Source organism: Quercus robur, chromosome 6 (assembly GCF_932294415.1).
Source record: "Quercus robur chromosome 6, dhQueRobu3.1, whole genome shotgun sequence".
Taxonomy (NCBI): Eukaryota; Viridiplantae; Streptophyta; class Magnoliopsida; order Fagales; family Fagaceae; genus Quercus; species Quercus robur.
In genome coordinates this window covers 41,396,060-41,468,148 of record NC_065539.1, presented here as the reverse complement: position 1 = coordinate 41,468,148, position 72,089 = coordinate 41,396,060, and the positions used below count along the sequence as shown (strand labels likewise).

At 35.4% G+C, this 72,089-nt stretch overlaps 4 protein-coding genes across 4 annotated transcripts; 2 read left to right on the top strand and 2 right to left on the bottom strand.

Annotated features, from left to right (window-relative positions):
• Positions 1-4,054: 4,054 nt before the first annotated feature.
• On the bottom strand, positions 4,055-8,206 carry LOC126688792 (protein TRIGALACTOSYLDIACYLGLYCEROL 4, chloroplastic). Its single transcript, XM_050383628.1, has 5 exons — positions 7,839-8,206; positions 6,876-7,128; positions 5,994-6,357; positions 4,997-5,316; positions 4,055-4,425 (listed from the first exon to the last, which is right to left on the bottom strand). The coding sequence occupies exons 1-5, from the start codon at positions 8,096-8,098 to the stop codon at positions 4,228-4,230; spliced, it is 1,395 nt and encodes a 464-aa protein (XP_050239585.1). The 5' UTR covers positions 8,099-8,206; the 3' UTR covers positions 4,055-4,227.
• A 3,354-nt stretch (positions 8,207-11,560) lies between these two features.
• Positions 11,561-19,447, bottom strand: LOC126688791 (uncharacterized). Its single transcript, XM_050383627.1, has 17 exons — positions 18,928-19,447; positions 18,477-18,574; positions 18,015-18,134; positions 17,504-17,593; positions 17,270-17,385; positions 16,725-16,824; positions 15,993-16,064; positions 15,859-15,906; positions 15,692-15,769; positions 15,492-15,611; positions 15,040-15,145; positions 14,020-14,183; positions 13,549-13,683; positions 13,148-13,278; positions 12,293-12,355; positions 12,080-12,158; positions 11,561-11,966 (listed from the first exon to the last, which is right to left on the bottom strand). The coding sequence occupies exons 1-17, from the start codon at positions 19,238-19,240 to the stop codon at positions 11,862-11,864; spliced, it is 1,938 nt and encodes a 645-aa protein (XP_050239584.1). The 5' UTR covers positions 19,241-19,447; the 3' UTR covers positions 11,561-11,861.
• A 22,607-nt stretch (positions 19,448-42,054) lies between these two features.
• On the top strand, positions 42,055-44,235 carry LOC126690200 (zinc finger BED domain-containing protein RICESLEEPER 1-like). The gene has a single exon (XM_050385324.1). It carries the CDS (start codon positions 42,055-42,057, stop codon positions 44,233-44,235), a length of 2,181 nt encoding a protein of 726 aa, XP_050241281.1.
• Positions 44,236-53,434: 9,199 nt separating this feature from the next.
• On the top strand, positions 53,435-60,894 carry LOC126688790 (ABC transporter B family member 11-like). Its single transcript, XM_050383626.1, has 13 exons — positions 53,435-53,645; positions 53,923-54,245; positions 54,561-54,615; positions 54,723-54,898; positions 55,011-55,232; positions 55,321-55,559; positions 55,789-56,314; positions 56,537-56,810; positions 57,111-57,931; positions 58,175-58,441; positions 58,577-58,840; positions 58,971-59,264; positions 60,342-60,894. The coding sequence occupies exons 2-13, from the start codon at positions 53,991-53,993 to the stop codon at positions 60,693-60,695; spliced, it is 3,747 nt and encodes a 1,248-aa protein (XP_050239583.1). The 5' UTR covers positions 53,435-53,645; positions 53,923-53,990; the 3' UTR covers positions 60,696-60,894.
• Positions 60,895-72,089: the final 11,195 nt, after the last annotated feature.

The following is a 72,089-nucleotide window of genomic DNA, read 5'->3' as shown; positions in this document are numbered from 1 at the left end:
TGGATGGTCGAGATAAAAGAGCGTTCGACTATATTGTTGACAAAATTCAAACCAAGCTATCGGGATGGAAAGCTCGAACCCTTATACATGGCTGGCCGGCTCACTCTCATAAACTCGATCACCTCAGCCATGCCCATTCACTTAATGCAATGCACTCTCCTTCCCTCTAGAATTTGCACTGAGCTTGACAAACTTAACTGCAACTTCCTCTGGGGCGATTCATCCACTAGCAAGAAACTCCACTTCATCAAATGGGACGTGGTCTCCAAGCCGAAACACCTTGGAGGTTTGGGTATAAAGAAGAGCTCCTCCCGCAATAGGGCCCTCCTTACTAAAAGAGCTTAGGCCTTTCACACGGATTCTGGCACCTTTTGGGCCGAGACCTTCAGGAAAAAATATCTAGCCACCTCAAATGCCACGAAGAGAAAATCCACGGTCTGGACCAGCCTCTCAAAAGTGAAAGATATTTGTAACCATGGCACCAGATGGTTAATCTGAAACGGTGAGACTATCCACTTCTGGTATGATAACTGGACGGGCAGTGGCCCTCTTCGAAATCTTATTCAAGGCCCTCTTCATGCTAACGACATATCCCTAAAAGTGAGAGACACATGGGATGCCCAAGGCAACTGGAATCTCAGCAACCTATCCTTTGTGCTCCCCAACCAGATTTGCGACATCATTTGAGCAACGCCCAAGCCTTTCTTCTCCACCCTTGCTGATCTTCCTACGTGGAAACTTTCACTAAACGGCCAATTCAATCCTCGCTCTGCCTACCTTTTAGCATCTAAGCTCCCTTTGACTGCATCCTACTCTTGGACTTGGGTTTGGAAAAGCCATACCATCCCAAGAGTAATGACATTCCTTTGGCTAGCTTGCCATGACCGTCTCTCCACCAAGAGCCAACTCCTCAAAAAGCACATTCTTAATGATGACTCCTACCCTTTCTGCCATGTAAATCCTGAAACCACCATTCCTGTTCTTAGGGACTGCCCAGACATCCTCCCCATCTAGAAAGTGCTCTCCAACCAAGACTTACAGCCAGAGTTCTTCACTTCTAACCTCCCCGACTGGCTAAAACTCATGTCCACTCCCTCTTCAAGGACCCCCGGCATACATAACATTCCTTGGAAAATCACCTTCCCCTTGTCCGTGTGGTCTATCTGGTCAGCCCATAACAAATTTATGATGGAAGCTCAGCCTTTTGTTGCCCAGAAGATTTTGGATAAAATAAGAGCGCTATCCCAGGAAATTCTTCATATCCTCCCACCTAAGAGTACCCTCATCAAGAACAATGTCACTAGCGTAGGGTGGAAGCCACCACCACCAGGTTTTTTCAAGCTAAACACTGACGGTTCAGCGCATGGTAATCCTGGTATGGCCTCAGCGGGCGGATTATTGAGAGATCACAAAGGAGGTTGGGTTGGCAGCTTCAATAGAGCTATCTGTTTCACCCATTCGATGGCTGCGGAGCTCTAGGGACTTAGGGATGGTCTAGTCCTAGCCAAAAACCTTAACATTAGAAAGCTTTTAATTGAAATTGATGCCCAAACTATTATTAATGTTATTAAGCTTCATAATACCCATCTGATCTCAACTCATCCTTACAGTGGGCTCATTACTGATTGTAGGTTACTCCTCCAACATTTTGAGGAAGCTCGTATAGATCACATCCACCGCGAAGGAAATCACTGTGTGGACCTTTTGGCTAATTAAGGAGGGAATCAATAATCCAAACTCTCTTGTTTTACATTATGTCTCCCCTCCCTATATTTTGTACTAGCTTTTGGCTAATGCTTGGGGTGTAGTTTACCCTAGACTTTGTAGCTCTTAGCTTTAATGAAATTTCCGTTTTACCAAAAAAAAAAATTGTGTGGACCTCGGGTCAAATAAAATTAGGTTTAAAAGATATGTAATATAATGACAACATAAAGTGATCACATTGGAGGATGCAATAGGAATTAGGGACTCATTGCATGTCTCCTAAGCTAAGATGATCAAAGGTTACCAGTTACATGAAAGACAAAGTGGCTTTCAAGCTGCTGCTTAAGTAGCAGACCAATCAATTTAGATAACCTTGATAAAACTAGTCATGAGGTAATAATGGTCTTATGCACTGGTTGCATGCATCATTTCTTTTACAATAAATAGACTTTGTAGTTGTGTGACATCCACGTATTATGAGAGGAATAATACATGAAATCCCTGCTCGAAGAAATGATGTCTACGGCTTTGAAAACATTTTATAGTGCGGATTTCAGTGTGAATGACATATTTGTGTGGTATCCACATATTGTGTTAAGCTGTCGGCACATATGATTTCAGTGTGAACTACATGTTTGTGCTGATAATTCATCCAGAGAGAGAGAGTTGCAAGGATTGATGCCTAAACAAAGCTTTAGCTGCCAGTCGATAATATATTTATATATTACTAAAAGCTGAAGCGTAGCATTTAATGCTACTGCTCTCACGTTGCGCCACATCAGCTGTCACACCATTCTTTTTTTTCTTTTCTTTTTTAAAATATAATTTTTCCTACAATTTTAAAATGGTTTTTACAATTTCCAACCCTATAAATGCAACCCACTACTTATTTATTTACTTCCACTATCACCCTATAATAAACCTGTATAATTAATCCAGCCCACCTCTTATTTATTTAGTTCCACTATTAAGGCAAACTCAAAGCCTTTGCAGTTCAGCTTTAGGGTTTTGTGCGAGCCTTTTCAGCTTAAAAAAAAAAAAAAAAAAAAAAAAAAAAAAAAAAAAAAAAAAAAAAAAAACCTAAAGCTTGAAAGCTTCAACGTTTTGTTTTGTTTTGTCTTTTTTTTATTTTATTTTTTTTTTTTTTTTATTTTTTATCAAATTTCTTATAATTGTTTTTAACATATATTTTTTTAATATTTACACTTCTCCAACCTTTCTCTCTCCCTTACTATTTCATCTCCCTACTACTTCTTCAATCTTTCTCCCTCCCTTACCTTTTTATCTCCCCATTACCCTTTACATTAATATCATTCCTCCTCTTTCCCTTCATCTTCTTTTATTTTTGTCTCTTCTTATTCACATCCTCTTACTATAAATTTGTCACTATCTCTTCTATTCTATGCATAGTTTTCCCTCACAAAAAAAAGGTTCCCTCTCTCTCTCTCTCTCTAAATTTTTTGGTAGATTTTTTTATTTTTTATTTTTTATTTTTTCTTGCATCGCTACTTTAGGTTGATAATTTTTTATATTCTTTAAAACTCTATTTTCGGTTAATGGGATTTAGTTTTGTTTTTTAAATTGTTGTTGTTGTTGTTGTTGTTGCTGTTTTTATTTTTTTTATTCTCTTTGATTGTTAAATGTTATCCTATTATGTTCTAAAGAATTAAATATAGCATATAAAAATATAATATTATTCTATTACATAGCATGATTTTGATAATTTGGTATTTATTCTGTTATATAGCATGATTTTTTATAGTGCTCAATTTAGATGTTAAACTATGAGACTTTACTAATTTTTGTTTATTTTCTAATCCTTTGTGGTGAACAAAGTATTCTTAATAGTTGTATTAGAAGTACTCTATAATGTCATTTATTTAAAAAAAAAAAAGTAAATGTTAGCCAAACGAAAATAATCGGATATGTGACAAATTTTAATTTTTGCAATTTTATTTTTATTATTATTATTTTATAACAATGCATGTATAGAAATTTAATTCTTAGATTTTGCTAATAATTTTTTATTTGATAATATGTTTTGAGCGGCCAAAATTATAATTTCTACAAAGAAAATAACATTAATAGATTATCAAAAACAAAATTTTATCCTAATATTGGTTCAATTAATCTTTGTTAGTTTTATTAATTTTTTTTTAGTTTACGTTTTTTTGGTGTTTTGGATTGTTTTTATATTACATTTATGATTGTTCCTATAATAAATAAAAATATAATTATGAAATATATTACTCATTATTAGATTAGTTTAAATTATTAAAAAAAAAAATTTAATAAAACCACTATAAAAGTAATTATCATGCGCAACGCACGAGTTTACGGCTAGTTATAATAATTCTCAAAATAACAATCTCAAATACTACATAAATTTTCAAATGGTTACACAGCAGGTATGGGCAGTATCTCCCTTAAATGATCTTTTTTGAGTTCTTTCTTACATGATCTAACCGTATGAAACCACAAAGAAAAGAACAAAACCTCTAAACACAAATATAAGAATACAGCTCATGTCTCAAAAAAACGAAGTTCTATGATAAATTCTCGTTGCTTTGGTGAATACCATGCCACTGCTTTTGCTGAACCAAGGACTTTCATTGAATATTCAAGGGCAAATACAGGATCATCCACATGTATGGGCCAGTCTTGGTTATCCAAATCAACTGTGACTCCTGAATCGACTCTAAAAAGAAAGGGTCCAGCAATCTGAAAGTTGTACATTGAACTTGTCATGACTGGCAATGAGTTTATTAAAAGGCCATTAATGAAAAAGAATATAAAAGACAATGAGGATAACTTTTAAACTTTTCTACTAGCATGTCACTTTGTTCAAATTTTAATAAGAACATCAAATGCTCAAAATCAAAGCAAACCATGTCCAACATTTTATTAAATGAGCATAAACAAGGCCATTTATTGTTGGCAACTAATGTAAACATCTTGTTGCCATTAATAAGTAATACCAGAATTAAATATGGTGTTAGAATCAACATGCAGCCAATATTTGTGAAAAAGTTCTAGCGAGAAGCATTGGATGCTTTCATTGGCAACTAATCTATTCAGGTCCAACAAGTAAAAAGGAAACATTGAATGCTAGTCTGTTCACCAACCAGCAGCTTTTGCAAAAAAGATAAGAGGAATAGTGATTATGTTCTTTGAACCAAGGAGCTTCCATAGGCTGTTTTTCTATCTTTTGTAAACGAGCTCTTAGCCTAATCAGGAAAGTACTTTAAAAAAAAAATACAAACATGGGATATGATGAGAGAAATGTAGGCACCTGCTGCTGAAGAGAAAGGGATGCATTGGGGCAAATAGTCTGAATATCTTCCAGACTTGGGTGCTGAGAATTCAAAAGATTCTGAGCTACTTGTGTAGCACCTGCAACAAATCTTGAACCAGAAGGGAAATCCAAGCGGGCATGAAACCGGGTGAGATCAAGGAATAGCCTTTGATAATTTCCATGCTGAGCTGTAAATGACACTGATGCAAACAGATCTGCCAGGAAGGCAGATTTCACTCCAGATGCCTGAAAAGAGAAGCCATTGGACTCCTGGGATCTAACTGAGCAATCTCCAACAGAGGCAGTCAAAGCAGCACCTATATGTTTGAAACAATGACATCAAACAGTTATGCAGCAAGCATATAATGAATTTTATGTATTCAAATGTATTAGCATAGCAAGATACGAATTGCAATTGATCATGATTCCTAGAATGTTCAGAATCCTAAGCAACAAATCAACTGGTTATGGTTTATGAACAAATTATTGCCAGATCTTCTACATTGAGTCCAATGACTCCAACCTGAAAAGTCAATGGTGACATGATCACAAAGTGCAAATCACACCTCATAATAGAAAGCCTATGATAGAGACTGTTATATGGGAGAGCCAACAAGAGTACTTTAGACCAATTCTCTCCTTTATAAATTACAAAAATGCAAGAGCAGAAGTTCAAGGGCTGTTTGGTAGGGTGTTTTGAGCAACAGCTTTCAGTGTTTAAACAACATTACACATATTTTCACACACTTTTTCACCTACACATATTTTCAAAAAATACAAACAACGTTACTAGAACAACATTACCAAACAGCCCCTCAATGTCATTAATTCTGGCACCTGCAATCACTTGCATGATACTAATAAAATAAAAGGTTTGATGTTTTTTTTTCTTGATGTGTCCTAGGCTAAGGATTCCTCCATTGAAGCAGGAATTAACCTCACTATAATATCAAACTCTACAAATCAAAAGTGAGCAATGAGGGAAGTAGCTTACCAATAATCCCTGAAGCTGAAATGTGAGGATTTGAAAGGAAGATGTCATATGGTTGCACCAGTTTCAACTTGGGAGCTTTACTCCTCCAAAAGTCAAAATTCTGTTTGAAAGAAAAAGCACTTTTGACAGAAAAGCCGGGAAAGAGAGTAGCAGGTGGTCCATGGATGGTTTGATGATCATCACCTTGGAATTGGGTGGGTAAGCCTGTGTTATGGTGCATACATAGATGATAACTGGCACCAGAGTCAGAAGCAAGCGAAGCCATATCAATGGCCAAGGATAACGGAACATCCCAATAATTGCCAGACTTGTCAACAAAAAGTCCAGGCGAAACTGCCTCCACTGTTAGGTTGTGATTGGGAAACTGCAAAATGGTACATCATACCCAAATGAAATCCTCATCAAGTAGGATTTTCAAAAAAAAATTCATTCATTGTTAGTAGTGGGTCTAAATTGAACCAACAATCTCAACCTCCACCTAGTAAGTCTTACAAGGAAGAGAAGGGATATTGTGCATCCAGCAGATGCATCATCTCTCTCACACTATGTAAGGCCCACATAGTTTGGTTAAGTTACTAGCTCATTGACAAGACGCTTAGTTAGTAGAAGAATAACTCAACATATTATTACCATTCTTTTTTTTCTTTTCTTTTTTTAAAGATATGATAGTATTTGAAACTTAAGGTGTATGGTCCGAGATTATTGCTTTTTACCAACAAGTCAAGACAACATAGTCCCATTCACAACAACAACACGGTTGAGTTAACTAGTCCCTTATTTGACAAAAGAGACTTCACTAGTTGATTAACTAGAACACACCACATAAATGCAATTTTAAGAACAATTAAAAAAAGCATAAAAAGAGGGAAATGTTTTGTAAACCTTGTGATGAAGGATAGCTTTCTTCCGAGGCTTCTTGTTATCACCAAAAGTATAAGAATCCAAACTAAGAAGCAGTGTATCATCGGGTGTTAACATTAGTTCAGAAGAGAAACCAAGGGCATATAAGGAGTGATTCTGAAGGTGTCTCCCAATGGTTTGCAGCCACGAGGACACGGAATTTGGTTTTTCTCCACTCCCAGTAACAGAGGACTGGAACTTCTGAAAATTGAACTGACCCAACAAAGTCCCAAACCTGCATCTCTTTTCAGAACCCCCCCAGAAATATCAACCCAAACATCAACATCACTGGACACTTAACTATAACTCTAATCACACAACAAATTTCGCAATTTTGTGGGGAAATTAATAAAAAGGCCCAGAGTTTATACCCGTTTCAAATTAAGTCACAAGTTTTTAATTTTATCAATTAAAGTCCCAAACTAATAAAACTGTTTCAACCCTATTCCTTTTTCATTTATGTTATTCAGTGTAGTAATGGAGTATTCACATAGGTAGCAAATTTTGATCTTCTAATATCACTTTCTCACTCTAAACAAAACATTTTATCTCCTCTAAACAAAGCCATCTCTCTCTACCCTCTTGTTCAATGACTACCAAATTGATTTATGAACAAGCCATTCTTTGGTGAAACACAAAGTTTAGTAAATGGTTTTCTACTTTTATCTACTGTTCATTCCTACCCAGAATAACAGAAATGCCATACAAAGATGTACATACATAGGCCTTAAATTGAAACAATTTCATAAATTTTAGACTTCAATTGACAAAATTAAAAACCTTGGACCTAATATAAAACATGGGTTTATATTATAATCATTTTTTTTTTACAACCTTTAAGTTTTTTTTTTTTTTTTTTTTTTTTTTTAGTTGTGAAATTTAATGTTTGTGTGGCATTGTTGTTGGGGCTAATAATAAAACTGAGTAGTGGGGAGTGGGGAGTACCAGTTTTGAGAGAAGGGAATGGTGAGGGCGCGGTGGAGAGCGACGCCGTCAGAGGCGGAGGAGTAAGAGGGGACAAAAGGCAAGAACATGAAGCGTTGCATGAAGTGGATCTGCTTAGCCCTCGATAGCCGAGTCCCTCTTGATACTCCCAATGGAATCGGGTCTCCCGGAACGGGTCGGGCCAACCCATCGGCTGTCATGGCTGTTGACAAGTCCAGCTCCCAAAAGCTTCCATCCATTGCCCATCTCAGCTTCTTCATCACTTCCTCCTCCTAGTATTCGGCTACTCAAACACAGATAGATAGATAACACTATAACTAAACATCCCACCCCCACCAATGTTTTGTTTCTTTCTTTTATGGGGTTTTAAAGGTTTAAAGGTTTAAAAGCTACCAATTTTGTCTGTCTCTATCTGCAATTAAAGAATTTTACTTTTTTTTTAAGCAAATAAAGAGATTTATTTACATATATGACAAATAGACAATCATTTAATCATTTATATATCATTAGATACATCAAAGCAGATATCCATTGACAAAAAGTCAATAACTTTCAAATTAAAAAAAATTATTGACATGATTCTCTCCATTGAATCTCTAGCAAACATGTCACTCATAGTAAATTTTAATTAGGTCAATTAATAAAATTTATTGGCTTCGAATAAAAATTTTAATGTTCAAACCGTGCATTCATCAAAAAACAATAATCATCAAAAAAATAATTTCATTTCTTTTTGTCAAATTTCTAATTAGGGATAGCAATATATGACACAACTTGTGAACTTAAAATGAATATAACGCAGTTTTTTTTTTTTTTTTTTTTTTTTTTTTTTTTTTTTTTTTGTGGATTAGTATTTGGTGTAAATGAATTCGTTTCAACATCAATCAACACACTTTATAACACGGTTAATAAAATGGGTCAATTATAGGTTGACCTGCTTAACCCGCAATCAACCCGATTAATATAAATAAATGTCATTTTTATCTAACATATATTTGGATTCTAAATATAGTGGAGCAATTAAAAGAATTTTATTGATTATATTGATAATTCTTTCATTAAAACTCTGAAAATCCCTAACTCTTTTACCCAAAACAATGAATAAAAACTCACTATTCACTTTAGTTTTCTTAAATTATCTATTAAACTGGTTGAAACAGGTTATGTCATGCCAAACCACTTAATAAACGGATTGTGTTAGAGTTGAGGGATTTTGACATGATTATTAAATGAGTTGGGTTAGAATTAAGCTATGTATTCAAATACCCTTAACCTTGTCATGACAAGAACATGGCCCGCTAATACGAATTGCCACCCTTATTTCTAATTTTATGCTTGAACTGTATATTTAATACTCTATTAGAAATTAACCTTACTTTATTTGATATTAATTTATCAGCCTATATATTTAATTCATTAAAATTAATCTTGGTTTAGTTAGTATTAAATAAATTTGTTTAATTAATATTTAAATATAAAAAGGCTCCATTTAAAGTTATTGCCTTGCCTCATATTATATTAGAGAAGTGCTAAGTCGATAACATTTTCGTAATAAATTCTAGGTGATAAGTTGTTACGGTTCTAATTTGAACTTATTATTAAAATTATTTTTTTGTTCACCAGTAACAACCTGTAACTAAGGATTTGTTGTAAACGTGTTGTAAATATATCATTTTCCTATTATATCAAGCCAACCTTGCCCTGCATGTCAGCAATTTATTAGATCTGAGGGCACTAGACCCAATTCTTGTCCAATATAAAACCATTATTCATTTGCTAAAATCTTTTATTCTCATATAAATTTAGCCCTACTAAGGCCCATTAATACACGTGGTATTTGTCGTCATGTCACGTGATATGAAGTCAATATGTCTATATTGGAGACCCAATTTTTTATTTAGCCAAAAAAAAAAAAAAAAAAAATCTAGCAACATCCATATAATCCATGTCGAATAAAAAAATTTTGTTTTATTTTTTGTGTTCCACTTTATGTTTTATCAATTGTCAATTATTGTAGCCCATGTATGATGTGTTTGATTCCCCACCCATTTAAACTCTAGATATATCATTAGAGAAGTCAAAAAAAAAAAAAAAAATTGTCAAGTTGTAATTTGTAGAATATAAAATGGAATAAAAAAAAGTGTCGCCAGTAATTTGTATTCTTCATACTACTTTTTTTCTTTTTCTTTTTGATAAAAAATCATACCCAGACTTGAGATTTGTGATTCATAAATGAAATAGAATATCCCATCAAAGAAGCCAGAGGGTGAGATGACATATATTTATTTGTTGCATGGTTTATACAAATCCCAAGGGAAGTGTCATTTTATTCGGAAGAATGTCATTGCGTGAATCCTCAAAGAGGTTGGTGCAATTTATCCAAATTTTTTTTAAAAAGATCATCCATCAGAGCATCCATAGCCAGAAATGCCATCCTATCCTATTTTACCATCCCAAAAAGCTACTTTATCAATTATACCATACCATTTTTCAATACACCCAACATCCCAAAACTCTATTTCTTTTCTCAGTTTATTTAAATATTCTTTTTTATTATTTTTTTACTATTTCTCTCTCTCTCTCTCTCTCTCTTTTCCTTTTCGTCTCTGTCCCTCAACCTCTGGCACAAGAACGGATAAGAAAAAAAAAAAAAACAACCGGCAAGATCTCTCATGGGCTTAACACCACCACCGTTCAACCACCGTCAAACCAAAACCAAATTAAACCACCATCAAACAGCGCCACCACCCCAAAGCAACGCCACCACCATCAAACCAAAACCAAAACTACATTAAAAAAAAAAAACCATCAAGCCCAACGATCAACCCATTAAAAAAAAAAAATCAATATCGGAGCCATTAGAGCTCCGATTCAAACCCATCGGAGCCACCACTAGCAAACCCATTCAAAACAAATCACCAGCAAACCCAGCCCTCACACCGATCCAAACTCAGCCCTCACGCCGATCCAAACCCAGCTCGCCGATCCAAACCCACCATCAACTGCTTCCAACCCACCACCATGCCCAAATCAACCCATAACCCTCACGCCCAGATCAACACAGAAACCCACAAATCCATAGCAACCCCATCGGAATCCATAACAAACCCATCGGAACCCTAGCAAACTGAACTGAGATAGAAAGGACGGAAGTGCTGAGATTGTATGGGTTTCGCCGTTTCGGGTTTGAAGAGGAGAGAGCAGAACGAAGTACAGAGAAATTGGAGAGAGAAAGTGAAATGAAATGAGAGAGAGAGGAGAGAGAAGAAGCATCAGACAAATAAAAAACTAATTTTTATTATACAATACTGCTACAGTACCATCTTACATTTGAGATGGTACTGTAGCTAAATCCCAAATTTGGCATTGGCATATTGCATATAGCCTTCCCATTGTTGAGTAGTTTTGGGGCTTGAATGCCAAATGTTCCTAACATTTGGCATATACAAGCCCCACTGTTGATGCTCTCAGGGGATTAAGCATTGCAGTTTTGATTTGTTGGTCATAACCTTTTTTTTTCTTCAATAAGTTACCTATGTATTTCAATGGCGTTTTAAACCTACAACTTCACCCTTGTACCTTATAGAAGAAAGAAATGTCGCCTGAATTGAATTAGAGCTTGTTTGATTTTTTTTTTTTTTTTGATAGTTTAATGTTAGAATAAGTGGAGGAGGAGTGAGTTGATCTTGATTCTCCTTATTTGTACATTGTTGACAACAATATAAAACCGAAAACCTCCTCTAATATCCATCTTTATCACTCAGCAATATACTAGAATATATGGCATTTGGCGTAGGTAAATAGCAAAGCCATTTTTTCTCAAAAAAAAGAGAAAAGGAAGCAAAGCCATACCTTAGTAACCTTATTTACCATGTTACCATTAGCCATTGTACAGAACACTGTCTGAGACAGCCTTGTCTTGTCAACCTAAAAATGATAGCTTCTACCATCATCATTGCCATTTGCCATCAACAACAATGAAGCCAACAAAATACCCTACTATTTTACAACATAAGGTTTGTGTTAATTGTCGATGATGTTCCCACTGAGCTGTGAATCGTGTTGTGAATAGGCATCACCATCATCGAGCTGCAAATCGTGTTGTGAATAGGCATCATGAGCAAGCGTCTGCAGAAGAGAAGGTATGTTTCAAAGTCAGCATATCTACCAAACAGAAAAAATTACAAAATGCTAATACCAATTTGGATTACATGTTTAAGAGGCCATGATAGTCCAAATACCTGTTCCTGTGAACGGAAATACATGAATGGTGTATAGTGTAAGAAGTTTGAGACCCTAGAGGTATATATATCAGCATACCTGCATTATGAAGATTTTAAATGACCATTTTTTAGGAGAATATTTAAAATTACACTTCAACCTCAGATAATAGCAATGACTAGAAATCTGTACATGAAACTATGTGTGAAGCATCTCAATAAAAGAGAACATACTTCTCAATTTGTCTCATCAAATGGCTTTTATCCCACAGCCCTGCACGTGAAAGGTACCCCCACCTAATGCAGAACAGGTGCATCATGTCAACTCTATGTTCAGAATGTGTTAAATCTTCACACATCACCATAAATAAATAAAAATAAAATGTAACCATGTAAATGCATCAAGCCAAAAGTAAATTCAACATAGCGGGAATAAGTCGTTAAGTTTAAGAAGTTCTTGATGTGGGATGCAAGGTGAAGCAACAGATTAGATAAAAAAACTTATGTGAAAAAATTATTTGGGGGCTAGTAATTAACTACATCAAATGGTAATCTTGACCCTTCTGCATCAGTATTTGTATTTTCAATCCTTTTTGCATTGCACACGTTACATTCTCAAACTTGTGATTGTATTAGCGAATAGTGATGGGGCAACTCCTTGTGCAAAAAAAATTGTGACATTCACTTTCCACATAATAACCCTGATGGTCAAAGAACTTCAAAAATGTACCCCCCCCCAAAAAAAAAAAAGTGAAAATATAGGGAAGAAAATGAGAAGTACATTAATAATATATGACATATATTCTAACACTAGATAACAACATGAATAAAGTCATCATCATGAGGCAGGAGAGTCAAGCAGATTAAGAGAAATGGCTTGTATAGCCTAAGGCTGTGATATAGCTTAGGTGACAATGATTTGGCCCAATTAATATTTAAACAACATCCAAGTCAAATAAATATTTGGTATAACCTTGACATACAAACGTACATACCGGAAGTAGTATGAGGCCAACAATATATGGATGATTCGATATGTTGAGAGAAAGGGATTCTAAATTTCTAGTCCAAAAGTTCACTGAGTCTTACCTTTTGTTGAAGAGCTCCCCATCTGCTTCTAGCATTGGAGCTATTTTTTCGTCTAGTCTTTGCATAACAATAAGTAGCTTTTGCATGCTTTCTGTCAGTTCTTGATCATCCATGCTAGTTGCAGCAAGGGTCTGAAATACACACAGAGATTTCACATTAATTATCAAGAACTACATTGCTAGACTAACATTATTTCTGAAATCATAAAACTATCTAAGTATTTCTATTTGTTTAGAACAAGAAGACTCACAAATTTCAAAATTGAGATCAATATAAATAATGAAAGGTAATATTTAGCGTGCTAGTAGGAAGGGGATTATGAAAATAAGATATGCATCAGAAGACCAAAGTTCATGATGAATAGGGCAAGCTAATAATGCATGTAACTGGACACAGCTTACTTGAGCAGGACGTTCTCTTGTTCGCCTTTGGAGAGCAAGCCGAAGTTGGTTAAAAAGATCGCCTACAACCTCCTTTTGATTTATAAGCTCTATTAGTGATGCTCTACGACCACGGCTATGAATCAAAGCACTATACTGCAGTTCCAGTATTTCATTAAACACAAACAACTCTTGTTAGTATCAATAAGTAAATTGAGTCAGAAATATCAAACAGAAAGTAAACTGACATAGCATTACAATTTATAGTTCAAAAGTGTTTTGGTCAATAGAACCAACACAGTTCAATACAAAGCATCATTTGGTCACTACTATTGGGACCACCAAATATTCTTTTCGATTCAATTTTAGTCACTACTATTGTGTCTAATATACTATGCCCATCATTGTAAGTGATTCAACTATAGAGACATTTGAAATATTAAATACAAACAGCCATGAAAAGAAACTCCAACTGATGTCAGATACACTAACCTCTTCTTCCAATTCTCGACAAATTAGTGCAGTTCGCCATCGCAGATGAACTTTGGATTGACTTACATCAGTGTAAATGTGGTCACCAACATATAATATCTCATCTCCATGGATGTCTAAAGAATTCTCAACCATTTGAGCACTGCCTCCTGAATACAAACCCCCTGCAGAAGAAGATAGTAGAGTGAATGCATGAGAATATTGAATCATTTTGAAAAACTTAAGGTAGAGTAGTAATATCAAATGATCACTACACACCACAAAACACATTCATATAACTTGGCATGTATTTACAGATTTCTCAGCATTCTTATCATGTTAGTTGAAAACATAAATAGCAATTTTTTTTACCAATTTAAGAATATAGTCATTCAGCTAATTTTGCTTCACAGAAATCATCATGTGGTCTGGACATATGTTTATAAAAGAAATCCTCATGGGGGTCTGCTGGTTACTTCGCATGCATTGCTAAGAAATGCATAACAGTTTGATGCTTTATGCTTGCTTAGTAAGCAATAATTTTATTTATTACACGATATGCCAACATTCATTGCAGAAATTACCTACCAGCCAACTTAGCTTTCACATTGTGTACAACCAAACTATACAGAGTACAAATTCTCAAGTGTGTCACAATACACTTGTGCTTGCCTTGCCACTTAGTCAGGCATTTATATTTCATAAGCAACTATAAAACAATAAATGTGACAAAACAATCCAAACCTAACCATTATGGCATGTTATACAGGGATAGTATCTTTACTTCTTATAACTTATTTATTTATTGCTTGGTGAGCCTACTCCTAATATCTTCAGTAAATATAAAGTTCTTTATAATGACAATGTTATAATCTGTACAACAGAACAGAATAAGGTAACTAGCTTCATGCATCTTAGAAACAAAACCAAATGTAACTAAATGGGATAACATGATAAGGTAAAGGTTTGAACTTATTTGCCTCAAAAATAAAATATACAGTGCAATGGTTTGACAAGCAAAATAACTAAAACATCACTGACCTGTACGAGCCTTGAAGCATGGACGCATAAGACCCTCCCCTGTTACCACCTCATACATCGGGTGTGACATTTGGAAGAATTCTGGCTTCCTTGCTGAGACTATTACCTACTCATGAGGGGAAGTAAAAGAAAGTTCACATGTACTGCTATTGAAGATCTGTTAGAAGACCTTTATTATTATTAATATTATTATTATATGTCAACCCAGTTATTTTTCCCCGTATATATTAAATGAGAAAATAAATGATCCAAGTAGGATAACATTCTGAAAACAATTAATGGTGATGTCTCAGGCATGATTTGGGAAAGGATGATAACAACATTTTTGTACCATACTTCAGTAACAAATATAGTCATAACTGATGCTTGTCCTACTATAGTTTAAGGAACACCTAGCAAAGGACCTAATGAATAATAACAGTCAGTGAGCATAAAGAGAGAGATATACTCACAATATCAAATAGATCTCGCCAACCCATATCGTTGGGAAGAAATCTGTTAAAGGAATGCTGCATCATTTTGTCTGTGTAATGATAATCTGAGTTGGTAATAAGCAAGATCTTTTTACCAGCCTGAAATATAAATTCCCTAGTAAATAAGGATTAAAAGGATTTCACATGATATGCAAAGATAAAAAGTTACAAAACAATACCTCCTTTTGGTCCAAAAGTGCCAAAGGCAGCTCTGGATCAGGTTCAACAAACAGTTCAGGCTTAGACATTATCTCACTCTGTAAAATTGCCACGAATAAATAGAGGTGCTTTTGAACCAAAATATTGAACACCAGACAATCTATATCCATGGTTATAATGTATATACCTTAAGTTGACCTTCAACATGTGCCCTAAAGAGGGCTCTTCCAACAGCCTGAAAACCATCTCAAGAGTTAATAAAGGAAGACAAGTAACTAACATCAGTATACCACTGTCAAATAAAATTTTCTAGTAGATTGCCTTATAAAGCCCTTTGTAATCAAGAGGACCAAGTTCTGCACTTATAGCTCCATCATCCAATCTGTCAACCATCTGGAAGGAATTACACGAACTTAATAAAGCTCAAGACATTGTTGATTATACAAAGGATAACAGAAGAGATAAAATGACATGTCAAATCTCAACATCTTTGTGAATGCATGAGGTACAGTGCATAAGAAGCAAACAGAAAAATACGCCGTAGAATCTAAAGTTACTAGAAGTATCAAGACCATGACAGATGATATGAACAGTAAAATGGTAACCCATTTGTTCACAGTATTGCTGTGAAAGACAAAACTTGCAGCCTGGTTCTAACTTGTTTCAGTTCTCAACAAATTGATTCCCTATCTGCTCTGAAAATATCCAATAACTCTATTTATTTGGAATACAGCAAACTCATATGTTTATTTGAAAACCATATATTGGGCATTCTCCATTTTTCTCAAATTTTAAAATCTTGATCACTCTCCACATAAAAATTTCTATTAATTTCATAGAACTTTAAAGGCCACTTGATATTACTATTAAATGGAGTTCTGCAAGAGATCTCTACAAACAGCTCAATGAAAATGAGATGGGATCAGTGGCCCTCCTAGCTTTAAGTATAATGAGAATGTGAAGATGGACAGGTAGAATTCAAGCCTAAAAAGAATTAATGCACGCTAGATGACTAAGACGTTCAGCATTATCTTAGTCTATAAGGTAAACTACCTGCATATAAGCCACAGCCTCTGAAACAGAGAATAGCGTATTCAGGAACTCCCATCGACTCTCCTTCCGCAGATCCACCAGTTCCCTCCCATACATCTCACTTCCATGCATAGAAAGTTAAGCTTGCACTATAAAAAATATTACTCCAATTCTTCTACGAATGATACATCAAAATACTAAATGCTGATCTGCTCAATATATTTACTAGACAATGAGGGCAGTCTATGAGCCAAAGCATAAACATAATCCTTGCACAGGATAAATGCAGTAATTATCATTTTGTAGTGGCATATATACGATATGGGTGAAAGATTGAAACAGAACTTGAGGTATAATACCTTGGCCTTATTTATTTATTTTGTCTCCCCAAAAGAATGGTCATGATCAACATTTTGTATAAGCATATTCTAGCCAATTAATAATCTCGGTGTATACTTTGTGTGTGTGCAATTAGACCTCGCCATTGCTCCACAGTTCAGAAACTAGGTAGGCAACTTTCCTTAAAACAATTTCCATAATCAAGCTGACAAGTTTTAAATACATACCTTACAGCCCGAGTGGATAGCATTTTGGTGCCATGCATAGCCCTCTTTACATAACCAAATCGATCCGCCTTAACCAAGTTACCACTCTCTTTGTCTATGACAAGGCCTCTAATCACCTAGATGAAACAATTGAACAGTTTGTGCTTAGTTACAGGAAAGAAAAACAAATGTCAGGACCAGCAAAAATGCCATGATTTACAAACTCTTAAAATTGTGTAGAAATGAAGATGTCACCAAGTCTGGGTCAAATGCAAGTCCATCAACAGGATAACCCATGTTCTTTAAATTTTCCATACAGTAGTCGTATGCCCGACCTTCCCAAGCCTGCAAGAGAACAGACCCATGACAAAAAAAATTCCAATTGTCCGATGAGGAACAGAACACCACTGTTTAAATGAAAAGTATAGAGGATACATATGAAATTGGTAAATAACTTTATTCCTAATAATAAACTTCCTAGCAACATCAAACTCCAATGCTGGGGCTTTATATAAGGCATAAAAAAAGGAATAAAGGTCTCCATCATTCTTTATCTAAGCTAAAAAAAATTAAAGCTAACCAATGCAAGAAAAGAAAACATGAGAATCAATAAAGAGCTATCTGTAATCTGATGCCTCATTAAGCATAAGTATATCTGAAGATGACATTAGTCTGTACCCAGGGCATTTACTGTAAACATATAATGTAATTCAGAATCTGAAAAAAAAAATTCAAAACATGCATACACATTATAAAACCGATTTACCATCACATTATAATGCATTAAGGTGTAGTCCATGTCATAGCCAATGGCACTGATTGATCGGAGATTCAAAGTACGACTGCAAAATATACCACGAGGTGAATGTCTTGATGAAGAGGGGCTCTGCATGTTAAAAATGAAAGTTATGAAATTGGCAAAAGAAGCACTACTAAAATGTTAGAAACTTTAGTTTTGGAGCATCATCACATGACTAAATGCAGCTTAATTTGGGAAGAGGTTAATATTATAATGAGGAGATATGAAACAAGGCAAATAGAAGACTAGTGACTACCTTTTTGATATTCATATCAGAAAAATCAAGGTAACTACTTAATAGACTGGTTACCAAACATATCTTGAAAGGAGAAAAACATGCTCCTTACTTGGCCAGCCTAAAAGTAAATATTTTTTATACATCTATAGAAATTAGCAGTCAAATGTAGGAAAAGAAATGATTTACTGCACCGGAATACCCAAGTCTCTAAGCAAATTCTCAGCTTCTTCAGCTTCCACTCTAGCTACTTGCTCAATTGGACCTTCTAAGGTTGTCTGACTATCAATTCCTACATGGGGGATGACCCAAAATGCCACGTGATTAGTAAAAGCCGTAAGAAATCATTTATCAATAGTCCTGTAGCTCAGTGACATTGTCTGGTCTTCAGTAGGGATCAAATCAAATTCCCCTTAAATTAAATTTTTTTTTTTTTAAATGCATATTTTAAAGGGTAGAAAAAAAGTACATACTAACCAACCAATTAAAATCAAAGAAACAAAATTGAAGACATTGACAAGTAAAAGACAAAGATCATTTGAAAAAACGTATTAAAATGCTTGCAATTGTATAGCAAAAGACATCCATTTTCTTTAAGACATCACATGATAATTCATTAAAAAAGACAAGTACTTTAATGTGTACCAAAAGCCTGAAGATGCTCTTGCTTGAGATTCAAATCCCCTTTGGTACTCTCTCCCAAATAATCAACATCAGACTTGCTAGACGATGTGACAGAGAACACGTCGCCACCGACTCCAACCGACTTGGCTTCAACGCTGCAACAACACGTCATGCGTGTGATATGAGAAGTGGGTTTGTTTCTGGAAACAAGATTTAGAACTGGGATTCTGAGATAGTTGGTGGACACTGCCATTGAATTTGATAAATGGGTCTCTCTGATTCTGTACAGTGTCACTGAGAAATTGCCCAAAACCTCTGTGGCATACAACATCATTTTTTTTTCCTAGTCAGTTCAGGTTTTTCCGGCAACAAGATTCCAAGACTGAAAAACTAGGAACAGGAACACAAAAATATCTTCAGTTTTAGTAGAAGTAACGGTAGTGTATTATACCACATGGTACTGAGTAATTGACTTGACCCAGGACTGTGACAGTGAAGGCCAAAGACATAAAGATCTTTTTGTGGATAAAGTTGCAAGCTTTACTTTGTCTGTCGTATTATAGTTGCTGATTTTAGTATATACCATTTTAAAAAACAAGTTTTATCCCTCCTTTCCCATTGGAACTGAATTTCCTATGTCCATGTTTTTTTGTTGATTGATCCTATGTCCATGTTGTTAAACTGTTATTAAGATTTCAATCACTATGTTGTTTTATAAAAAAAATAAATAAATCAGACTTTCATTGATTGAAATAGTTTGGGATAATTGTTCATGTGATGAAATGCTATACTCACAATATTTTTACAACAAATTCTAAGTGGTAGGTTGTTATTGATTATTATAAGTGGATAAAAAAGTAATTTAAGTTGTGAATTCAAATTAGAACCAATAATAACTTACCATCTATAATTTGTTGTGAAAATATTGTGAAATGTTGTGGATATAGTATTTATCTTTTTTTTTTTAATATATATATAATAGAATAGATTCAGGTGGAATTATATTCCAATCACTTTCTTTAAAAAAAAAAAAATTCCAATCAAAATTCCTATAAAATTAAATCTTATACTTGTTCCAAGTCTAGCTTATTATCTATAGATTTTATTTAACAGTGAGTTCCAGTTAGCTCAATTGGTAAAGTCTCTAATGGTTGAATAAGAGATCTAGGGTTCAACCCCTGTTTACACAAAAAACTGATTGGTGTCTTGGTCTGATGATAAAGAGATATCATCAGAAGCGGATGTCATAGGTTAAAATTCTCTATTAAAAAAAAAGTATAGATTTTATAATTTTATAATTAATGTCCTTTGGTTAATATTGTTTTCTCCATAAATGTTAAAAAAATGGCAGCATATTCCCTAAATATTCAATTCTAAAATAAAAATTATAAAATTCACATTATATAAGTATGAGCACGAAAATTTGGCAGCCCAAACTCACCTAAAATAGTGAGATTTGTGCTATCCAGCTAGACCCAAACCAATAGATATTTGTAAAGAGAGTGGGATAAAACAAGTTTGGCTTAGCCCGAGGATTTAAACAGAGAGGGAATGAACAAAAGTCAAAGATTAAGTATATAAATGGTTCTTTACAATCTCGCTCGAGGACGATGTTCTTGCGCAAAAAGGTACACTACTCTCTCTCTCTCTCTCTCTCTCTCTCTCTCTCTCTCTCTCTCTCTCTCTCCTTTCCTTGATTTTTTGGGGGGCTTTTACCTAGAAGTCTTCTTTCTTTATATACTCCTAAGCTTATTACATCCTAACCCTCCATCTACGATCCTTTCGACTCTCCTTAGGACACTTGTTCCTTTAAACTTCTGTTAAAGGTGGTAGAAGAAGTTGTTTAGCTGTGAATTCTACTGTTCAGGTCACTTCCTCATCAATGCAGCTGATAAAGCTATTACTAGTCATTTAATGCGGAGGCAATAGGTGAGCTTTCACTAGAAACTTCCTTCACCTACTTTGACTCTCTCTCTGAACATCATCCTTTCTCCATTCGGACTTTCAGGAAGTATTTTGCCTTTTCCCCTCTTATCCTCGAGCGAATCCCCTCATCAGGCTCAGAATGCTTTTATAACGATAGTCACAGCTTGTTGCATCCTTCCTCGGTCCTCAGGTCCCCACAATTTAAAACAATTATGGTTTGATGAAGGATACCTATCTATGATGATTGAATAGATTCAATGGAATTATATTCCAATCAAATTTTCTAAAGTGCCTTTATAAAATTAAATTTTATACTTGTTGTGGGTCTAGCTAATTATGTATAAATTTAATATTTTTATAATTAATATCATTGTCCTTTGTTTAAAATTGTTTTCTCCATAAATATTTAAAAAATGGCAGCATCTTCCCTAAATATTAAATTCAAAAAAAAAAAATTTTTATGATATGTAAAACAATTTTGCAATTTTTTTTTCGAAAAAAATAATATATATTTTTTTCATAAGTTAATACATATTTGAAACTGAAATAAATACATCATAGAGTTTGTCATTTGTTCTTTTTTTCCTATTAAATTTCATACAATAGTGTAATTTGATTAAGCTTATACTTGCCAACAGTTTTTTAATTAAATTAGTACAGTTCATAATTATAAATGAAAAAAAAATTAAATGTTACTAATATTGAGATTATATATATATAGATACACACACTAGTCTTTTCGCACACGCGTGCTTTGAAACTCTTCTATTTTTTTTAAAAAAAAAGGATAAAATTTTTCAATCATCAAAATTTGGGGTTATTGAATTTTCTAGTCACACAAAAATACTTAGATTTGTGATGAGATTTATGCGTTTTCAGATGTTTTTATATTTGTGCTACATCTCATCATACTCCTAGCTAAGGAATTTTGGTGATTGGAAAATGTATTAACCCCTAATTATGATGAATGAAATTTTTTTTCTTTTACAAAAAAAAATTATTGCCTTTGACCATGCGTGTTAAGGCTAGTTTAATATAAGATTATTATTATCTACTTGAATTACAAGTTTGGCTACAATATGATAGTTGGAAACCTAACCCCATATATGAACAACAAATAGAATTGACATCTCTATCTCCTAGCTATATATTTTTTGTTGTTTTGCAATCATACAATCACACACATTCAAAAGTATGAAACAAAACCCTAAATTAAACAATATTTATACAATAAAACTGTATTTTGGCAAATTCATCCACCCAAATAACCAATAAGTTGATAGGGATATTGTATTCAATGTAGGGTCTATTGAATCACAAAATAAGATATACAATAATATACCCTACATTAAATAAATAACAAAAGTTAGATACAGTACTTTAGGTGCTGTTTCTTAAATTCGCCTCTTAAGATTCAGCCATGTGGCTATTTAACTAAAAAATACACTTCTATCCGATGAAAAAAAATCCACATGGTATAATCTTAAAAGGAGAACCTAAGGAACAACACCTAAGTACTGTACCTAAGTCTCGCTCTTAAATAAATATCCCCACCCCATAATTTGAACTATCGACTTATTTGTTATATAGGTGGATGAATTTTCTAAAATACATGTTTATTGTATAAATACTATTTAATTTAGGGTTTTGTTTCAAACTTTTGAACTCGTGTGATTGCATAATTGCAAAACAACAAAAAATATTTAGTTGGGAGATAGAGAGGTCATTTCTATTTGTTGTTCATATTTAGGGTTAGGTTTCCAACGACCATATTGCAGCCAAAGTTGTAATTTAAATAGATAATAATAATCTTATATTAAACTAGCTTCAACGTCCATGCTCAAAGGCTTTTTTTTTTTTGGTAAATGACAAAAAATTTCATTTATCATAATTCGGGATTGATGCATTTTTCAATCACTAAAATCCTTAGGAATGTGATGAGATGTAGCACAAAATATAAACACATCTAAAATATATAAATCTCATCACACATCTAGGTATTTTTATGATTGAAAGATGCATTAATCTCGAATTATGATGATTGAAAAGTTTCGTTATTTAGAAAAAAAATAGAAGTTGCGCGTGAAGAGGCTAGTTAGTAGTATATTAGTATTGATAGAAAGATAACACAAACCACAAGCTTGTAGAATTGGAACAACAAACAAGCATAACATTTACATACCTCATCCAGCAGAATGGAGGGATATTTAAAGAGCATATGAGTCTGTGAAAATGAAATTGCATATCTCGCCAATTCCTCGACGTCACACCAGTCTTTCATAGTCCTCGAGCAATACTTAATGTGTTGTATTGAGAGTTGAAACAAAATTGAAATTTCGTATCTATCTATTCAATATTTACTGCATTTATTTATTTTCATTTATGTTTTCTTTTTGGGGTTTTGAATCCAATTAATTAAAGGTGTGTATGGCATTGAGATTTTGCTGATTTTGGACGATGGTTCTCATTTCTATGAAAGAATCTGCTAACATAATTTCTAAATCAATTTTTTATTCACCTTCAGTTTGACCGAATGAGTCTGTCGAAAATATGAAAAGTAATCAAGGAACTTTTAAAAAACCAAAAAGTAAAATAAGAAATGGAATTTCGTTTCTCTCTATCATCTTTCTCCACTCAGTTTCGGATTTAGATTTCAAAATAGGGATTTGATTTGAAGGTGTTAAACGAATCAAGAGTTATGGTCATGGATAGTTCAGAATAGTTTAGATTAAATTTTTTAATATTAAAATTAATGCCACACCCCTCATAAGTTGTCACATCATTGCTTTTGTTAGAACATATATGATTAAAGTGTTAGGAACATATGTCATTATTTTATGTAATTGACTAATTCTTAGACAAAACGCACTTTACTTGTAATTGGGTAGATCTAGGATGAGTTTAATGCTTTAAGAAATAAGGTTTCAAGTTCAAGTGTTAAAGCCATGCAAGTCTGTCCAAGAATCAAGTCAGAAAATGCAGGATTTTAAAGCTCAACAACTAGCATCTATCGAGGTTTAAAAAGCTGTGAAGCCCATGTCTTGACAGTTATCTCGATAGATGGCTATTTATCAAGGTTTATGAAACTCAGTTTTCTAGGACTGTTTTTCATCCAATTCGTGAACATATGTTTGGACTTTCTTTTTTCACAACCCTAAATATATATAAGGATTATTTTAAAGGCCAAAAAAAGTTACAAAAGTTGCACAAGAGCATAATTGCACAAGTGTGAAGTAAGTGTAACCGGAAACCTAGTTTGTCCTAATTCTTCATTCTCTTTAAGAAGCTACTGTGTTTTGTACACCGTAGGGTTTTGTGACCAAACAACTTCATGATCTTCATTGAGTGATGAATAGAAGAGTTTTGTAGCCAAAAATCTTCTCTAGTTGGTGATTGAAGTCGCGTATTGGGATTCGCACAATTAGTTAGTCACGTACCAGGAGCCGTGCATTGAAAGGAAAGATTGTCACTACAGAACAAGTCCAATTGGGTATTAAGGTAAGGGTTCAACTGGAGGTTGGTATAAGATACTGGGATTCCTTCACTTGTAATCGCTTGCTTTGATAATAGTGGATTCTCGGGAGTGGTGACCTTAAAAATCACTCAGTGGGGTTTTTGCTGTGTAGGTTTTCCCCATTCGTAAAAAATTACCGTGTCAATTTAATTTCCGCTAAATACTTAGTTTAATTGGTGATTTGTTTGTGCTACCACGTATATTGCATGTTAATTTGATTAATTAATAAACTTGGCTAATTAATCAATTAATTCATCACAAGGGGTCAATACGTTTTTGGCCTATCAGCTTTGTAGTAAAGTTTTTTTTTTTTGAACATTTTTTTTTTGATGAACCATTGCTTTGTAGCGAAGTAGACATTAAAACTAATGATTATTAATAAAATTAGTCGCTAACCCGTGCGATGTATGGATAGTTTAACAAAATTAAATTGTTGCACATTATTTTTGCAAAATTGTAGAAGAACTAAGAATATTTATTGAAAGCTTTCTCTAATATACAAATGTTAATAAGAAAATATATCAAAGAACAGTACATTGCACTCATATTCTGCATGATGACAATAACGTTATAAAATAAATAAAGGAGAAATTACACTTTATCACCCTAAATTATGCACTAGGTTACATTTTGCACTATAAACTATTTGAACGCACATTTGGCACCCTAAACTATCATACTTTGAACCCCAGTGTTACTTTTGTTATTATGTTTAACGGAATGCTACTGCACATAACAAGTATATGTATCTTGCTTAGGTGGAACAAACTTAAAAGACTGAAACACCTTTCTTCAAAATCAATTAAAACTAAACCCAATTTTTTTTCACATTTCTCTCCCTATCTCTCGCGTGTGTAGCCTCTTTCCCTAAATTTAGATTTTTTTTTTTTTTTTTAATTTTTTTTTAGGTTCTTCAATGGATGAATTCCATTGTCACTGGTCCTTGAATATTAATGATCACACAATTTTGCGCTTTGGTTTTTCTCAATTGGTGTTATGAATGCAGGAGGCATATTTGTGAATTTCAATTGGCAGAGAATCTTTAAATTCTTTAACCCAGTGGGAACTTCCAAACTCTAGCATTTCTTAACCTCAAACTCTACGAGCCTTGGCATTGCTTTCTCCTCTATATTCCACTCTTGCAATTCTAACTCCTTGAATTTCAAATAAAGAAGTTGGGGAAAGCCTCCTTTGGAGCAAACCATGCTCTTCCTTGTATAAGAACCAGAGCTGAGAAAGAGCCGTCTAAGGTTGTGAAGCTTCTCTAACACTGGCATTGGATCATCTGAAAGTTTGGATCTTGTCAACTTAAGGTGAGTCAAGCTTTTTAGGAGTCCATTTGTATTTATGATGACCCTTGAATCAGATATTACTCCATGAAAGTGTAGGATGGAGAGATTTTCAAGGTTTGACAAAGGCTCCAACCATAGATGCCTATGATGCATTGCATTTACATTGCCTGATGTCAACTTCAAAGAATGAGGGTGCTTTAGTTTCACAACATGATCTGTCACTTTCTTTAGTAGGATTTAGGTTTATAAAAATCTAAATTTGGGGAAGAAGCTACACGCACAAGAGACAGAGAGAGATGTAAAAAAAATTGGGTTTTGTTTTAATTGATTTTGAAGAAGGGTGTTTTAGTTTTTTAAGTTTGTTCCACCTAAGCAAGATGCATGTGCTTGTCATGTGTAGTAGCATTTCGTTAAACATAATAGCAAAAGTAACATTGGGGTGTAAAGTGTGATAAGTGTGAAAGTTTAGGGTGCAAAGTGTGCGTTCAAATAGTTTAGGGTGCAAAGTGCAACCTGGTGCATAGTTTAGGATGGTAAAGTGTTATTTCTCCTAAAATAAGAGTTGAAGGGAAAAATACCAAAAGAATACAATTTGAGTGGGGAGAGAGAGAGAGAGAGAGAGAGAGAGAGAGAAACAACTCATATCCAATATTAATCATCAAATACCTCTTGTATGTAAATATCTTACACTCTAGCATTAGGAATAGATATTATAACAATGACAACCAACTAAATCAACCACATATAAGTGGAAAGTCTTGTGCCACTCAATTGTTAGCTCACAAACATTAACAACCTCCACATCATCAGGTTTTGCATGGATTGGGGCATTGTGTACTCCAAATAAACTTACTAAGAATTACCCTCACGATGCTCCTAGTTTTGCATCGGTTTGGGGTAACCTTTAGCAAAATAAGAAAAAAATAATATTTATCTGGATAAGAAACTGAGTCAAAACAAATATCATATAAGCCATGAAGTCAATAAAAATGAATTTTAAGAACAAATTGTTCAAGCTTTGTACATTACACCACTAAGGCATGGGAGAATGTATAAGTGGTTGAACCTGGACCTCACACGTGGAACGACTGTGAGCAAAGGAAGATGAAGCGTTGGCTAAGGATTTTGTCTTAGTTTGTGCTAAAGGCGTGACTACCTTGGGAAGGAAGTAAGATTTGCACTTGACATGGTACTCAAGCACTCACAAAAAGGGAGATAGTGACTTTCTAAGATTAGAAGCTATGAGGACACCCCTTATTGGTTGAATACATGTTGGACCACATTAGAGACACGTGTATCAATCATAGTACTCTTGATGTCCCTCTCAATGTCCAGGACTTGTTTCCCAAGCAGTGGCAAGGTCACCCATCCATGGGTCCCAGTGCCACGTTGGCGTAATTCCTATCCTCTAGTCAGCAGATAACATCACAGCTATGAAAATGTCCAAAACAGAGAAATGATGAATTGACACTTGGCTTTGTACTTAGCCATATTCCTCGGATTATAAGAGGAACATGCAGCAAGAACATTCCATTCTTGCTCACACCGTGGTTTTTCATCTCTTTATAGGGTTTTCCACGTACATCCCATGTCTTTCTATTTTCTCATTATCACTTTCTTTCTCTCTTTTGAGTGTCATGTCAAAACTAGCATCTTGTCAAGCTTTCTCATGTAGATGTATTGTTAGATAACTTATTTTACTTCCTTATATAAGCTTAAATCTAACTTGCACGTACATTTTTGGCGACTTCGTTGGGGATCACTGGGTATTTCCTTTTTAAGTGTGTTTCCAGTTGTGTTTTGGTTGGGTTATATACCTCCGTTTGCTATTACTTTCTCCATGCCTCCAAGAAAGAAAGCTATAGGGATACTGACTAGTGTGAGTGAAAATCATCGGTCAAAACCAAGTGCAGATCATCTATCTATGCATTCTGAAGGCACAAAGTCCTCTGGTGAGGCTGGTCACCCCGAGAACAGGAATATCATGGCTGCTATTGAAGACCTTCAACGCTCTCAGGCTGTTCTGTGGGCAGAATTCCAGTCCCTACGACAGGAGATAGCCATACCTCAAGCCCCTCAAGGTGGTCAAGGTCAAGGATCTCCTTACTTGTCCAAGAAAGACATATCTGCTATTTTGTTTGAAGTTAAGAAGTTAGAGAGTGCTGTTTATATTGATACCAGACCTCTTTATCTTGAAGAGATAGCTAGAAGACCTTATCTTGCTAACTACACTTTTCCTATCTTTTCCAAGTATGATGGTATAACAGGGAATGTTAGAGAGCACATCAGGTGGTATATGGATGCGTTGACAGCTCACTCCCATAATCAGGAGTTGAGGCTCAGGGAGTTCTCTAGATCCTTAGAAGGTCGTGCCTTTACTTGGTACACTAGTCTTGCACTAGGATTGGTTTTGAGTTGGAATGACTTGGCAACGCAGTTCATGAAAAAATTCTTTGCTTTAGAAGAAAAGCTCACGTTGTCAGATTTGCAACATGAAAAGCAAAGGGTGTCTGAAGGGTTGCTGGAGTATATTCGTAGATTTAGAGACTTTTCTTTGCTGTTATATGATCCTGTAGAGGAGGAAAGGCTGGTAGATGTTTGTATTGCGGGAATGCTGTATGAATACCAACCTTATCTTGGAAACTTGCAAATCTCTAGTTTTACAAGGCTTGTAGAGGCTGCAAGAAGGACAAGTATGTCTGTCAGGAAGCTTTCAAAGGGTTTGACTTCATAGGCTGTGAGTATGCCTAGACAGCCGTGGAGGAAAGAAAACAAAAAGGTAGAAGTTGTTGTGGCAGAAGAACCTAAGAAAGTAGTTAAAGGTAAGAAGAGGGAGAGAGGTAGTATTCCCCCTTCTTTCACTGTGTCCACTGAAGAGTTGTATAGCATCGTAGAAGCTTGGTTGAAAGATAGCGTAGTGGTGTTGCCTGAGTGCAAACATGAACCTACAGAAGAGAAAAAGCAAAGTCCATTTTACAGTAGGTATCATAGGAGATGTGATCACCATACTATGGATTGCTATGCTTTGAGAAATATCTTCCATGATAGGATAGCCAAGGGAGAATTAGTTATCAAAGCTGGGAAGAGGGCTGACCCAAGGATGCGTCGACTAAGGGTGGCAATGACTTTCTTCATAGGTCGTGAGGATCCTATGGAAGAGGAAGCAGAGAACATGGCTAGCAGCAGCTTAGCACCTCCACCTTTGGTAGATGAAGAAATGGTAACAAGAATTCAGTAGGAAGATAAGATACACTCCTTTCTTGAAGGAATAGGTCTTAGGCCAATGGCTAGAAGAGAGGCGGCCTGAACTTTGACCAGGGTGATGGAAAGGAATCATGAGGTGGCAGCTGTTGAAGGAAGTTTGATGCAAGTGGCATATCAAGAAGTAAAGGATTCAGTCACCTTTTCTAATAAAGATCTAGTCAACCGAGTGGTTAATGGCGACAAGCCCTTATATGTCACTGCCTTTTGGGGGCATCTCAAATAAAAAGGGCATTGATAGATACTGGTGCATTCACCAATATTCTGCCTCTCCCAACATTTGATGCCTTGGGTATTCCGAGAGAAAGAATTATTCTAGAACCATTGCAAGTAACAGGAATAGGAGCCTTACAGCAGAGTACCCTTAGGCATATGTCTGTGGATCTTAGGGTTGGGCCAATTTAGGCACCCACTCTCATGCATGTAATGGAAGGGAGTACATCCTACCACATCATCTTAGGTCGTTTATGGCTGAAGGCATATAAAGCTATGACTTCCACATATCATCAATGTGTGAAGGCTGTTTAGAGGAATAAGCAAGTAGTTATTAAGGCCACTAGGACGCCTTTTGATAGAATAAAGCTTCATTTTGTTGAGGTAGCTTTATATCAAGAGTATGAGCCTGAGGGTGAGAATAGGATTCTTCCTTTTAATCCTATTGCTTTGCAAGTGGAAGAGGAAGGTGATGGCGAGGTCGTAGATAAGAAGAGTCATTGGGCTTCATGGTTGGGTGATATATGAGTTCTGACGGTTAAAGGAAGGGGATGAGGAGGATGGCAAGCCTAATTCCCTTAATTTGATACAACAGTTAGAGGAAGTCCATGTAGCTGAGGAGCCGGTGAAAGAAGCCCCTGAGTGCATGAATGACGTTGTTAAGAATGTACAAGAAGAACTTGTTAAGGTCGATCTGAATAATGGAGAAGAAGGTGAAAGACTAGTAAAAATTAACAAGAGTTTGTTTGAAGAAGAAAGAAGAAAGTTGGTAGCCTTGTTGAGGGAATACAAGAATGTTTTTGCTTTGAGCTACCAAGAAATGCTAGGTCTGAGCCCGAGACTGGTAACGCACAAGTTAAAGGTGGATCCTAATGCTAAACCTATGAAGCAGCCACCAAGGAAATACCGTTTGGATGTGGAGGAAAAGATAAAGCTTGAAGTGCAAAAACTTTTAAAGGCAGGATTCATTGAAGAGATTGAATGCCTAAGTTGGTTAGCCAACATAGTTCCTGTGAAGAAGAAAGATGGTCAGATAAGAATCTGTGTGGATTTTGGGAACTCAATAAAGCTAGTCCAAAGGATGAATTCCCACTTCCTAATGTTGATATTCTGGTAGATGCAACAGCTGGTCGTGAACGTTTCTCCTTTATGGATGGTTATAGTGGGTATAATAAGATCTTTATGGACTCAGCAGACGCTCCGAAAACTGCCTTTAGGACACCTTTTGGAAACTATTTCCATAAGGTGATGCCTTTTGGATTGAAGAATGTAGGTGCTACCTGACAAAGAACTATGACTTTGATCTTTGGTGACATGCTTCATAAATGGGTGGAAGATTATGTTGATGATCTTGTGGTGAAGGCAAAGAATCCTTTTGTGCATTTTTTGCATTTAAGGCAAGTCTTTGAAAGATGCAAGGAGCTTAACTTGAAGATGAACTCTTCCAAGTGTGTCTTTGGGGTATCTTCAGGGAAGTTCTTGGGATTTCTTGGTCACCATAGAAAGATTGTTTTGGACCCTACAAAGGTCGAAACAATAACTGCCCTCAGTCCCCCTTACAACTCTGAAGGAGTTGAGAAGTTTTGTGGGAAAAGTCTCTTACTTAAGAAGATTCATTCCAGGTCTAGCTAAGATCTTGAAGCCTCTTATGGAGCAGAAAAAGAAGGGAGTAACTTTTATATAGTGTGATCAGTGTCAAAAAGCATTCAAGAAAATCCAGATGATATTGGCGGATCCTCACACAATAGTGGCCCCTATACCTGAAAAACCCTTGCTGTTGTACATAGCCAATACTGAGTAATCTTTGGGAGCATTATTAGCTCAGGATCAGGAAGGGGTAGAGAAGCCGGTATATTATATTAGTAAGCTTATGAAGGGACCAGAGTTAAAATACTCAATTGCTGAGAAAGTATGTTTGTCTTTAGCCTTTGCTGTGTCAAAGTTCAATCATTACATTTTAGGGCATTGTGTGTAGTTGGTGACTAAGAGAAATTCTGTGAAGTATCTCTTGACACGCCCTCAGTTGTCAGGGAGAATGGCATAGTGGGCCATTCTAACATTATGCCTTGATATCGAATGCATAAGACCAACTACCATCAAAGGCTAGGCAGTAGCTGATCTACTAGCTAACTTCCTTGGGACAAGTGATTTTTCACCTCCCTAATAGGAAATTCTGGTGTCAGAGGAGCAGGAGTGGTCAATGTATTTCTATGGGTCATCTACATTTCAAGGAGGAGGGATAGGAGTAGTCTTAAGGTCACTAGGGAAGGAACATACATTTGCCTATAAGTTATGCTTTCCTTGCTCTAATAATGAAGCAGAGTATGAGGCCTTGTTGGTGGGACTGAAGGCCGCCAGAAGGTTAGGCATAAAAAGGTTAAAGATATTTGGTGATTCTGAGTTGGTAATAAGGTAGGTTGAAGGAATTTATGGAGTAAAGAATTCTAGTTTGGCTACTTACAGAGCTGCAGTGCATGGGATTATGGAACACTTTACTTCCATAGAATACAAGGTGGTTAATAGGAATGAGAACAAGCTCGTTGACTCACTAGCTACCATAGCCACTAAGTCTGTGCTGAAGAAAGAAAAAAATGACACTTCAAGTGGAGAAACAACCTGGGTTGGCCCAGGATGAGTTGTGTCTCCCTCAAGATTGGCGAGAACCTTGTTGAAAGCAATGACTTAAGGGGAGTACGTTGGGTCAAAGTTACCAACAAATATGAAAGACTTCCTTAAGATCAATGGAGATTTGTTTTTCAGGGGAGCAGAGGGTTTGCTGATGAAGTGTGTCTTGAGGTAGAAGGGACTGACATTGTTGCACAAGTTGCACTATGATATTTGTGATGTAAATCTCGATGTCAGCTTGTATAGAAGACTATAAAGGCTGGAGATCTTCTGGCCAGAAATGACCAATGATGCTAAAGAAGAGCAAAGGAGTTGTAAAACTTGTTCTATTATTCCTCCAGATCAAGCAGAGGTGCTTAATGGCGAACTGCTGGAAGAAGATTGGCAGGATCCATACTTAAGATACCTTTTACAAGGTGTATTATCTGCTGATCAAGTACAAAGAGAAAAGTTGAAAAAATATGTGACCGAGTTTAAAGTGGTAGATGTGAAGTTATTCAAGAAAAGCTTTCAAGGAAGGTGGATGGTATGTATTCCCACTAAAGAAGTCAATGGTGTTCTTTCAGACTTGCATAAGGGAGAGCTAGTAGGACACTCGGGTGGGAGAAAGCTATGGCAAATGGCTTTACAACAGGGATATTACTAGCCTACGATAAAAAGGGATGTCCATAACTTTGCTAAAAAATGTCAAGAATGCCAAAAGCGAGGGGATGAAATACACACTAGCCATCAAAGTCTTCATCCAACTGTGGCTTCATATCCATTCCATAGTTGGGGGCTGGATTTTATAGGACCAATAAACCCCCCCTTTGAAGGATGTACATGGATACTGGTAGCCACTGAGCTATTTACCAAGTGGGTAGAGGTTGTGGCTATGAAGAAGGTAATAGGTAGCTCAGTGGCTAATTTGTTGAGGGAGAATATAATATGTCGTTTTGGAGTGCCCAACAAAATTATTTCTGACAATGGCACACCATTCCTGAACAAGGATGTGCGCCAATTAACAGAATGATACTCCATTTCTCACATGATATCGACACCTTATTATCCCAAAGGAAATGGTCAAGTTGAGGCCTCTAACAAAAGACTACTAAAAATATTAGGAAAAATGACTAAGGAGAATGGAAAGGGATGGAAGAAGGAACTTCCTACAGCTTTGTGGGCTCATAGAACAGCCACGTCACAAGCTACAAGAGCTTCACTCTTTTCTCTAGTCTATGGCATAGAGGCCGTTATCCCAATAGATTTAATAAGGCTAGTAGTGAAATTGGTAGAGAATGCAGGGATACCCAGAGAAGACACTTTGGAAGTTGTAGAAGAAATGTGTGATAATGCTACCTCTCATAACTGCCTTTGCTAGGCTAATATGAAGGCTAGGCATGAAGGCCAAGTTAGAGAAATAAAGTTTTAAGTGGGAGAACTTGTTTGGAAAACTACCCTGTATGTACGAGGAGTGGCTAGAGCTGTTAAACACAAGTTTTCTCCAAAATGGAAAGGACCATACATAGTAGAAGAAGCACATCCAACAGGACATTATTGGCTAAAGGATTAAGCAGGTATAAAGGCGTATAACCCCATTAGCAGAGTTCACCTTAAGAAGTATCATGCTTAAACTTGTAAAAATATCTTTTTGTGGCCATCATGTCAAACCGATATTGTGTTTTATAAAACTCATACTATTATAAACAAAGACTTATATTCAGCTATTTCATATGCTATTGTTCATAATATGCATTTAAAGTCTAAATAGCTTAGTAAAATAAAGCATCGTAAAGTTTATAATACAACCCCATGGCCATAAATTATTACAACTTGAAATTTAGATAATGTTTGTGAAAGAACTAAAATTTTCAAAGGAGAAGTCTGGATCACTCAGAGCTCCTAGCTCACCTTCCAACTCCTCAATCTCTTTCTTCAAAGAATTTTTTTCTGCGGTGACACCTTCTAATTGAGCTTAAAGGGCAGAACTTGCTTCTTGCTGGGATGTTAATTCCACATGAAGTCTATTAATAGATTCCTGGAGCTAAGTGATTGAAGTGACATGTACCTGTAAGGCTGATTTTTTTTCCTTTGTTTTGTTGATGCATGAGTTCTCTTTAACTCTTAATTCATGAAGTGAGGACAAGGAAGTATGAATAGAAGGTCCTACCTTCTTTAAGTCCCTCAATGCAGTTACATGACTCTTTAACCAGCCGACTTGACACTTAGGCTCTCAGCCTCACTCAATGTGGAAAGGAAATTGTCAAGGGGAAGAGCTAGACAATCCTCTTTACCCTTTGACTGTATTTGGGATATGATAGACCCAATTTGTTGCAAGAGAAAGCTCCTAAGTGACAAAGTCCATTTGTTGGTATCCCTCATGGTTTCGAGATATTTGGAGAGCAATTAAGAATAGGTTGCTCTCAAATCTAGAGAATCCAATGAAAGCAATGGATCATATTCTGTTTGGGTGCTTTCACCCTCTTATTCCTTGGAAGTAGCTTATGTCAAATCTTCCATTTCTTAAGGATTTTTGGCATACACCCGATTTGAATCCTCCCTTTTAGCGTTATACTCTATTTTTTTATTAGAAGTCATTTCTTGTACAGAAACCTCTTGGGTTGAAGAAGTGACCCTTGGGCTTCTTGCTAGAAGGGATTTTTGCATTCTTCTTTCTCTTAGAGCCTGAAGGTTTGGCTTTTGGAAGGGGCTTCAAAGTCAAATCTCCCTGAAAAATAGGTGTGACATCCACTCATTGGGCACCACTTTTCTCAAAATTCCTAACACGTTCTCTATTGTCGGACCACCATGACTTAAACCTAGGTGAAGGCAGTCCACTTTGGTGGGGGAAGTAAAGGGGATTTCAGGGCTTGATACCAATATCTTGATAAGATTCTCTCTTTTAAAGGCTAAAGAGGCCACTATGGCAGGTAAAGCTAAGGTAGAGAGATGTCCTAGTATGCCTTGGTCAAAACCAAATTGGCAAGTAAACCAATGGGGATTATAGGTTTGAGTTTCGTACTTCTCTTGAAAGCATGCCTGAAGATGAGAAGGAAAAGCACAAGCAACAAAAGAGAGTTCTTCCTCAGACTAGGGGGTCTCTCTATAACGAGAAACAAAAATGCTCTCTAAGGAAACGAATAGTGGGGGAAGTCCACCCTTCAAGGCAGAGTAGGGTCTGACTGTCCAATTAGTAGGGTCATCCAACACTTTACTAAGGAAATTGTTTGAAGACATTGTCACCTTGTTCCTACGCCAAGAGCGTGATAGGCCTTGGGGTGATGACAAATTGGTTTTGTAAGAGTTTAACACCTTAGGGACAGGGGCATATTTCCTAAAGTTTTCACAACCATATTTGCATAAAAGCAACGGGTACAAAGGTTTCAACTTGAAATCTACCCCATGAGCGTTGCAAGTCAAGAGTAAAATGATCCAAGTGAGAATACAAAGTTCTTAGGAAATAAGGAGCAAGAGGAAAGGATTGTCCTTTGGCTAGTTTAACGGCTAAAGGGAAATGCCTACTCAAAATCTTCTCATAGGGATATCCCTCAAACAGATGGTGAGAAAGTAAAAAGGCAATAAAGGTTTCGAGTTCATAAAAGCTAGAGTTACCTTCTCCAACAACAAAGTCAGTGCCTTCCTTCAGGGAGTCTCCATTGGCTTCCTTATCTATGCCATTAGAATACTCCCTCTAGAAGTATCTGATCCATCCCCAAAGTTGGCCCTGGAACCTTTGTCTTCGCCAACACTACTAGCTTCTGGTACTTCCTTGCTGGGGGCTTTCCCTTTCCTTGCTGCATTCAAGACTAGTTTCTTTGAAGTTTTCTTCACTGCATCTTTAAGGAACTTTACAGCTTTAGACTCATCAGGAGATAAAGAGTTGTTAACTACTTCACCATTTCCGAACAAGGGAAGTCTCAATATCTCGTAGACATCTTCTAGAGATGGAGAGATTTCTTGACACCCTGTGAGGAATGTATGAGTAGTAGAGTTCCACCGATACAGAAAAGAGAATAGACTTTCACTATCTTTGCTGATCTCTAGATTAGAGAACACAAGAATGGTCTCCACAAGTTTCACTCTCTGTAGGATGTCCTTGAAGGGAGGATGAGCCAACACTCTTCGACACTAGCTTTTCCAACCTCTAGAAACAGAAATGTGAGATTTGAAGACCACATCTACGGTGGGAGCAAAGTCCCCTCTATAAGTGCCAAGTCTAGGAATATGCTTTAATTCCAGATCCATGGTCAGGAAATCATTGGGTTCCCTACATGTCGTGTAGGGAAGGTCTTTAGAACAGGGGGCTGAGTCCCAATCGAAACTTTTATCAAACAGATAGTTTTCAAAGAAAGGAGGGATAGTCCACTGTTCTTCTATGGAAGGATTTTTATCTCCTCCTAGAAGGATTCGCTACTTTTCGAAGGGGAAGGTTCTACAAATTTGGCAGAACTAGATCTCAAGCCACGTTTTACACCTATGATTTGGTGTTTGAAAAGAATTTTGGGTTTCGGGTTGAAGAAAGAGAAGAAGAAGATATGGGAAAAAGAAAAATAAGGAAGGGAAATATCTTTCTTTTCCTTTTATACTTTGAGGAGTTAAATATTTCCCCTCTAAAAGAGGATGGTTAAAAAATGAGACATCTTTTCAAAATTGACACATGTCAGCATAAAGAGAAAACTTAATTTTTGACAAGAGATGGCAGTTGATGGTGTTGAAATCAAGGAAACCACTTTCACAAACAAAGTGCAAAGGGGTGACCCTTCACTAACAGGTATGCTTTAATTTACTGCATTTCACATTTTGTTAACTGACATGTTTACCCTTGTATGTTTTGTGTAGGAATTTTATATGTGATAAGACAAACATCATGTGCAACATAAATGAAAACAACAAACATAAAAAAAAAATTAAAAAAAAAATTCCTTTCTTTTATATATTTTGTGTTAAAGATTTTTACAAAATTGAAAAGAGGGATTTACATGGTTTGGCCCTTATGGCCTATCACCTCTTTACTAAATACAAAAAGAAACACAAAATTATAACAAAATAAAGAAAGATAAAGTTTTTACAACTTAAGCCAATAGATGGCTAAACAAAACAAACATAATAAAGAAAAGAAAAAGGAAAAGAAAAAAAGAGAGAACTACAGGTCTAATGGCAGGCAATTCAAGGAGACCGTAGCGCATAGGCATCTGAGTCATCCCTAGACTCCTCTTGGAGATAATCTGGAGCCTAATAATCCATCTCATCTTCCTCCTCCTCCTCTTCTCCTTCCTCCTTCTCCTCGCCTTCATCATCCCCCGAGTCAGAGGAGCCGTCAGAGGAACTGTCAGAGGAGTCTGACTCCTCAGAGTCAGAAGGCTTTGAAGCACTAGACTCCAAGCCTAATTAAGAGGGCCTTCACCTTCTCTAGCGCCTGATGAAGGCGTCCATGAATGTAGCAGTTGTTGCATCCTCAGCATCTTCTTCAACCTTTAGCCGAAGTTCTTCTAAGTCTTTTTGTTCTTCGTTGCTCCAGTTGAAGGGAGCGACCTCTTTAGGAATGAAGACCTGAGGAGGCAGAGGGTGAATGAGAAAAGGGAGAGGGGGATGCATAGGGCATGGTGGTGGAGAAAGAGGGTGGTCGCTGGAAGCACTCTCAGAGGAGCCTAAAGAGTGCTTCGGGGAGTTAGAACTAGCAGAGGAGGGGTTCGACGTTTTTGTTTGTGGAGGTTAAGGTTCTTTGAGAGAATCAGAAAGAGACAAAGAGAATGAAGATTGAGGAAGAAACATTCCTTATTTAAATCCTCAACTACAGTTAAGTGAAGAGACATGGCATTTATGAGGAGTAATGTTTGTCTACCAAATGCAAGAAATGAAGAGGCGCCAAAACGGCTAGAAGCACCCTTATGCACCACGTGTCCATGTTTGAACGTCACAAGGCATGATTACCAAAGTGTTAATGCCTGGACCAATGTGACTGTCAATGGCCTTTGCTAATGTACATAACACCACTAAGGCATGGGAGAATGTATAAGTGGTTAAATCTGGACCTTACACATGGAACGACTATGAGCAAAGGAAGATGAAGCGTTGGCTAAGGGATTTAGTCTTGGTCTGTGCTAAAGGCGTGACTGCCTTGAGAATGAAGTAAGATTTGCACCTGACATGGTACTCAAGCACTCACAAAAAGGGAGATAGTGACTTTCTAAGATCAGAAGCTATGAGAACACCCCTTATTGGTTGAATGCATGTTGGCGCAATTCCTATCCTCTAGTCAGCAAATAACATCACAGTTGTGAAAAGGTCCAAAATAGAGTAATGATGACTTGATACCTATCTTTGTACTTAGTCATATTCCTCAAATTATAAGAGGAACATGCAGATGTATTGTGAGGCAAGAACCCAAATAGATATCTGAAGAAGAGAGTAGAAAAGTTGAGAAGATAGGAAAGAAAACATCCTTATTGTACGAAATTGACCTCTTTTCACATATAATACAGTTTGAGCAGAGCAAGAACATTCCATTCTTGCTCACACTGTGGTTTTTCATCCCTTTATAGGGTTTTCCACGTACATCCCATGTCTTTCTATTTTCTCATTATCACTTTCTTTCTCTCTTTTGAGTGTCATGTCAAAACTAGCATCTTGTCAAGCTTTCTCATGTAGATGTATTGTTAGATAACTTATTTTACTTCCCTATGTAAGCTCAAATATAACTTGCACATACAAGCTCAAAACTAAATGCGTGTCCATTTTGTCCAACTTAATTTTGTCATAAAATATCCCTATTCAAAAAGGAAAATATTAATGTTGTCCACTATTCAAATTTGTGTAGTTTGATTAATTTAAATATCCTAGAGCTATATCCAACCAAGAACCATAAAGAAAGGCAAAGGGAGGAAGACTGATTTAAATGAAGAAAAATGAAGGCCTTTAGAGGAATTCAAACTCATATCAATAGCGAGCATCACCTCCAATTTAAACATTAGAGCCCTTATATATGCTAAAATTATCGTGCATTATGAATATGTTTATGGAGTGGTCTCACACCCTTGGACCAAATGATATGAATTTGGCTGTAGTTTTAATTGAGTTCTTTGACCATATAATTCCTTGAGGGTTTACTTTTGGGTACACAATCATGAGGCCTGTCCTAAATTTTCAATAAAACCCAAAAACCAATGCACTATCATGGGCTTTCAATTGGAAAATCATAATTTCGGCTATAATACTTAAGCTTGTAACTTTAGATATACATGCAGAATCACTACTTCTCTTTTGCATAATTGGATGCCAAACGCAAGCATTAGAACGTGATTTGATTTAGGACTTTTCTTTATTATGCTTGATAAAACGTAATTAGATGCTAACTCCAGTGGTGGAGCCAGAAATTTATCTTTGAGGAGGTCAAACAAAAAATTATTTTATTTTCTTTTTATATATAAATTATATTCCTATTATGTATAATAGTTTCAAATGGTAATGTAAATGCAATTCAATATGTAAGTTAAATATTTCATAATTCAATGTGTGCTAAAAATATGTATTTATTAAATTAAACAATCAAGAGAAAACAAATTTGAGAAAAAGAATGAGTCAATAGTTTTTAATTTGCCTATAAACCTAAATTTTCGAAACAAATTAGACAAAAAATCACTCAAATTTCAATAAAAATATAATAAGAAACAACCAATTTGCAATACAAAAATCTAAATATAGTACTAGTATATTTTAATAACAAATAAATATATGAGAAGAAAAGTCTAATCAGAAAAAAGATGAGAAGAAAACGTACCTGGACACCAGTACACTTGCTTTTGCAGACTTTTGCTTTTAACCATACACGTGTGGAGCGTTGGAGCCTTGGAGGTAATAATATATCTATTTGGACGGTTGGATCAAAACTTTAAATGTTACACAGGTAACAGCTTCGTAAATAACGCAAGAAGTAAAGAAGTAAAGGAAAGAAAAACCCAGGACAAAAAATAGGCAGATCAGTTGAAAGTTGAGAGTCTTGAGTAGGGGTGTCCAAGGACCCGCATCAACCGACCCGCCCGCCCGAAACCGCCCGAACCGAAGGTCCACGGGCGGCTCCGAATCCAGCTACGGTCGGTCACGGATTGGGAAGAAAACAACCCGAATAGGTCGGTTCGGATCCGGGTTTCAAAATATTTCACCCGGAAAACCCGAACCGACCGAATATTTATAATAAAAAAAAAAAAAGTAGATTTGACATTTCATTTCAGTGATTCAATCTTCAGTCTCCAGAACAGGACAGCCCATGCCTTGCCCAGCCCGAGACTCAAAGCTCACCTTCCCAACATAAACATCAGCCGTTCATCACAAAATAAAATTTAAAATGAATGGTCTTGATGAGAGTAAGACAGAGCATGATATGACCGGTTCAGTGGCATAATAATATATTTTAAACCAACGGCTATAATCTAAGATGAAAAGGAAATCTAACGGTGAGAATTAAATGGGAAGATCTGATATCTCTCAACTAGTCTCAAGAGTCTCTTCAGCCTCCACTCTTCTCTTCAGTTTTCGCTTCAGAGACAGACACCCCTAATGGACATGGCTTCCCTTTCACGCCTCCTCCGTCCCTTTTCACTCTTCCTCATCTCTTCAGTCTTCATTTCTTCAGTCTCAGACTCTTGGGTCTTTACTTGCTCTCTCAAACTCTCACAATCTCACACTCTATAAAGTCTAAACCGTTTCCCCAAATCCAAAGTTCCAAACTACTGTTTCTCCAAAATCCAAATCCAGATTCTAAAGAACAAACCCTAGCCGCCTCCAATGCCGTTACCCAGTCCCCTCTCCGCCTCCAACGCCTAGCACCACCGCCGCTGTCCACTCCTCTCTCCATAGCTACCGCCGGAGTCAACCCGTGTACTCTTCACTGAGTCAATAAGGTAATTTTTCTTTGTTTCTCATCTTTCTTTTATGTTAATCTTGTTGGTTTCATTTGTGATGGAAGTCAAATGTTCAAATCAAATAAACCCAAAGATTCATACTATGAAACCCTAACTAAAAAAAACTTAGAAACCCTAACTACTTAACTTTTGTTCTGTGTTCTTTTCTTTAATCAATTTTGATCCTGTTTTAATTTTATACAGGATTGAAAGCTGACTCCCAAGTATCATTATCTGCCCTCAAGTATGAGCTTGCCATACACCCACGGTTTCCTCATCCCGTGTACTCTTCACTGAGTAAGGTAATTTTTCTTTGTTTCTCATCTTTCTTTTATGTTAATCTCGTTGGTTTCATTTGTGATGGAAATCAAATGTTCAAATCAAATAAACCCAAAGATTCATACTATGAAACCCTAACTAAAAAAAACTTAGAAACCCTAACTATTTAACTTTTGTTCTGTGTTCTTTTCTTTAATCAATTTTGATCCTGTTTTAATTTTATACAGGATTGAAAGCTGATTCCAAGTATCATTATCTGCCCTCAAGTTTGAAACCCATACACCCACGGTTTTCTTCAAGGTATGGTTTTTGCATTCCTTTGTATTTAGTTAAAAAAAAAAAAATGTAGTGACTGATTGACTGGTGATTGTTCATTTGTTTGATATTTCTTTTTACAAAAGGGGCAGAGTAATTTAAATGATAAATAGAATGTTGAAAGGGAAACTATTGAATGTAACTCATTAGAGTTGTTTTTAAAGTTTTAGAACATTTACCTTGCTTTGTATGAGAAGATTGTTATGATGTGATTAGTAGAATGTTGAAAGGGAAACTACTGATTTAGTTCATGAGAGTTGCATTAATGTGGCTTGCAGATGCTTTTTTTTTTGCTTTTCTATTAGTTTGTAGCTTTGTATGTTCTGTATTGCCCAAATTAGACAAGGTTTATTTAACATTTTGGTCATAGCATCTTATGGAAGTTTTAGTCTACCTTGCTTTGTTTTTAACACATTTAACACCTAGAAGTTGATTATATGAGAAGATTGTTATGATGTGAACAAAGCTGATTTAACATTTTGGTTATAGCATCTTATAGAAGTTTTAGTTTGCTTTGTTTTGTTTTTAACACATTTAACACAAGTTTTAGAACATTTACCTTGCTTTGTATGAGAAGATTGTTATGATGTGATTAGTATGATCATGCAATTTGTCACTGCTAAGAAGAGATCTGTGATCTTGCATGTCCCTAATTAATTTACTTCATTGAGTTATCTGTGATCTTTCTTTCTAATAATCTCTTTTGATTATGTTTATTAAAATGTTTGCTTCCAGGATACTGGTTTTCCTTTTTGGTGTGTGTGCTTATTATTTATTATTATTATTAAAGCTATTAATTATACTTGTTACTCTAGTTTGCTAATATGTATTTTTGTTTTTTTAAGTCATGGAAACCAACACTAATGAACCCTTTGTCCAAACACCAGCTGCTACAGAAGATGATATTCCCACCCAAGTTGAGGATTCTGCTGCTACCCAAGCTGCTTCCCAAGCTGAAGCAGCTGCTGCTTCTGAGTTGCCCCCAGTTCCACCATGCCAAGTGAGTATGACAGCTCCTGTTAGTGGTAGTTGTAGTGGTAGGAAAAAGTCTGTTGTTTGGGGTCACTTTGAAAAAGTAAAGATAGGTGAGGGTGATACTAGTAAGACTAAGGCTATCTGTAATTATTGTCAAAAATCTTATAATGCTGATAGTAAGAGTTGTGGTACCAGTAATTTGTTAGCTCATGTGCCAATATGTCCCAAGAACCCTAATAGAGAAGATGTAGTTAAAGGGCAGAAAACATTAGCTTTTGTATCCAAAAAGGATGGAGAAGATGGATTGCACCTTGTGTCAACATCCTTTTCTGTTGAGGCTTGTAGAAAGGCATTGGCTGAAATGGTTATAATTGATGAGTTGCCTTTTAGGTATGTCGAGGGGTATGGGTTTAAGAAATTTGTTAGAACCTTGCAACCTAAGCTTAGATTAAAGGATATCCCATCTCGTCAAACTGTGGCTAGGGATGTGATTGGCATTTATAATAGTGAGAGAGAGAAGCTAAGGAAATCCTTGAAGGGTTGTAGGGTGTGTCTCACTACGGACACATGGACTTCTATTCAAAATTTAAATTATATGTGTCTGACTTGTCACTTTATTGATGATGCTTGGAAATTGCATAAGAGAATTCTAAATTTTTGTCAAGTTGAAGACCACAAGGGGGAGACTATAGGTAGAAAGATTGAGATGTCGTTGCGTGAGTGGGGTATTGATGGGATATTTACCTTGACAGTAGATAATGCTAGCTCAAATTTAACAACAATTAAATTTCTGCAAAGGGTGACTAAAGATTGGAATGGGGCAGTTTTAGGAAATGAGTACATGCACATGAGGTGTTGTGCCCATATCCTAAATCTCATTGTGGGGGAGGGTTTAAAAGAGATAGATGCATCTGTTGCTAAGGTGCGTGAAGCTGTGAGGTATGTGAAGTCCTTACCCAATAGAAGTCAAACTTTTAAGAGTTTTATGGAGAGGTTAGGTATGGAGTCCAAGAGTCTTCTCAGTCTAGATGTACCTACTAGGTGGAACTCGACCTATATCATGTTAGAAATTGCTGAAAAATTTGAGAAAGTGTTTCTCCGAATGGATTTTGAAGATGATGGTTATTCGTCGTACTTTAGGACCAAGGAAGATAGTGGTGGTTTGGGGTCTCCATGTATGATTGATTTCCAAAATTGTAGGGTGTTTGTGACTTTCTTAAGGCTGTTTTATAATGCAACAAAGAAATTTTCTGGTTCATTGTATGTTACTTCAAATGCCTTCTATGATGAGATCTTTGTTATTCAGGAGAGTATTTCCAATTTAGTTAAATCACAAAACACTCTCTTGAAAAGCACAGCCACAAACATGCAAACTAAGTTTGAGAAGTATTGGGGGGAAGGGGAGAAAATTAATCATCTTTTGTATGTGGCTGTGGTCTTTGATCCACGAAAAAAATTGAGATTTTTGAAGTTTTCATTTTCTGAAATTTATGGGAATGCAGTTGCTGAAGTGATGGTTGATAAGGTGAAAGACCTTTTGTTTAAGTTGTATAATTTTTACAATTGTATTCATTCACCAAATGTGCAAGATCAAAGTGGGAGTGAGAGGACAGAATTGGAAACTGATGCTAGTGATCCATATGTTATGGTTCACTCGCGATATGAGCGTTTTTTGCAAGTTGAGCAATCTGTAGGTTGTAGTAATGAGCTTGAGAGGTATTTGGCTGAAAACTGTGATGGTAGAAAGGATGCAAATTTTGAGATATTGGAGTGGTGGAGGGACAATTGTAATAGGTACCAAGTGTTGTCTAAAGTAGTTAAGGATGTGCTGGCTGTGCCAGTTTCCACTGTTGCATCTGAGTCAGCATTTAGCACTGGAGGTCGAATTGTTGATCCATTTCAAAGTGCATTATCTCCTCTCATGGTTCAAAACCTTGTATGTTCACAAAATTGGCTTCAAGCCACAGTTCCAATTTCTCATCGCCAATCAAGGGATGATGTTGAGGCATTGGAGGAGGAGTTACTTGACTTAGGTAATATGCTTAAATTCTGAAACTTAGTGTATTAATTTTATTGAATGTCTCATGTATTCAAGCAAAATTTAATCTATTGTGTTTATTTCCTATTATTTTCTAGTTTTAAATCAACAACCAGCAAATACAAGCTCAAGCAAGGGTTCCACTTCAGGCAAACGACCCTTGATTAGCATTGATGATTAATCAGTGACTTGGTATGATTCTGCCTTTATAGCCCCTTACTATTATATACTTGTTTTCCTTACTAGTTGGTCTTGTACTTGGTACTAATGTATTATTTGTTGAATATTTTTTTGTCTATTGTAGGAGGATGGTAATTTATTTTGTAAAGAAGGCAGCATTTTGGAAATATTTTGGAAGCTTTTTGGACATATTGCTTTTCTAACTTGTAACAATACTCAACTGTCAATACTTATAGAAAAGAAATCTTAGTTCATAGGTTTTCTTTTCTATTAGTTATAGACTTATAAACTATAGAGTAGTCATTCAATGCTTTGGAAAAGCTATTTTTTGGAAATACCTATGGTATTTGATTGTTGTAATTAATTATATAGCTTGGAACTTTGTATAACTAGCAAGCTTTCTGCCTTATGGGTTACTGCCCAAAAAACTTGCAGTGATTGCCTTTATGTTACTAAGTTTATATATCTGTTGGAATATTGCATTATAGGATTATTTGTTGTGATTTATTTTATTGCTGGAAAATTGGAAATATTATTTGTTGTGGACCTTGTGGTTTGCAGGATATATGGGTGTTGAGCAATTTACTGCCTAGGAGTTTATTGTGTTGTTTAGCAGATTATATATTATTTTGTGTGTTTATTTTTTGTTCTTAATGTGGGAAAGATTATGTATTGGGATTGATAGGTGCCTCTTGTTCCAGATCACAAGTAACTAAAAAATAAGGGACTTTTTGGTGTGTTGTGTTGATCACAGGTGATAAAAAGAATAAGCTTTATTTGGGCCTTTTGATTTGTCCTGATTGATGGCCCAATAGGTCTAGTTTTGTTAAGCTGTTTATTGTATTGTTTAACAGATTATATTTTATTTTTTGTGTTTATTTTTTGTTCTTAATGTGGGAAAGATTATGTATTGGGTTCTTGTTCCAGATCATAAGTGACTAAAAAATAAGAGACTTTTATAGGTGTGTTGTGTTGATCACAGGTGATAAAAAGAATAATGCTTTATTTGGGCCTTTTGATTTGTCCTGATTGATGGCCCAATAGGTTTAGTTTTGTTAAGCTGGAAGCTCTATTTAAAAATAAATTAAGTAAAAAGGCCCTAAAAAATGTATTTTCTGTAATTTTAACTCTGTCAAAAAGTCCGGCCCAATCTGAGGCCCAGACCCGTGAAACCGATGACTCCGACCCGAACAACCCAATTACCCGATATATCGGATCCGACCCGATATTCGGTCGAATACGGATCCCAAATTTAGGAAACCGAATCAATCGGGTCGAGTTCGGTTTGGGCCCAAAACCGACCCGGCCCGACCCGTGGACACCCCTAGTCTTGAGACATTGGAGAGAGATAAAATATCAAAGAGTCACCTGAACTGATGGTGTTGCAACAGTAGTGTGGTGGCATGCAAATAGGTGCCCTTTCTATGAAGATTTTAGAGGCGAATCATAGTCTCATCTCCTGCCGTTGCAGCGTCGCTTGCTCTATTCTAAGACCTAGGATGAAAATTAGAATTTTTTTTTCTCTCTTTTGTTTGTTGGGTGAACATCTAATTATTTAAAATTTTTGATATATGCATTTATCACTAAAGTAAAAAGAAAGATAAAAGTAATTTTAGACTTATTTACTTACACAGTATTTTCACAATTTTTTTACAATAATTTACTTTTGTGTCCATTTATAACAGAAAATAACATCATCCTACTTAGAATTTGCTGTGAAAATGAAGATTTATTGTAAAAGTATTATAAAAATATTGTGTAAATAACATTTGTCAAATATTTATCCGTGATTTAGGGAGCAAAAGCATATTGAGAATTGTTAAATTGGTTGGAATAACTCATATATTAATATATCTACTCATTTTTTTTCAAAAATTTTGGGGGGGGGGGGGGCCAAGGCCTCCTTCGGCCCCAATGTGGCTCCGCCACTGGCTAACTCATGCAATGCACAAGATAGTTTAATAAAATTAAATTTTTGCACATCAATTTTTGCAAAATTGTAGAAGAACAAAGAATATTTATTGAAAGCTTTCTCTAATATACAAATGCTAATAAGCAAATATATCAAAGAATAGTACATTGCACTCATATTCTGCATGTTGATAATAAAGTTGTAAAATAAGAGTTGAAGGAAAAAATACCAAAAGAATACAATTTGAGAGAGAGAGAGAGAGAGAGAGAGAAACAACTCATATCCAATATCAATTATCAAATAACTCTTGTATGTAAATATCTTACACTATAGCATTAGGAATAGGTATTATAACAATGACAATCGACTAAATCAACCACATATAAGTGGAAAGTCTTGTGCCACTTAGTTGCAAACTCACAAACATTAACAACCTCCACATCATTAGGTTTTGCATGGATTGGGGCATTGTGTACATGATATAAACTTATTGAGAATTACCCTCACGATGCTCTTGGTTGTATTGCCTCGGTTTGGGGTAACTTTTAGCAAAATAAGAAAAAAAAAATCTATCTGGATAAAAAGTCTAGTTAAACAAATATAATATAAGCCATGAAGTCAATAAAAACAAATTTTAAGAGCAAATTGTTCAAGCTCAAAACTAATTGTGTGTTCGTTTTGTCCAACTTTATTTTGTCATAAACTATCCCTATTCAAAAAGGAAAATATTAATGTTGTCTACTATTCAAATTTGTGTAGTTTGAGTAATTTAAATATCCTAGAGCTATATCCAACCAAGAACCATAAAGAAAGGCAGAGAGAGAAAGATTGATTTAAATGAAGAAAAATGAAGGCTTCTAGAAGAATTCAAACTTGTATCAATAGTGAGCATCACCTCCAATTTAAACATTAGAGCCCTTATATATGCTAGAATTATCATGCATGAATATGTTTATGGAGTGGTCTCACACCCTTGGACCAAATGATATGCATTTGGTTGTAGTTTTAATTGAGTTCTTTGACCATATAATTCCTTGGGGGTTTACTTTTGGGTACACAGTCATGAGGCCTATTCTAAATTTTCAATAAAACCCAAAAACCAATGCACTATCGTGGGCTTTCAAGTGGGAAATCATAATTTCAGCTATAATACTTAAGCTTGTAACTTTAGATATACATGCAGAATCACTACTTCTCTTTTGCATAATTGGATGCCAAATGCAAGCATTAGAATGTGATTTGATTTAGGTCTTTTCTTTATTATGGTTGTTAAAAAATGAATTTGGTGCTCAATGTTTGTTTGTAATTTGAAACTTTTCTCAAAATAGTCTATGAATTGAAGTATACCTCACGTTTCCTAGAATGCATAAGGAACACATAAATAAAATTAATTCTCATGCTCAAACATTATGTCTAGTTTAATAGTAGTTACCTGCACAAGACTATTGATTCTTTGACTTGTATAATCATTTTCATGGCCAATTTTGGGTATCACTATCACATCTTCTACCTAAAAAGCCAACAAATCCCAAATAAGAAGTCTTAACAACAACAAACCCATGCCTCCAAGACATTTAATCAAACAGGTAGGATGTACAAACTCATAAAACACAAATATTAACTTAGAGGGAATCCAAAACCATGTTAAATGAATAATTGGTATTTTTCACTATAAACAACACATCACCGGCAACAATGACGAAGAAGACAAAATTAAGGACATCAAACATGCTTAGAAAAACAACGTGTTATATCATACCTTTACTAAGTGTAAAAGAAGACAAAGTATTGTACCTGTCCAAAAATATGTCTAATTCCTCTATCAAAATTATCCATTGACTGCATACCTTCACACACAATCAGTTCTCTGCATACAAAAGCTGCTTAGCAACCACCTATTATTTTGTAATACAACTCTACATAGAGTTCAGTTGATAATCCACTCCTTAAAATTTTCAAAAATCAAATAAACTAATAAAAAAAAATCTAAAGATTTTCTAAAACAAACCTCAATAACTATATGGCATCAAATCAACTGTGCCAAATTTTTTTTATTGAACCCCATAAAAAAAACTATATGCAACGCACAGACCATTTATATCATTGAAAATTATGAAACCACAATCTACATCAATACATCAACTTTAATTTAAAAAAAGAAGAAGAAAAAGAAGAAATCAGAGACAAAACAAATGGAGAAGGAGAGAGACTTTTACAAGAGTGGTAGAACTTGAATAGATTACTAGTCTAACGAAATAAATTTAGAATGACCCTCCAATGAAATATATTTAGTCCAAATAATCCATTAAAATTTTGAAATTTAATCCAAATAATTCAAAAAAATTAATCACCAAGCCCATTCTTAGGCCTTTCAAACATAGAAACAAAAAAACCATTAAAAAAAGACCGTGACTTTTGCCAAAACCTACTACATGAACTCCAATGGCATGACCAGCATTGGCCTCTCTACACAGGCAAAACATGTGATAAAAATAAAGATTAGTGCAACAACAAACTCCTTCACATGGGCATCGAGAGTCTGGGTATTATCAGCACCACTGGCCTATGTGCTTGGTGCATGTAATTCTAGAACTAAAGTGGCCTATCTAAGCTTAAGCTAAATCATATCTGCTAAAAAAACCTATATAGCAAAATAAAGCAGAGCTTGAAGCTAACACAGATCTCTAGGACTGTTGTCAGATTTTAAGGATTGGGAGGCTCTTCAATGCTATCTACACTATGAAACCCATCCATATCCACAATAATTTCTTACCAAACCTGTAGTATTTAATTTTCTGTGAGTGTTTCCCTAACTTCCAAAAAAAAAAAAAGAGCGGAAAAAGGGTTAGGAATTGAAATCTATAAATTGACAGAAAACCTAATTAAAGACATAATCAAAACTCAACTTTTAGGCTCTGTTCTATTTTAAACAATTTCAATCAGAATTTTAACCCATATTGATAAAAGAAATTGAAACTTGAAAAAGATTAGATTGGAATTTTTCATACTTGAAAAATTGTCCAACATCAGAAAAGAATCCAAATTCTTCAAGTCAGTCCTGAAAATCAAATGCCTAGAAAAGGGGACCAAAAAAGAGTCAATACCTAGATGATAAAAACTCAAGAACAAAAGCCACGGTGAGTCTTGAATTTCGAAGCTTTGAATTAAAAGAACACAAATTAGTAAACCAAAGTGCTAAACTGGACCCAAAAACCACAATTTCACTCCCACTAACAAATAAAGTGAACAAATTAGGGGGAAAAATCCTAAAATTTAAGTAGAAATATCACTAATTATTCCTTAAAACGCCAAGAGACAAAGCCTAGGTAAAATTTGATCTTCTATGGTGTTTCCCTAGGAAAAACAAAAAAAGTACAAAGAGGAAAATTAGGAATTGAAATCTAAAATTGTAGCAAACCCTAATTAGGAATCCCCAAATCTCAAAATTAGTTATTTTTCAGTGTCCTTGTTTGTTTTCTCAATTTCCTACAAACATTTGAGTCTCAAAGTTATTTTTTCTTTTGTCCTAGTTCAAGAATGTTCAAAATGGAAACAAAAAACCACAAATTATTCATTAGCAAATTTAGGACTACAACAACAAAAAAGGAAGAGGGTAGTGAAGATTGAGGATTAAGTAGAGTAGATGAAAAAAATGAAACAGTAAAACAGTGTGATTACGTACATTTTGTTTGTTTGTTTTGTTTTTGATAAATGGAACTACAAACATTACTTATCATATTAAGTAGAGAAGTAGCCACAGACCTTTAACCAGATCTGTATACTTGGTGTTTGCAAATATCATATGTGAACTTCAATAACAGTTCTATTAGTTCACATGAGAAAACTAAAGGTTTATTCATATCTTGATTCTTTATGGTCATATCATTTTATGTCTGGCTCACATAATTTTTCATGTAATTAGGGGATAAGAAAGTATACTCCACTTCAACAAAAGGACTTTAAATCAAATCTTCACTAGATTTTTTTGAACATAGAAACAATAATGTTAGCAAATTGAATTTCTGCAGTCACGGATACTACTAAAATTCTATCATTCAATTTGCTAACTACGGAAACTCCTATTTACAGCTTCACATGGATTACACCATATAAACCAATAACATTACAATCTCAAACATTAAAAAAAAAAAAAAAAAAAAAAAAAAAAAAAAAAAAAACCCAAATCAATTTTAAACATAGAAACAAATAATCATATATCAGTACAAATATCCAACCCAAATACATAAAAACCCATATATGACCCACAACACAAAAGAGGTAGTAACAAAATTAAAAAAAAAAAAAAAGCAATAAAAAAATACAGTACTATTATTCTAATCCTTACATTCAACTATTATGTAGGGTAGTCACAAGAATAGAGGCCAAGAACAACTAGAATTTAGAGATACCTAACCTAAACCATCCAGCTTCTCAGTATTAATATAGAGTGAGGAGAGGAAGAGATGGAGTTAGAAAACCAAAGTCTGGCATTAGGAAGCTAAAGGGTTGCTATTTTAGATTGTAATTGTGGAACACAAAGGGTTGCCATTTGAGATTGTAACCATGGAATACAAAGGTTGTTGTCTAAAATTGTAATCGTGAAACACAAAAGTTGCCGTGTTCGAATTTGAAACCATGAAACATAGGCTTGAGTTTGGGCTTTATGGTGGAATTAAAGCTATAAAGATTGGGCTTTATGGTGGAGATAGGGCTGAAATTCACTTTATTAGTATTTTAAAATTTAGGAAAACTATTTTTAAATTGTAGGACAAATGGAAAAAGAATGGTAATAACATGACTGCTGAAGTGGCTCAACCTGAGCATAGTAACATTAAATATTACGTTTCAGTTTTTAGATTTATATAGATATAGATGATTGATAACACTCATTTTTTTTTTTTTTTTTTACTTCAAATACTGATAGCAAGCACTTGAAAGTTGAGAGACCAACGTTTCTCAAAAAAAAAAAAAAAAAGAAAGTTGAGAGACCAATAATATTCAGTAGGTGGACTTTATGGACCAATAATGTATTTTGGCCTTAAAAATTTGTTATACCCTTTAAATTATAGTTTATATTACTTTTTTTTTCTTTCTTTGCACAGATGCAATTGACATTTTGTTGTATCATAGAAAACCTTGACTTAGCATTTATTTATTGGTTTTTTTTTTTCCTATTATCTAGAAAATTTTTTGGATAAAAAGAAAATTACTCACTCCCTCCTTCAGCCTTTATGAACGGTTTTGGTTGTCTGTAATAGGAGTATTTAGTGAGGTGGAGTAGTTTTTTTTTTTTCTTTTTTGGGCATAGTGCACCTATGCCTACTAAATAAAATATTCTACAATACAGAAGTTTTGATACCATCCTCCTCTCTACTTTCAATATTTTCCATCAAAACAACTCCGCCTTACACTTCCATCGAAAACTACTCCATCAAAACTTCATGTACTGTAGAATATTTTATGTAGAAGGCATAGGTGCATGACTATGCAAGCGCCGTGCATGAATAATGCAGGGTTAACAAAATAGATAATACTAATTTATTTATTTTATTGTGAGAATTTTTGTTGGAGAATAAAAAAAATGCTCAAAATTGATAGAGGTGGGGTAAGGTTCTTGAAACAATTGACAACTAATAAACAACTGACCAAAAGAGAAGGGTTGCAAATTCAAGAGGGACGTGGGAGAATATTATTGAGTGGATTGCATAACTCAGAATCCCCAAGAGTTTAAGGGCCTATTTGGTTAGAGATTTTTAATATTGTTGTTTAAATGTTATGAAAATACATATGGTTTAGAAAGTGTTATGAAAATATGTATTTCAGTATTTAAACAATGAAAATTGTTGTTTAAATACATATACCAAACACCTCTTAAACTTCTGTACACTATTTAAAAAAATAATCACATTGTACGAGAAACAAACAAAGGAAATGAGTTTTATTATAACTGTTTTTTTTTTACTTTTTTTTTCAACGTATTTATTTTATTATTCCCTTCCAAATCAACCAATTTTTCACTCTTTTTTGTTGTAGTTACGAATAAATAAATAATGAAAAATAAAATATTTAAATGAAAAATAAAACAAAACAGTGCATTTAAATGGTATATTTGTACCTTCTTCAGTAAAAAAAATAGTGCATTTGAAAAAGTAAACGGTAAAATAAAAAAAATTGACGCAGCTTAAACAGCCCCTTTGAGAAGCCATGCACGAGATTCCCTTATGGCATGTTTGAGGAATATATGTGGAAAAAACAGAAGGCTTTCTATAACTGAATTATTTGGGTTGAACTTATTTTGCCATTTTTTTTCCCCAGTTTGAACTTTAATTTTGACAAATGTTCAACTGTCTGTAGCTTATAAAGCCAGGCTTGTTAAGAGAAAGTGCAACTGCCACATTAAGCAAACATCTAAACCAGTGATAATTTTTTGAGTGTTCTTGTTGATATTTTAAGTTAGGCTAATGTTTCTTGGAATCTAATCTTGGAACAAATTCTGTTCTTTTTCTCTTTCACTATCAGCCATAAGTTTTAAAAATGAGCGCAATTAATAAGAAAGAGGATCTGGGTTGAGTGTTCAGAGATAGTGCAGCGGCCACATTAAGCAAACATCTAAACAGCAATAATTTTTTGGGTGTTCTTGATATTTTTGGTTAGTCTAATGTTTCTTGGAATCCAATCTTGGAACAAATTCTGTTCTTTTTCTCTTTCACTATCAGCCATAAGTTTTAAAAATGAGCGCAATTAATAAGAAAGAGGATCTGGGTTGCAAGTTGTATTAGTTGGCAACTTGGTTGATCATTTCTTTGTGTCTTTGTTGTCATGCTATCTTCGGTAAAGGCAGGAATAGTTTCTTTTGCCTGAGTGTTGCATACGGTCTGATTTTTAATTTTTTTTTTTCATAATCTAAATAACAACATTGGCTAATGCAAATGAATGGTTTTTTTTTTTTTTTGGATGTAGTTTTTCCTTCCTTTCCCCTCAATATTGTGATTGATAAGTAAATAATTAATACCACCTATTATACCTTTGCCATGATTCCATAGAATGAACTTTAAATATGCTAATGGTTTTGAAAGTATATTTCTCTATAATGGGGTTCCCAACAGACTCTATCTCTCTCTTTCTTTCTCTTTCTCTCTTGATTGCTCTCTAAAAATTGTCTGGCTTTTTGGTAACAGCTTCTTCTCATTCATTCTTGTATCCCAAACTATTTCATTTGGTTTCTGCTTGCACTGAAATGATGTTCTACAAACTCTGGCTTGTGAAGTTTCCCTTGATGCCAGTTCACTGAGGCTAGTTAAACCAACTCCTTGTTTGTCAGTCTGTAATTCGTGTACGAATTTAAAATTTTCTTAACTTCCTTACAATTTATTGGTTTTGAGAATTAAATTTTGATTATTGTTTTTATTGGTTAAGTTTTCAACTTTGCTTAAAGAGAAATACTAAAAAAAGTGTTCCTTGGTTTATTTTTCGGTTAATGCATATATATTTACAATCCCAAGTAGAGAAAAGGCTTAAAATTATTTTTGATCTTGTTTCACATCATTAGATTGAACTTAACTCATCCATTCTGCCTTAACTATGGGGTGCTAATTATGTTTGTCTTGCAGCTGTGGTCATATAATCCAAGTTCTTCAAGGTGATAATCTATAGCAAACTAAATATTGCTGCAGGCAACATGGCCAAAAAAAATACAAACAACCAACAACATTCAAACAAGACAAAAGGGAAACAGGAAAGCACTAATACAGTACCATACTACAAACTTTTCTCCTTTGCTGACCACCTGGATTATCTATTAATGTTTGTTGGCACAATTGGTGCTGTTGGTAATGGTTTCTCTATACCTCTCATGACCATGGTCTTTGGAGATATTCTTGATTCTTTTGGAAGAACTGTGAATACCAAGGATATAGTTCATGTGGTTTCTGAGGTACGTACTTTTGCAACAAAAATATGATAATAAGTCATCTATATTTCCCATACAACTATGCTATATTTCTCGAATTTGAGTTTGTCTTCACCATGCTACATGAAGAAGAGCACAGTTATACTCTATACTAATCAACATTCACAGAAATTTGGACTCCATTTAATCTTTTAACAGTTCTTTGAAAGTGCTATCTTTGTTCTCTGATATGCTTGCTCAAGTACAATGTCTATCTGGTTATGCTTAACTCGATACCATGGTATGCTTATCCCAATAATTTGCTGTAATCAGTGGTAACTTGATTGTTTTAATTCTCAGGGGACCCTAAAGTTTTTATACATGGCTGTGGCATCCAGTGCTGCATCATTTTTCCGTAAGTACATAAGCTTTATTGCTGAGATAAAAGAGTAACAAGGAGATGACTTAATGAATATAATGGTTTATTGGAACCTGAGATACCCCACTTTTTCTATGTGCCAGAGATGGCTTGTTGGATGGTAACAGGGGAGAGACAGGCTGCACGAATAAGAAGTTTATACTTAAAAACGATTTTAAGGCAAGATATTGCCTTCTTCGATAAGGAAGCTAGCACTGGAGAAATAATTGGGAGGATGTCAGGAGACACTGTTCTTATTCAAAATGCCTTAGGTGAGAAGGTATTGATGCACTGCATGCACACCTGAAATCATTACTATCTCCTCGAAGCATCATCCCTAGTTGGAGTTTAAAATTCTCTCTTATTTAGTCATTTATTTTTGCAATTTGCAGGTTGGAACTTTTGTACAGTTGGTAGCAACATTCATAGGAGGCTTTGTTGTAGCATTCATCAAGGGATGGCTTCTCACTTCAGTCATGCTATCTACAATTCCACCTCTTGTCATCTCTGGTTACTTCATGAGCATAATTATACGAAAGATGGCGTCCCGTGGGCAAGCTGCTTATTCAGTGGCAGCAACAGTAGTAGAGCAGACATTTGGTTCAATCAGAACTGTATGCATACTTGGCTTAAGGAAGCTTTGATTTTCCCTTTCCATTTTTATAGAATAATATTCAATCATGATTCCAATTCTCCATGCAGGTTGCATCATATACAGGGGAAAAGCAAGCTATAGCTAAATACAACAAGTTCTTAACCACAGCTTACAAGTCTGGTGTCCAAGAAGGCTTGGCTGCTGGGTTGAGTAATGGTGCAGTTACGTTTTTTAAATACTGCAGTTATGCTTTGGCAGTATGGTATGGTGGGAAAATGATAGTTGACAAAGGATATACTGGAGGGGATGTCATTGTTATATTGATTTCTGTTTTGATTGGCTCCGTGTAAGTTGCATTTAACTTCATAAGTTTTTCATAAAATTGATACATTATCCTCATACTATAATCTGTCACATATACACTATACCAAATCTGCATGTTTGTATGCTTGTGCAAGATTGAAAATTCATTCCCCCCACAAGCCCCACTTTTTCCATATATCACACAAAATGTGATAGTTGATAAGTCCAAAAAGCTGAAGATACATTTTTGGTAAATTAATTTTTATTTCCAGGAATCTGGGGCAGGCATCTCCATGCATGAGTGCTTTTGCTGCTGGACAAGCTGCAGCATTTAAAATGTTTGAGACAATTAAAAGGAAGCCACAGATAGACGCTTATGACAATAGTGGCCTGAAGTTAGATGATATTCATGGAGATATAGAACTAAGGGATGTTTGTTTCAGTTATCCTGCAAGACCTGCAGAGCATATATTCAATGGATTTTCTCTTTCAATACCTGGTGGTACAACCACTGCTTTGGTTGGACAGAGTGGAAGTGGGAAATCAACAGTTATCAGTTTGATTGAGAGATTTTATGATCCGCAAGCTGGTGAAGTTCTTATTGACAAGATTAACCTCAGAGAGTTCCAACTAAAATGGATCAGACAGAAAATTGGCCTCGTCAGCCAGGAACCTGTGTTGTTTACTTGTAGCATTAAAGACAATATTGCCTATGGGAAGGACAATGCAACTACTGAAGAGATAAGAGCTGCTGCTGAGCTTGCTAATGCTGCTAAATTCATAGATAAACTTCCTCAGGTTTGATTCTTCATCTAATCTTTTGTTTAGAATGATCTATTAGTCTGCAATTCTTTTTGGAATTTTATATTTTTTTATACTATGACAGAACACTCTTGGGATTTCCATGATTGTATTCTCATGTTTTTATTTATTTTTTCTGTAGAAAGATGAACATATGTGCCTTGATTTTCACCGAATTTTAACTATTCAATAATGTGGTTTTGTGTCTGATGTCTTCAGGGACTAGACACAATGGTTGGTGAGCATGGAACTCATCTATCTGGGGGTCAAAAGCAGAGAGTTGCTATAGCCAGAGCAATTCTGAAAGACCCAAGAATTCTACTTTTAGATGAAGCCACAAGTGCTCTTGATGCAGAATCTGAGAGAATTGTGCAGGAGGCTTTGGACAGAATTATGACAAATCGGACAACCGTTATTGTCGCCCATCGCTTGAGTACAGTGAGGAATGCTGATACTATTGCAGTGATACATCAAGGAAAAATTGTTGAAAAAGGTATATATAATATATTTGTTTGATTGTTCTTTTCTAGCAGCGAAGTTCCACAAGTTTCCCATTATTATTTTGAATGTCTTAGCGATTCATCGAATATTCATGTTTAGTTATAGAGTTTTGATAGTTTTTTCAGAATGACAAGGTGCCTCTCTCTCAGCATTGCAACTTGCTTGAAGTTTATTTACATATATCTTTTCCCGGTTAAATACCAAATTCAAATTACTAAATTGATCACCATGCTAATTAGATTATTTTTTAGATAAACATAGTACTGCATTCTTATCCCTCTTGACTGATCAGGCTCACATTCTGAACTAATTAAGGACCCTGAAGGAGCTTATAGCCAGCTTATACATTTGCAAGATATTAGCACAATGTCGGAACAAAATGCTCTAAATGATCAGGAAATGCCAGAACTTCCTAGAAGAAATTCAAGACACCACTCATACTCAAAATCTCTTGGAGTGGCTGATGCAGTGAGTGTGCAGGAAACAGCACCTGCAGAAACCACTACTCCTGCTTCAGCACCAACCAAACTTCCTCCAGAAGTCTCACTTCATCGCCTGGCTCATCTTAACAAGCCAGAGATCCCGGTTTTACTTCTAGGCACAATAGCTGCTGTAGCCAATGGATTAATTTTACCTGTTCACGGGATACTATTGTCCAACACAATCAAAACTTTCTATGAGCCAGAAGATAAACTCTGTAAGGATTCAATATTTTGGGCATTAACTTTTATTTTTCTTGGTGTGGCATCTCTATTGGCTCAACCATCAAAGTCGTACTTATTTGCTATCGCTGGGTGTAAGTTAATAAGAAGGATTCGGTCAAAGTGCTTTGAGAAAGTAGTTTATATGGAAGTAAGTTGGTTTGATGAAGCTAAGCACTCAAGTGGTGCACTCGGTGCAAGGCTCTCTGCAGATGCAGCTTTTATGCGAGGGGTGGTTGGAGATGCACTTGCTTTGCTTGTTCAAAATATTGCAACTGCTACTGCAGGCATGGTTATTGCTTTCACAGCGAACTGGCTACTGGCTCTGATAATTTCTGTTTTGCTACCTCTCTTTGGAGTAAGGGTATATGTCGAAATGAAGTTTATGCAACGATCCAGTGCAGATGCAAAGGTTTGCTTTAAACTTCATAGTCAACTAGCTACAATGCATAAAAAAAAAAAACATTTAATTTCACATGAGCGTGGAACGGAGGGGAAAGAAACTTTTGATTCTATCTGAAAAGATGTAACTATTAAAAACGATTTTAAAGAAATCCCAACCCCTAGTTAAGTTAATGGTTTAAACATCTGAAATGAACTACATATGCATTCAAATAATCCCTTTGAAATATACTGAAGTTGTAAATGGTCACAGAAAATGTATGAAGAAGCAAGTCAAGTTGCAAATGATGCAGTAGGGAGTATAAGAACAATTGCTTCTTTCTGTGCTGAAGAGAAGATGATGGAATTGTACCATAAGAAATGCGAAGGCCCTATTAGGACAGGAAAAAGGCAAGGGTTAATCAGCGGGATAGGTTTTGGGCTATCGTTCTTCATAATGGGTTCAGTCTATGCATGCTGTTATTATGCTGGAGCCCAACTTGTTAAACATGGCAAAGCAACATTCTCTGAAGTTTTTCAGGCGAGTTCTTCTGGCTTATCTACCAAGTCAGGCATTCAAATTTTGTTTTAGCAGTTCTAACTAGCTTTTTATTACTTCAGAGGTATTCTTCATTGGTTTATCCCTTGATAAACTCTTGTGTGTCCTAAATTACAGGTTTACTATGCTCTCACCTTGGCAGCCTTTGGAATTACTCAGTCAAGCTCCTTGGCCCCAGATGCCAGTAAAGCAAAGAGTTCTGCTGCTTCTATATTTGCAATTCTTGACAGGAAATCAAAGATAGATTCTAGTGATGCCTTTGGAATGAAAATAGAAAATGTGAAGGGAGAGATTGAGCTTCAACATATCAGCTTTAGGTATCCCACTAGACCTGATGTTCAAATATTCAGGGATCTTTGCTTGGCTATTCATTCTGGCAAGGTAACTTGTTTGGACTTGGCATCATTAGTTATTCTTGTACTCTACATTATGGCAGGCCTCGCAGATGGTTTGAAAATTTTAGTCTCACTTTAATATGCATATACTAACAAATTCAATTTTTTTTAATCAGACAGTTGCTCTGGTTGGGGAAAGTGGGAGTGGAAAATCAACAGTGATCTCATTGTTGCAGAGGTTTTATGATCCTGATGCAGGTCACATCACACTAGATGGTATTGAAATCCAAAAACTACAACTGATGTGGTTAAGGCAACAAATGGGTTTGGTGAGCCAGGAGCCTGTGTTATTTAATGACACCATTCGAACCAACATAGCTTATGGTAAGGAGGGAAACGCTACTGAAGCAGAAATTTTAACCGCAGCAGAATTGGCAAATGCACACAAATTCATTAGTAGTTTGGAAAAGGTAAAAAACTTGAACAATCAAGGTGCTTTAGTGAGATAGACTAGTTAGCAAGTACATGATATCAAACTATTATGAGTCACGTGCATTCAAGGAAGACAAAGAAACTATTTAGAAGCCCATTACATGTTTATTAGCTAGTCCTTTTTATGATTCTAGTGTTAAGATGTCAAAGTAATAAATTTGACACCCAAGAAGAAGGTATCAAATATTTTTTAATAAATCTCACCGAATTCAAGTAGAACATAAAAAAGAGTTCTCAATAAAATGGAATTTTGTATTGATACATAAAATGTTGCAAACATTTTGCTACAGAATCAACATACTTAACTATTTCACTCTTTGCTTTTCTATTTTCTTAAACTTGCATTTGCTTTCTAGTTTATGCACTTATTGGGTACTACACATATTGGATGCTACTACAACTGGTGAGAATAACTATATATAGAACACAAAGGAGACAAGCTCCTTAATTCTAGCAAAGGAAAAAAGTAAATAAAAGAGGCTTATCTTTAGCTAAGACTCTTCACCACCGCGCACCCTTGGCGTGATGGTCACTTCACACACATTTACAAAATTCTTGTTGGGGGGGGGGGGGGGGGGGGGTAAGAGTCGGATTTCAAGTCTCTAGGAGAGAGCTTCACACACATTTACACTAAAATTAAGTTAGAGTAGAATTTCTATCTTGTATAAAAAAAAAAAAAAAGAAAGAAACAAAAAAAATCAAAGACTCTTCCACCTAAAAGCAAAAGAAACCTATACCACAAAACGTTTCACTTTCAATTGTCAAAGATAGCAACATACCTACTAAGTACAAAGGAAAGAGTTATTTTCTTCTTACCCAAAAGACATGCATTACACATAAAAGAAAACATGCATGCAACATGCTAGATAGTAATAACTCTAACACCTTGTAGGACTAGGTAACTTGTCTTGCAAGTATAGGTTTATTAGGCTTACAACACATTTAAGCTCAAGGATCCTAATATATCTAACAAGCCTATATGATGAGGTTGTTTGTAATATATATGTGCTTGTAGGACTCATAATAATTATAAGGAATGTGAAATGCGAATGCAGGGGTATGATACAACAGTGGGTGAGCGAGGTATCCAGTTGTCTGGAGGACAAAAGCAAAGAGTGGCTATAGCACGAGCTATAGTGAAGGCTCCCAAAATACTACTATTAGATGAAGCCACTAGTGCTTTGGATGTTGAGTCTGAGCGAGTGGTTCAAGATGCATTGGATCGATTAATGGTTGATCGAACCACCGTGGTGGTAGCTCATCGTTTATCCACAATCAAGGGTGTAGATTTAATTGCTGTGGTGAAAGATGGAGTTATAGCCGAGAAAGGAAAGCATGAAATTTTAATCAATATCAAGGATGGTATTTATGCTAACTTGGTAGCATTACATACAAAAGCTTCATCTTAACAACCTCTTGTTAATTTGAAAAAAAGAAAAAAAGAAGCAAGCCTCTTGCACTCGTCTTTCCCCACATGTTAAAATAGTCTCTAAAATTTCCCATGATTAGAAATCTATGTTGAGGAAGATGGATTTGAATTTATCCCCTGATGGTAATTTTAATAAAGTGAGCTGATTTTGTAACTTTCCTAACCGTTCAAGAACTAACTTGTCATCATTCCTATGTGTAATGCACATGATATAATAATGTGTTTAGGATCATGAAATATCAAAGACATTGGTGCCTTAACATTTGCAATGCATCCCTCAACAATCGTATTTTCACCTAACATTGGAATCAAATGGTGTTTCTCATCTTTTAGCTTAAGATTAAACTAACCTTCTAGTATTTTCTTAGGTCACCATATTATGTTTTTCTTTATTCCGTTACTATTACTATTTAGTTCCGAAATTTTGAGATCTGCTATAGATCTTCAACATATTAGTTAACGCCGTTCATATATATTTTTGCCTCTATAAGGTCAGTTGAACAACTCAAGTATGCTAGTGCTATAGGAAGCATGATGTATGTCATGCATTGTATAAGATTGATATAGCCTTTGCATTTTGTAGACTTTATAGAAAAATTCAAGACACTCATAGAATGAATTAAGATATTTGTCTAAGAATAGAATAAGAATGAATTAGAACAAGCATGATCATTTATCAAGATGACTCTGATAAGAATTATGTCATTACTTATAAACATATGTATATGGTGATGTTTATCTTTTGGTTCTTCTATTACACGTGAACTAAATTTGTATACCCATAAAAATCATAAATTAACATAAAGATTATTATTATTTTTTTTTTTGGAAAATTTGAGACAAGAATTTGTTTCATGTAAAGTAAAAACAATTCCAAGCTTACCAAATAAAATTTTGAAAAAAAAAATTTTAAGTCAAGTAAATTGGCAAGATAAGAATTAAGAGATGCTTAAAAACTCATGATATAAGATTTTTTGGGAGCCATGTATAATAAACCATTATAAAAAGAAAAAAGGCAATAAATAAAAAATTTAAGATGCTAAGTTACATTTAGAACCATTTCGGAGATTCATCTAAGGTTACTATGAGGAAGAATTGAAAAAGAATTGTCATTTACCAATACATTTCCTATCATAACTATAATATCCAAATTGACAAGTGCATTTAGACATAATTATTTATACATATGTAAATGGTTATGTTTATGTTTGTCTCATCATATTGCATGTAAAATAAGATTTTCATACTAAAGAAATTATGGATTATGTTTTAAATCACATATTTACAATTTTGAATAGCAAGTACTAACCTAAAAAAGAAACTTTTAGAACTATGGATCTAAAATTTATGCAATAGCTATATGAATTTGAGTTGTACATCAATATAGACATCTATAATGGCTTCTTTTGTTACAACTTTGACGTTACCTTAATAATACATTAGAGAAAAAAATATATTGAAATTATGCAGACGAGAAGTGTGAAAAATTGTTTGCCATAAGCCCAACCAAAAGGGAAAATGTTTAGCTCCAAACCGGTTTGGAACTATCTTTCCAAACTTTAAGAACCCATAGTTAATTAGGTAATAAATGGAACTTACATATAAATCATTTTGCCCTATCCTTTCTATTAATATAAGTATTTTTTTTTTATTAAAAAAAAATGAAGATAAGGAAGTGTTGCTTTGATGATTTTCTTGTAAAGAAGGAAGTGTTGCTTTGAAACATCGTGCTATTCTAAGGGGATATTCATTAATTATGTTTAGGTGCATTTGGCTATCTGTGGATAAATAGACTAACGTAGGTTTTGTCTTTGGATTGATTTTAACTTGTATGCTAAACTACCATATGCATTTTATTACACACAAGACCTTGTTGGATTCAAAGTAGGTATGACAACTAAATATATGTTACATACACAACATTTTCGTAACAAATTCCACTTACGTGGAAAATTGTTATTAGTTATTACTAGTGGACAAAATAGTAATGTTAATGGTGTGCCCATTTTAGAATTAGGAATAACTTGACACTTAAGATTTGTCTTGAAAATGTTATGAACATAATAGTTTTCATGACAACTTTGGTGGGTCCACTGCTTTTGTCTAAATCCTGTTCCACCAAGAGACACAGAGGCCTAGTTGCTCTCTTAAAATTTATATTTAACAGTGGTCAAACATTGTCTTTTCTTATGGTTCTTAGATTATGTAAGTACCTTTTGTTTTAATGTTGCATTTGAATACCTTTTCTTTCAAATATTTTTAAAAAACAAAATCTATTAAGTTAATTTATGGTTTTAATTACTATGAAATTTAACTTCATAATATATAGAATATGGAAAAACATAAACATCACCAAATACATATGTTTATATAAGTACTATTTACTTCTTAAGGTGAAAGTCCTTGTAGTGACAAGAGAGTATTTGATAAATGATTATAGTTTTTCAATTCTTTATAAGTATATCCTCATACACTAGTAATCCTGGTGTAGAATATTAGAAATTCATTGTTAGAGACTTGGTTATATGAATTATACCAAATGTTAGGACATATGTGATTCAATGTTAGGAACATATGTCAACATTTTATGTAATTGGCTAATCCTTTGACAAAACGCACTTTACTTGTAATTGGATAGATTTAGGATGTGTTTAATACTTCAAGAAATAAGATTTTAAGTTCAAGTGTTAAAACCATGTAAGTCTATCCAAGAATCAAGTAATGAAGTGCTAGATTTTAAAACTCGACAACTAGCGTCTATTGAGGTTTAAAAGCTGCTGAATCCCGTGGCTCAACAGCTATCTTGATAGATGGCTATCTATCGAGGTTTATGAAATTCAGTTTTTCAAGCTGTTTTTCATCCAATCTGTGAATGTATGTTTGGGCTATCTTTTCTCACAACCCTAAACATATATAAGGATTATTTTGAGGGCCGTAAAAGGTTACAGAAGTTGCACAAGAGCACAATTCCACAGTGTGAAGAAAGGTGTGACCAAAAACCTAGTTTTGCCTTAGTTCTTCTTTCTCTTGAAGAAGCTGCTTTGTTTTGTACACCATTGGGTTTTGTGACCAAGCAACTTCATGATCTTCATCGTGTGATGAAATGAAGAATTTTGCAACCAACATCTGTCTCAAGTTGGTGATCAAGTCGCGTACTGGGATCCGCGCAATTGGTTAGTCACGTACTAGGAGCCGTGCATTGAAAAGGAGAGATTGTCACTACAAAACAAGTCCAATTCGGTATTGGGGTAAGGGTTCAATTGTAGGTTGGTATAAGGTACTGGGATTCTTTTACTTGTAACTGCTTGTTGTGATAATAGTGGATTCTCGAGAGTGGTGATCTTAAAATCACCTGGTGGGATTTTTGCCGTGTAGGTTTTCCCCATTCGTAAACAAATCACCATATCAATTTATTTTCTGCTACATACTTTAGTTAATTGGTGATTTTTTTGTGCTATCACGCGCTTTGCATGTTAATTTAATTAATTAATAAACTTGGCTAATTAATCAATTAATTCATCACAAGGGGTCAATTCATTCTTGGCCTATCACCAAAAATTTAGGAATGTTTTGTAATGAATTTCTAGCTGTGTTGGAAGGTTATTTAGATGCAAATTGGATTACTAATGTGAGTGATAACAAATCCACGTTAGGTTAGATATTCACTCTTGGTGGGATGCCGTTTCTTGGGCATCAAAGAAGTAGTGTGCATCTCACATTTTACAATGGAATTTGAGTTTATAGCATTAGCGATAGTAGATAAAGAAGCAGAATGGCTAAGAAACTTATTGTTAGAAACAAAGTTGTGGCCATAACTAATGCCAACCATTTCATTGTTCTATGATATTGAAGCTACAATGACTAGAGCATATAGTATAATTTATAATGGGAAGTCTAGACATATAAGTCTAAGACATTAGTACGTAAGACAATTAATAGAAGACATCACATCCTTTTTCATGGTGGTCATTAAGAAACTTAAATTATACAAAAAAGTTTTTCAATTTCCTTTTTTACAATTTTGAAATTATTACATGATATTCTAATTATTAATGCTACATGTTATATATCTTTCAATGTACACAACCAAGCAGTCATTCATCTCATGATTTTCCATTCGATTGTGCAGTTTATTCTTTATATATTTCATTATTTAAAAAGTTCTTTCTACTATGCAGTTGTGATAGGAAAAATCAAAACGAACTTCACAAGAAAATAGATTAATGGATATATGATATGCTTCTATCTCCACTAAATTTTTAGCAAGGTTGCCTATTCCCTTAAGCTCTAAAAACGTGTTATTGTTGTGGATATAAAAAATGTAATTCTAAAGTTTACCGTTAAGTACCAAGAAATTTGTCTCTACAAAATCAAATGGATAGAACTTCGTTTATTGGACATTTTAGTTTTGTTTGCAATGGCCTAATATATTGTTAAGAATGCAAAAGTTTAATTTTGTTGAGTTGAAAAAAATATAGGATGTTCACAACCATTTTTAAGGGCGGACAAATCATAAAAATTTTAACAATATTATATATATAAATATATATATATATATATATATATTTTTTTTTTCCAGGTCAGGGTGGTCTTGTGACCACCCTCTACCTTTAATGTGGAGCTACCCCTATAGTAAAAGCATTAAACTTGTGTCTCATTTAGGATGGATTAGTGCAGTTTGTTAAAATTAGTAAGAGGAGTTTAATACTCTTAATGAAGTTCACAAATAAGTAATATATGTGTAAGAAGAATTAAAGATAGAATTTCACATTTGTAAGCATAGAGAGTGGTTCTACTTTTTTTTTTTTTTTTTTTTTGACTGAAGATAGAATTTTTATTGAAAGTTGGGGATGAAAAAGACCCCCATTTAAGTATACAGAAGACAAAGACAAAAACCAAAGCCTCCCTGTGGCATAAGGATACAAACCAAGCAAAAGTAAAAGGAAGCAAATAATGGCCAGGGGCTGAAACACGAAGTTACCCATTACTGTGCTTCAGTTGCTTAGTTTGGTTTGGCCAGATGACTATTCCATCGCTGGTAGTCTTGCATTAGAGTTGTGGCGGCCTGGAGAATGTCCTTTGGCTGGGATTGTTTTTCCTCAAAACAGAACCTATTTCTGGCATTCCAGATGGACCAAGCCACCGTCGCCCAAGTCTCCAAATCCTTCCTTGCAAGCCTATCCTCCAGCTGACGGGCCAAGTTGTAAAAATTCTGCGCCACAGCTCCACACTTCTGCAGCCGTCCTGGAGCCATTGCCCAAACGTTTCTGGCCATGGGGCATTCCCAGAGCACATGTCCGACCGTTTCATCGGACTGTTTACATATAGCACACAGAGGGTCTGTATAAACTTTTTTACGATATAGGTTGGCGCAGGTCGGAAGAATATCGTTGCACGCCCTCCACACAAAATTCCGAACCTTTGGTGGCACATTCATCTTCCAAATCTTATTCCAAAACCCCTTTTCTTCCCCTACCGTGGAATGCTCAACTCCTACCACTCGGTGCAAACGCAAGGCCATGTGATAGGCAGTTTTAACTGTAAAACGCTGGGCTTTGTTCTCTTTCCAGGAAAGTTTATCTCTTGTCTGTGTGTTACTAAGGTGGATGCACAGAATATCATTTTGTGTGGCATGCATGAATGTGGCCTGTATCAAGGGTCGGTTCCATTGCATGGATTCGTGGTGGATGAGGTCCCCCACTTTCAGAGTAGTGTCAGCTCTAGGCTTGAAGAGAGGGGGGTGATGCAGCTAGCTGTTGTTGGTAAGCTTGATACTCTGTCCATCTCCAATCTTCCACATGGAGCCCTCCTGAATTACATCCCTAGCAGCCAATAAACTTCGCCACACAAATGAGGGATAGTGGCCTAACTCGGCCTCCATAAAAGAGCACCGGGAAAAATATCTAGCTTTGTAGACTCGATAGAAGAGGGAATGAGATCCTGTTACCAAACGCCAAGCTTGTTTTGCTAGCATAGCAAGGTTGAAGGCGTGAATGTCCCTAAATCCCATGCCACCCCTATTTTTTGGCGTGCATAATCTCTTCCAATTAATCCAATGGATCTTTTTTTCACTTTTTGTTTGCCCCCACCAATATTTTGCCAAGGCCGAATTGATATCCTCGCACACACTTTTTGGGATCTTGAAGATGCTCATAGAGTAGGTTGGAATTACTTGAGCTACCGACTTGATTAAAGTCTCCCTTCCCGCCTTTGATATAGTCTTCTCCTTCCAGCCCATCACCTTTTTTGTTATCCTCTCTTGCAAACGCTTGAAGGTGCTTACTTTGGACTTACCCCCAACCATAGGCAGTCCAAGGTATTTTTCACAGTTTGTCATGACTTGCGCACCCATCAAGTTCTGAATTGCTTCTTTTTCTCTTTGGCTTGTATTTTGGCTAAAATAGAGAGTGGTCTTTGCCCTATTGATGGCTTGACCCGAGGCTTCCTCATATTGTGTAAGGATATCCAACAATTGGCGACATTCTCCAATCTTTGCCTCAGAATAACAGGCTATCGTCAGCAAAGAGGAGATGGGAAATACGTACTCCCCCTCAGCTAGAGAAAATACCCTTCAACCTATTTGTATCTGCTGCCTTTCGGATTAGGGAGGACAACCCCTCAGCACAGAGCAGGAAGAGACATGGGGATAACGGGTCTCCTTGCCTAATCTAGTAAGAGTAAAAAGGTTTTATATTGTAAAAGTTGACTAAAACCAAATAGTAGCACATGCCTTAAGTGCTAACAAGTGAAGAAATTATTGCGTTAAGAAAAACGATGTGTGTGTGATTTCCAATTTTGGGGCATAAGAGTTTTGGTTAAGTATCAAACCACCATTAACTCTCTTAGAAATTTGAAATGACAACACTAAGAGGAGGTTCAAGTTGAAAAATGACTCTTTTAATGATGACATTGTGTGTTACAGATTGAACAAATATTACGACCTAATGGAGGATTGTTGCATATTTTGATAAATATACGTAGGTATAATATTAGAAGTTAGGTTGAACAAAATTCCAGTTGGGAAAGAGAAAAAAAAAATTCTAAAAAATCTCGGTCAAGTGAGATGTCAAGTTAAAGAGAGGTGAGTCTCTCAGTGGATCTTTGTTTAAAATTAAAAGAGTTAAGTCAATCGAGGTGTCAAGCAAGGGAGAGGTGAGACTTCTTTATGGGTCTTTGTTTGTGAACTAGGTCGACCGAAGCATCAGGCGAGTGATGGGCGAACCTCCTTGACTTGAAATTATGCATAAAACGCTTGAGCAAGTGTTAGACAAGATTGAAACATTTTTTTTGGCAGACTTTCTTAATAAGATTTACTGATTTATTTGACATGGTTTCATGTGGCCACTAATCATAATTTGTTCCAACTGTTTTTTGATAGGGTATAACACATAATTAGTGTCATTTCATTGTGCCTTTTTCACTTAAATCCTTACCACATCTATAAATAGAGGAGAGGTTCAAATATTTCCTGCAACTTTTCATATTTTACTATAGAACACAATATTCATAGAAGTTCTTGAATATTTTAGAAAGGCTATCTACAAATACTCAGGATTCGTTGTATCTTGGAGATTGATTGCCTGTAACCTTTAGCAAACTCTTTAGAAAGAGGGCAAATCAAGTCATATGGACAACGACTATGCACATCAAAGCCTTTCAATTTGTGCCACATTATCCGCTCTCTCATTTTATTTTGGTTATTGATCTCATGCATTTATTTATTTTTGAATCTCCATGATATAGCGAAGATCCTAAAGAAACTATGCCTATTGCTTCATAGAAAAACCCAAATACTAACCCACCCACCTTTGAATCCCAAAGGGTGTGTTTAAGAGATCAAAACCACATGGCTAGATTTCCAATTAAATTCACTACAGCCAAATCTTTAGGAGGTTACTTGGAGATTAAAACCACATAGCTAGATTTCCAATTAAATTCACTAACTTTTGTGAGCAAGGAGTTAGTGGAGGAGATCACTACAAAAAGATTCTAGAGATACTGGGACTATTTGATGGGTATACATGTGTGAGTGAAGTCCTACATTGAATAATGAAGAGAAGAATGTATGGTTAATATAAAAAATTGAACTCATATCCATTGAACTTAGGTCTTTTGGGTTAAGTGCATCTCCAGAATCTTCTCTAAGGTGCTTGCTAATCGCTTGAAATGAGTTTTGCCACAAGTAATATCCAATGCCTAAAGTGCCTTTGTTCCTGACAGGTTTGATAACTGATAATACTATTGTAGCTTTCGAGTTGTTACAAAAGATGGGGAATAAATGGAAGGGGAAGGTGGGACAAATGGCGGTGAAGCTAGATATTAGTAAGACATATGATCGTGTTGAGTGAGGTTTCTTTGTTGTATGATGAGCAAGATGGGGTTTGACAAAAGATGGATGAAGTTGGCAATGGAAACAATTCACACAACTTCCTATTTCGTGCTTATAAATGGAGAACCCCAAGGCTTTATTACTCCCTCTCGTGGAATAAAACAAGGTGACCCTCTATCTCCTTATTTGTTTACGATATGTGCTGGGGGATTATCTTCTTGACTTTGGAAGGCGGAGCACAATCAATTGTTACAGGGCCTTTTATCTAGCTCTCAAGGGGTCTAGATTTCACATCTTCTCTTCACGGATGATAGCTTATTGTTCAGCCAAGCTACTGTGAATTAATGCCATAATCTAATGAATATGTTGGGGCTTTATGAGGCTGCCTTGGGTTAGGCTATTAATAGGCAAAAAACTTCACTCTTCTTTAGTAAGAACATGAGCCCACAATAGAGAATGGTTATCCAAGGGATGCTAGGTGCATGGTTTATGTCAGATTGTGAGAGATATCTAAGGCAAATACTTTCAAAGGTCACCAAGAAAGAATTTTGAAGCGTGTGATAGGTTGGAAAGAAAAATATATCTCCTAAGTAGGTCGGGAAGTGTTGATAAAAACAATGGCTCAAGCAATCCCAACCTATTTTATGAGCCTCTTCTTGTTGCCAAAAAGCCTAAGCAACACAATAAACTCCACATTAGCCAAATATTGGTGGGGCCAAATCAAGAATGAAAGGAAGATTCATTGGAAGAAATTATGTTAACCAAAGAATAAGGGTGGAATGGGTTTTCAGGATATTCATGCTTTCAATCTCGCTATGTGTTAGGTTCTAAATGTTTAGAACAATTGGCAAATCGTGAACACAAACTTGTCTAGATATAGATCTTAGAGTCTATAGGTATTGTTAGACAATGCTCAAGGTGATTCAAGTCAAGATTCAAGAACATATAAGCTACAGAAAGAAGATTTCATAATCTGCCTAGTTCGATCGATCAAAAGATAGGCTCGATCGATCGAAAGTCATATCTGTGGAATTTTAATTAAGCCCAAACAGCAGTTCAAGCCTATTAAGGATTAGGGTTTTAGATCTACTTCTCCCAGTATATAAAGGAAACCCTAAGCACGTTTTTATAGGGTTTTTTAGAGAGAGAAGAGAGTGCCTCTTTTGTATTTAGGGTTCTATTCCTAAAAAGCTCTCTCATATCTTCTACCGGTGTTATTACTTGAAAAATCTCAAGATCCGGTATTGTAGAAGTTGCTGCCTTCTTTAGTCATCAAAGTTGTTGATGATCTAAACCTTCAAGGGTGGTCTTGGAGTCACAAATAGGAGAGTTTGTGTTGCTAAACCTTTGAGTGGGATCTCAAAGTCATAAACGTGGTTGTTTGTGTTTTGCAAAGGCCAAAGAAAGAAGGAGTCCATGGTCTCGGAGCTTGCACGTGGTCGTGTTAGTAAGTTTCTACTGGTGGGTAGTAATAGGATGTTAGTGGTCTAATTCCTATTGTAAAACTTCGATTCATTCATAGTGGATTTGCTTTTTACCTTGAGGATAGTTAGATTAAATCCTCCCCAGGTTTTTTTACCAGTTTGGTTTTCCTGGGTTATTATATCGTTGTGTTTTTTATTTTCCGCTACTATACATTGATATGATATATTTATGTTAACCTAGTTTTGTTAATTTGACTAAGTAATCACTTGGCTAATTACCTAGGTTAATCTGATTGTGGTTTTAAGGGGTCTAAAAACTATCACTATGTTAGCTAAATAGGCGTGGAGAATACTACACAATCCAACTTCGCTTTTATTTAGGGTGTATAAGGCTCGTCATTTCTCAAGATGTTCATTCATGGAAGCCGAGTTGGGCAACAATCCATCCATCGTATGGCAAAGTTTGTTGGCAACAAGGGAGCTTCTATGAGCCGGGTCAAGGTGGAAGGTAGGGGATGGTAGATCAATAGTTGTTTAAGATCCGAATTGGTTGACTTATGCTCCAGTTTTCACAGGGGTGTTGGTACCAGCCATGAGAATTGGTGAGCTTATTGGCGAGTACGTCAACAAGACAATGGGATCGTGGGAAGATTTATTTTTTGTTTGATCATAGAACCCGAGTGGAGAATCTTGCTATTCCCCTGCATAATACATTCTCTCTCTTTCTCTCTCTCTCGATAAATATATATAGAAGGAAAATAGAACACAAGTGTTCACTATAAAATCTGCTTACCAGGTAGCCCTTGGTCTTCAACAGTTAGGTGGTGAGGAACACTCTTTAGCTAGAGGAGATAGGCCTATTTGGCGAAAGTCAAGGGCCTTTAACGTGCCACCTAAAGTATGAAACTTTGTCTAGAGAGCATGTTCTAATATTCTGCCTACCAGGGATAATTTGAGTAAAAAGAAGTTGAATGTGGATCCTTGCTGTGTGGTTTTTTGCCAACAACTTGAAACGACAGGTCACCTATTGTGGGAATGTCCCCTAGCTAGAAACTTTTGGGCTTTGTTTAGTAACCATGCACAAGACTTTTTCCTATTATTCAAACAAATGATTGAAAAGCTGGACTTGAAGGATCTCAAATGATGGGCAATGACTTTGTGGGCCATTTGGAATGCATGAAATAAGTTTTGTTTTGAGAAGATTCAAACCTTACTTGATTTTATACGCTTAAGAGCACTTGCAGCAGTGGAGCTAAATAGCTATATAGCTATTTTAGCTCCACCAAAACACCAAAAACAGCCATACAGCAGTGGAGCTATACTTATTTTTTTTAGCTTCATTGCTACAATGCACAACTATCTATAGATGTGCACTGTAGTTAAGAGCTAAAAAAAATTAATTTTTTATTCCAGCCGGATTAAAATAATATTACTTGGTTTATTTTTTTTTTTCCTTTCTTTTATTCTCATTGTGCTCTCTCTCAGTGTCACTCTCAAGCTCTTATTTGAAACTCAATCTCAAGCTCTCATCTCTCAAGCTCACTCTCTCACACTCTCAAACTCTCACCTCTCTTTTACAGCCGCCGGCCCGACCCACCATCTCATCTGAAACTCAAGCTCT

What these genes read in the sequence shown, in the direction of transcription:
- LOC126688791 (XM_050383627.1), bottom strand. Translation starts at nt 19,240, where the DNA reads ATGATGTTGTATGCCACAGAGGTTTTGGGCAATTTCTCAGTGACACTG. An exon ending in AGAGCATCTTCAGGCTTTTG is followed by an intron (nt 18,575 to 18,927) that starts GTACACATTAAA and finishes TCCCCCATGTAG; the next exon opens with GAATTGATAGTCAGACAACC. An exon ending in TTGCATTTGACCCAGACTTG is followed by an intron (nt 17,386 to 17,503) that starts GTGACATCTTCA and finishes TGTTTCATCTAG; the next exon opens with GTGATTAGAGGCCTTGTCAT.
- LOC126688792 (XM_050383628.1), bottom strand. Translation starts at nt 8,098, where the DNA reads ATGAAGAAGCTGAGATGGGCAATGGATGGAAGCTTTTGGGAGCTGGAC. An exon ending in ATTCCCTTCTCTCAAAACTG is followed by an intron (nt 7,129 to 7,838) that starts GTACTCCCCACT and finishes AAAGAGATGCAG; the next exon opens with GTTTGGGACTTTGTTGGGTC. An exon ending in TTCAGCTTCAGGGATTATTG is followed by an intron (nt 5,317 to 5,993) that starts GTAAGCTACTTC and finishes TCAAACATATAG; the next exon opens with GTGCTGCTTTGACTGCCTCT.
- LOC126690200 (XM_050385324.1), top strand. Translation starts at nt 42,055, where the DNA reads ATGGAAACCAACACTAATGAACCCTTTGTCCAAACACCAGCTGCTACA.
- LOC126688790 (XM_050383626.1), top strand. Translation starts at nt 53,991, where the DNA reads ATGGCCAAAAAAAATACAAACAACCAACAACATTCAAACAAGACAAAA. An exon ending in AGGAAAAATTGTTGAAAAAG is followed by an intron (nt 56,811 to 57,110) that starts GTATATATAATA and finishes TTGACTGATCAG; the next exon opens with GCTCACATTCTGAACTAATT. An exon ending in CATTCTCTGAAGTTTTTCAG is followed by an intron (nt 58,442 to 58,576) that starts GCGAGTTCTTCT and finishes CCTAAATTACAG; the next exon opens with GTTTACTATGCTCTCACCTT.